This window comes from Dryobates pubescens, chromosome Z, assembly GCF_014839835.1.
Source record: "Dryobates pubescens isolate bDryPub1 chromosome Z, bDryPub1.pri, whole genome shotgun sequence".
Classification (NCBI taxonomy): Eukaryota; Metazoa; Chordata; class Aves; order Piciformes; family Picidae; genus Dryobates; species Dryobates pubescens.
In genome coordinates this window covers 112754721-112825040 of record NC_071657.1, presented here as the reverse complement: position 1 = coordinate 112825040, position 70320 = coordinate 112754721, and the positions used below count along the sequence as shown (strand labels likewise).

General features: G+C 42.5%; 4 protein-coding genes across 4 annotated transcripts; 3 read left to right on the top strand and 1 right to left on the bottom strand.

The window, feature by feature from the left end:
* The first annotated feature begins 23957 nt into the window (after positions 1 to 23957).
* Positions 23958 to 38304, top strand: HSPA14 (heat shock protein family A (Hsp70) member 14). The gene is made up of 14 exons (XM_009900276.2): positions 23958 to 24021; positions 24204 to 24284; positions 24383 to 24465; positions 26108 to 26156; positions 26958 to 27051; positions 27179 to 27269; positions 28384 to 28488; positions 29218 to 29379; positions 30209 to 30364; positions 32137 to 32239; positions 34524 to 34736; positions 35149 to 35322; positions 36279 to 36349; positions 37948 to 38304. The coding sequence occupies exons 1-14, from the start codon at positions 23965 to 23967 to the stop codon at positions 38024 to 38026; spliced, it is 1518 nt and encodes a 505-aa protein (XP_009898578.2). The 5' UTR covers positions 23958 to 23964; the 3' UTR covers positions 38027 to 38304.
* A 1941-nt stretch (positions 38305 to 40245) lies between these two features.
* Positions 40246 to 52222, top strand: SUV39H2 (SUV39H2 histone lysine methyltransferase). Its single transcript, XM_054178472.1, has 6 exons — positions 40246 to 40344; positions 41510 to 41655; positions 42638 to 43309; positions 45160 to 45306; positions 47283 to 47412; positions 48949 to 52222. The coding sequence occupies exons 1-6, from the start codon at positions 40323 to 40325 to the stop codon at positions 49056 to 49058; spliced, it is 1227 nt and encodes a 408-aa protein (XP_054034447.1). The 5' UTR covers positions 40246 to 40322; the 3' UTR covers positions 49059 to 52222.
* Positions 52223 to 53586: 1364 nt separating this feature from the next.
* Positions 53587 to 63442, bottom strand: DCLRE1C (DNA cross-link repair 1C). The gene is made up of 14 exons (XM_009900318.2): positions 63316 to 63442; positions 63171 to 63222; positions 62418 to 62502; positions 60553 to 60612; positions 60420 to 60475; positions 59660 to 59761; positions 59331 to 59403; positions 59028 to 59168; positions 58402 to 58503; positions 57683 to 57816; positions 57485 to 57539; positions 56561 to 56649; positions 55645 to 55745; positions 53587 to 54782 (listed from the first exon to the last, which is right to left on the bottom strand). The coding sequence occupies exons 1-14, from the start codon at positions 63422 to 63424 to the stop codon at positions 53818 to 53820; spliced, it is 2124 nt and encodes a 707-aa protein (XP_009898620.1). The 5' UTR covers positions 63425 to 63442; the 3' UTR covers positions 53587 to 53817.
* A 235-nt stretch (positions 63443 to 63677) lies between these two features.
* MEIG1 (meiosis/spermiogenesis associated 1) lies at positions 63678 to 69901 on the top strand. Its single transcript, XM_009900277.2, has 3 exons — positions 63678 to 63702; positions 67664 to 67827; positions 69773 to 69901. Exons 2-3 carry the CDS (start codon positions 67690 to 67692, stop codon positions 69899 to 69901), a joined length of 267 nt encoding a protein of 88 aa, XP_009898579.1. The 5' UTR covers positions 63678 to 63702; positions 67664 to 67689.
* The last annotated feature ends 419 nt before the right edge of the window (positions 69902 to 70320 follow it).

The window sequence follows — 70320 nt, the reverse complement described above, 5'->3', positions numbered from 1 at the left end:
GTTAAAGTGAGGCAATTCTCTTACCTTGTTGCATAGCAACTTCTGGAGCACTCACCTTTGGCACGTGGATGATGGATGGTCTGGGGATGTGAGTGCAGAGTGCAATAACCTCATGACTTAGCTCGTTAGCAGCAAACACTGATGACTCCAAGGCAGTAGACACTGACTGAGCAGCAGTGTGATTGCTAGAATTGCTGCTTTTGTGGCTGTGTTTTTCAGGGCTTCTGCTGGCTTTGAACATCTTACTGTCCCTCTCTCCTCCGTGCTTGATGCTGCTGGCAGCTTTTGCAGATGGCTGCAAGCACACCGCTGAGGTTGCCTCCGTGCTCTCCTTCTCCATGGCCAGAGGGCTTGCGTTGGGCTGGTCAAGTGGAGTGTTTTCGTGTGTGTTTCCAAAGCAGGTGAGCAGAGCTGAGCAAGGGAAAGGATGCATCTTGGATGACAGGTTATCGGATCCGCTTAGCCTGCTTTCCACATCTGCATAATCAACAGGCTGCATTCGCACCGAAAAGAGCGCCCAAAGTGAAAGCCCAGGAATAATGTCATTCCAGCCTTCCTAAAAGAGAGCACCTCGTTTACTGCTGTCAGGAGCATTCAGAAAAGGGGTACTAAACCTCCTGCTCTGTCCTCCACAGAAGTCAGCCCACTAACTTCTCGCCACCGCCCACTCCTATTGTCTGTCAGGCAAAGAAATGCAGGCACAATAAGAAGGTTTGCAGCCCTTGCATGCTCTTCCTGAGAGCTGTCAGCAGCTAAACAAAGCCCTTGCAATAGCCCCATAACCCCGGCGGGCTATGGTTACAGGAGCGGACGCTACAGCACCAGGCGGTCCTCAATCAATAGTGCCGCGGCCTCAAGTTACCTGGTGAAAGAGGCAAAAAGATAATGTAGCCTGAGCTCCCCAGCCATAACATCATCAATACGTGTATCAGTGTCATCATAACAATAGTAGGGCTGGCTCCAATTACGCCGTGCAGATATTTATTAGTGATAAACCCCCAAATTGCTCATCCATCACTGACTCACATCATAAATGTACTTTCAGGCTCTGGCTGGGCTGTTCATTGTTAAGGAGGGAAAATGAGCGGCTGCTTTGGTCAAAGAGGAGAAGATAGGGTACTGTCCCTGCAGCTCCTCTGGCTACATAGCGCTCCTGGCCACGCAGCCTCACCTGTCCCAGCTCCTCTCAAAGGCACCTGCAGCTCCTCCTGGCTGCTCCCATTCTACAGGAAAAACCGGGAAGCATCCTACTCAAACTCATCTGCCTTCGGGCAGGTGTGAGGGGAGACGTTTCCTTTTTCAGTGTGCAGTGGCTCAGGGCTGGCTGCTAAAACAAAAATATGTGGGAAGTAAGGGAAGGAGGGAGAGTTTGTGGTTAGAGCATCTGCCTCCAGAAAATCCCAGCTCCTTCTTTTTTGCACTGCTACAGGCTTCCTGTGTGACAGCAGAGATGTTACTTGATCTGTCTGTGAAAAGAAGGAGAGTAATCACTTCTCTTTTTTTCCACCCACTGTCCATATCCTGTCTCTTTGGAGAAGGCTACAAACTATTGAGAGCAGCAGCTAGCTCTTATTTGCTTTTAAGCTGCTCTTACTTTGCATCCATCAGGGTGAACATGGATCACTCTGGAAGTGAATCCACTGCAGATGGATCTGTTTTGCAACCACCTGGATGCTCTGATCTTCTGCACAGCACTTTGGGTGCCTGTTGGAAAGTATTGTGCTTTGCTTTGGGCAGCAGGTAAATAAAAGTGGGTTTAAAGTGTTTTTTTTTCTCTTTAAAAATCACTTCATTTATTTACTGTATCTGACCTTGAATGCTGCTTTCCCTTGGTTTCTAATTTATCAAAAGCAGATAAGAGTACTTCTCTCTCTCACATGTGTCAGACATTGCGAGTTGTTCCAGTATCACAGCAGTGGAAGCTTGAGAGGATCAATCTAAGATCAGGGAATTTCAAAGGCAATGGAAGTATCCATAAGCCTGGGTATCCATTTGAGTTTTACAGACCCACTGAGGATGTGACTCTGAACTTGTGTCACACAAGATTTCACACAAGATTTTTATATGAATTGAATTGCCAGACTCAGTGGGAATTGACTGCTGGAGCAAAGTCTAATGGAACCCAAACACCAGGAATGAATTTACAGAATTTACAGAATTAACTAGGTTAGAAAAGACCTTTGAGATCAAGTCCAATCTATCATCCAACACCATCTAATCAACTAAACCATGGCACTAAGTGCCTCATCCAGTCACTTTTTAAATGCTGCCCATGATAGTGACTCCACCACCTCCCTGGGCAGCACATTCCAAAGGGCAATCACTCTTTCTGTTAAAACTTCCTAACATCCAGCCTAAACCTCCCCTGGTGCAGGTTGAGACTGTGTCCTCTTGTTCTGGTGCTGGTTGCCTGGAGAAGAGAGAGACCAACTCCCACCTGGCTACAACCTCCTTTCAGGTAGTTGTAGACAGCAATAATGTCTCCCCTGAGCCTCCTCTTCTCCAGGCTAAGCAACCCCAGCTCCCTCAGCCTCTCCTCATAGGGCTTGTGATCCAAACCCCTCATCACTTCTGTTGCCCTTCTCTGGACACATTCAGCAACTCAACATCTTTCCTAAACTGAGGGCCCCAGAATGGGACACAGGACTCAAGGTGTGGCCTAACCAGCACTGAGTACAGAGGCAGAATGACCTCCCTGCTCCTGCTGGCCACACAGCTCCTGATACAGGCCAGGATGCCATTGGCCTTCTTGGCCACCTGGGCACACTGCTGGCTCATGGTCAGCCTACTGTCCACCACTAGCCCCAGGCCCCTTTCTGCCTGGCCTCTCTCCAGCCACTCTGACCCCAGCCTGTAGCACTGCATGGGGTTGTTGTGGCCAATGTGTAGAACCCGGCACTTGAATGTGCTAAATCTCATGCCACTGGACTCTGCTAATCTCTCCAGCCTGTCAAGGTCCCTCTGCAGAGCTCTCCTACCCTCTAACAGATCAATACCTGTCCCCAGCTTGCTGTCATCTGCAAACCTACTGATGATGGACTCAATCCCCTCATCCAGATCACAAATAAAGATATTGAACAGGATGGGGCCCAGCACTGATCCCTGGGGCACACCACTAGTGCCTGGCTGCCAGCTGGATGTGGCACCATTCACCACCACCCTCTGGGCTCGGCCCCCCAGCCACTTCCTAACCCAGCACAGAGTGCTGCTGTCCAAGCCATGGGCTGACAGCTTGGCCAGGAGTTTGCTGTGGGGGACAGTGTCAAAGGCCTTGCTGAAGTCCAGGTAGGCCACATCCACAGCCTTCCCCACATCCACCAGGCGGGTCACCTGATCATAGAAGGAGATCAGGGTGGTCAGGCAGGACCTGCCCTTCCTAAACCCATGCTGGCTGGGCCTGATCCCTTGGCCATCCTGTAAGCGCTGTGTGATTGCACTCAAGATGACCTGTTCCATAATCTTGCCTGGCACTGAGGTCAGGCTGACAGGTCTGTAATTCCCTGGCTCCTCCTTCTGGCCCTTCTTGTGGATGGGCATCACGTTGGCCAGCTTCCAGTCACCTGGGACCTCTCCAGTGAGGCAGAACAGCTGAAAAATTGCTTCTAATGAGAAGTTATCAGGACAAGAGTAACTAATCCATGAATCTTGCCCTGAGCTCCAGTGCCTTCAAATTATGTGGGTCTGAAAGGGTGATCAGAGGTAATAAATCCAGTCTCCCACTCTCTCCTCTACCTCCTTTCAGACAGCCCAAACCTCAGCTGAAAACTAGCTGAACTTCTGGCATCCCTTATTACATATATTCTTTCTATATATACACAATATTTGTTCTATAGAAAAAGATGAGTAGGATGTGAAAAGAGTGTACCTAAACCATGAAATTCAGGTAGAAGCAACTTAGCACTACCTAGATGAAGCTTAATAGAAGACATTTCAGAGAAAAGCAACATGGAATGCAGAAGGAGCAGCTCACGTTGGATGGTTTAAAGAGATCAGATAAACATGCAACAAGAAACACATAAGATAAGATGCTCTGTGTTTATCTGAAAAGCATAGGAATGGAGGTTAAAAAGAAGCAAATTATGGTAATGAAAACACTCCCTAATAACTTCAGAGTTACTTTAATCTTCTGTTGTACCTGCTGTTTAAGCATGACTGAAGACAAGATGACCAGATTAGAGGAATTACTAGTCTTGTCCATTTTTTTTTTAGAACTTGTGTTTCTAGACAGGAAAAGTTTAGACTGATTATCAAAATAATTTACTTAATAGTAAATCACTTTTTAAAAAATGCACAGGAAAACTTTTGATTTTTTTAAACTTATTTTCTGAAATTCCTAAATGTTTTGACATTTTCAAGACTTAATCACACTGTCTGATGCTTGAAGAATTACAGTTAACTCTATAGCTCAAGCATTCAACAAACCTTGGCCCTTTTTGCCCTCCAAAAAAACTCCAAACCATTCTATCAAAACCCTGAGTTTTGGAGGGCTTCAGCAGGTCTGGTCAGTGAGCTTCAAAGTCTTGCTCCAGAGAAGCTGTGAAAATCTCCTGCCTTAGTACATCTAAAACTTAACAGGACTAAATGACTGGCTGAAGGTTGACACTGAGTACACCCCTCTCTGCCTTGCATTTTAGGGGACTGTGAAAATGTGTATTCCTTTAGGGAGCTCATTCTGCTCATGAATAGTTGGGAAAAAAAACATACAGATAAAAAGTAAACCGAGCTGGTGAGATTACAGAGGGCTAGCAATGAAGAACTAGACTCAAATCAACCAGTTGTGCTTATTTAAAACCAGGATGATTCCCAAAGCTGGAAGGATGCATGCAGGCACTCCTAGAGTTAAAGAAAGTCATTGTTTTATATTTTTGGCCATGCAAATAAGATTTGTACCAAACCAAAGTCCTGGGCCTGGGAACCAGAACCAAACCTTCTGCTGCTGAAATGGGTACAGCACAGATGATTACATTGACTTAGCTCTCTTCCAGATTGCTTCCATCAGTGAAAGCTGGGAACATCTGAAGGCTGCTTAATAAATTAATTTTTTTACAACATGAGCTACTAGTTTCTGAGGTGGATTTAGAGTCTTGTTCTTATAGCTGGCTTAACAACAAGTGAAATAAAACTTCTGTCTGAGCACAAGTTGTCCTTGAGACAGGAGCAGAATCTTTTCTTTTGTAGTTTAAAGGATTCAAGATTAAAAACCGTATCATGGTTCTAAAATGTCCTTTCATGCACTAATGACACTTGAAGCTTCTAAGCCAAAGTAACATTTTACTATAATTGGCATTTTGTCACTGATCAGCTTCATTTACTTCCTGCTCTTTTCTCAGTTACACAACTGGACAACTTTACACTTTGATAGAAATTGTCCATTTTTCACTCTCCCCCACTGCTATTAACTAGTGTGACTGTAAGCATTGTGTAAAACAAAGGAGCAATGACAAAGCACTTCCTTAGCTTCAATGACTTTACTTCACAGAAAGTTTTCTTTTGAATTTGCAAATAAGCCTCTGTGCAGCCCTTTTAAAGCAACAGAGACCTGCCTGGTGGCCAAGTTTTAGCAGTCACCACAAAACAATCCTCACTTTCAAAAGGATTATCTTGTTTGTAACTTAGAATCATGTAATGTTTGTTAGAGTTGGAAGGGACCTTTAAAGGCCACGTAGTCCAGCACCCCTGCAGTGAACTGGCTCATCTTTTAACTAGATCAGGGTGGTCAGAACAATCTGACTTAAAATGTTTCCAGGGATGGGGCATCTACCACCTCTCTGGACAACCTGTTGCCATGTTTCACCATCCTCTTTGTAAAAAATGTATTCCCTATTATCTAGTCTGAATTTCCCCTCTTTCATCTCAAAACAATCATTCCTTGTTCTGTCACAACAGGTCTTGCTAAAAATGACTGCCCTCATCTTTCTAATAGGTCCCCTTCAAGTCCTAAAGTCTGCAATAAGGTATCCTTGAAGCTTTCTCTTCTCCAGGGTGAATGACCCCAAATCCTTTCCTCACAGAAGAGGTGTTCCAGCCTTCTGATCATTTTCATGACCCTCCTCTGGATCTGCTCCAACAGGTCCATATCTGTCTTGTACCAGAGTCCATCAACCTGGATACAGCATTCTAAGTGGGGTCTTATGAGACCAGAAAAGAGAGTCCTCTCCTTTGACCTCCTGCCCATGCTTCTTCAGACTGGAAACATATCTTAGATGCAGCAGATACATCTTAGGATCCTCATGGCCTGATCCAGTGCCCCAGAGCCATCCTCCATCCTCCCAGCCAGTCGTGGAATGACTGCTCTGCTTGTACAGGTCAGCACATGGATGCAGTAGATTGCCAGATGCCCTTTTGGAAACAGATGAGTTGAAGGCCACTTTTCCAGTGGGAATTTTCCAGATGGCTCTGATTTTTCCAGCTTTTTGCATAATTGGCTTGGGAAAGGGGATGGGGGTCTCAGCCTTCCCTTCGCTGGTCTGCAGCTGCATTACTGTTCCCTGCAGCAACAGGCAGGCTCCACTAGGGTGTAAACAGAAATGCCAAACGAGCCCTGATTGTGGGAATCTTTCTCTGGCTGCCCCTTTCCTGCTCCACTGGCTGAGACAATCTCCCTTCCAGTTGCACACCACAGATGGCTAATTAGGATCATGAAGAGAGGAAATCTGCTCTGTGGCCTTCTGTGCTGGGAATGGGCTCTTCTTTATGCAGATGAGATCCATCGCTGTGCAGTTCTGCCTTTACCATATGCAAATGAAGGCAAACAGAGGGCGTCCAGCCCACACTGCAGCCCCAGCTGCGGCACAGTTCTGCCCTCAGGGACCAGGAACTTCATTTTGGCCATGGACAAAGGGGAGAAATGGGGCATGCAAAAGAAAGGAGCAAAGTCTGGGAGCAGAAAAGACAGGCCTCTGGGTTCTTTTCATTCCCTCTGATGTCTTCTTTGAACTCTCCCCGTATCTACCTAAAAAAATATTTAGTGCTATTTAACTTCAAGGCACTGTCATTATCTCTCACCCTTAAAATTGCCTTTTGCTGCTTGACTGTGCCAATTACAATGTGGCAACTACCTCCCAGTATAAATTCACTCAATTCCTTTGACTCTGCGAGTCTTTAAGCGACCAAGTTTCTGTGGCTAACAGATGGATTTGCTGATCTGAGAGCCACGAGGAACTGTGCCAGGTACCCTATGCCACATATGGGCCACAAAATTTCACTCTGAAATATCTGATGCAGGGACAAATACTTGTATTTCCTTCTTCACTCACAAAGAGAGGCCTGAAAATACATCAGCAGGTAGGATTTCAGCCATATATATTGCTCTTTGCATTTTGTAGGGCTGCTGAACAAAATCTGGTCTTCATTTCCAGTGCAGCAGTGATTTGTGCATAATAAAAACCAGAATCAATGTAAAAGGGCAACATAGTGAGATATTTTAAAATTTTATAATTGCATTTTGGTTTGTATTTCTCTGTAAACCTTTGGGTGTTTTGTAGAAACACCCTGAAAATGCAAACATTTTGTTTACATGAAGAAAAACTCTTTTTTCTCTGTATTAAGAAGTCATCTTTCCTGCTAAAAACAGTGTCCTAATGTTCAGAGGGAACCTCCAGTGTTTCAGTTTGTGCCCATTGCCTCCGGCCCTCAGTCTTCTTTTCTCCAAACTGAGAGATCCCAACTCAGCCTTTTCTCATAGAAGAGATGCTACAGATCCTTAATCATGTTAATGGTCTTTTGCTCAACTCCCTTTAGTAAGTTCATGTCTGTCTTGTACTGGAGACCCTAGAATTGGACAAACTACTACAGATGGGGTCTCATGAGAGCAGGGAAGAGGGGAAAGATCGCTGCCCTTGACCTGCTGGTAAGACTTTGTCTAACACAGCCCAGGATATCATTTGTCTTCTTTGCTGAAGGGCACTGTGCTGGCTCAGGTTCAACTTGGTGTCCACCAAGGACCTTTTCTGCCAAGCTGCTTTCCAGATGGGTGGTCCCCAATATGTTACCGGTGCCCGGTATTGTTCCTTCTCAGGTGCAGGACTTTGCACTTTTCCTTGTTGAACTTTATGAGGTCCCTGATGGGGGACTGTCAAGGTCTGGATAGCCGTATGATCTGCTGGTGTATCAGCCACCCCTGACAGCTTGGTGTCATCCAGTTTACAACTGCATAAAATCCATCTCAGGCAGAAGTTGGTGACATAACAAACTTCATGCACTGAGTCAAAGAACAGCAGTCAGCTGTCAGACCAACAGGCTCAGGTGCAACAGCAGAAGCTGGGTACCAACTGCCTGACCTAAATCAGTGTGTGCAGCTGGTGGACAGCCCTGCCCTTCAATGTTGTGCTGTCTGCCTGCATGTGCAATACAAGCAGTTTCTGACCACCTGGCTGAAATAAGAGTGTGTGTGTTCTGATGCAATCCACTTGTTTGATGTTCACTTACAGTGCCTGAGCTAAACATGGACAGCAGAATTTGCTGTTGCCTCTGCACCGAGGCTCTGCAGGCATTTCACTGCCTCAGCTCCTTGCTAAAACCTCAGAGGTGATGATCCAAAGGCATCTCTGTAATGCCCTGGAAGCTAATCATCCAGAACTTCAGGCAATGGGAATGGTACCCCAGACACAGAAGCTTTAGCAGGAGGTAGTCATTTTTACAGACATTTAGAAATTTCCCTAAGCACAGCTGGCTCCTCACTATTAATCATTGAGTTTGTCCTCATCTGAGCCTGCAAGATGGTCTATAGTGGAGCTATTGCCATTTAACCTCCATACAGCTTCCACACTTCAGGTTTCATTTGTTTGATTGAGCCTTTACACTTTTTTTCATCTTCCCAAACCCACAACAGGCACTTACACAGCTTGCAGGTACAGCTTTCCACTGCTTGACTTGCCAGGGTCAGTTTTGCTGGCTGCATCTGGCTGCCTGATTAAACAGGCAGGAATTCCCACCTCAGTGCGCACAATGAATCTAACAGCAGCCTTGCTCTTGTAGACTGCTCTGATTTCAATGAAAATGTTTTTTAAATAGCTGCTTCCCCCTCACACCCACCCTACAACTTCATGGCAATATAATCAGGTCATGATAAAACACTGCCCAAGTATATTCGACTCTACCTTCAAGAACAAATTCTTGGCAAGAACAAAAGTCATGTGCATAACCAAGGTGCTTCAGGCTTGGAAAACCTGGCTATTTAATTCACGTGCCTCAAATGTGAAACTAACAACAAAATCTGAGGAGCAACTCTGAAAATCTTATTGCAGCAAAATGTCTTCTGAAGATGGGGGATAATGGCAACCAGAGTATGATTTAGGTGTGAAAGAGCCAAGCAAAACTGTTATAGGGTTGTTTAAAGCTTTATGAATGAGTCAGTACTGCTACAGTTAAAACTCCTAGTTCCCAGAGGCACATGAAAATGCCAGAATTGCAGATTCCACTTTTAAAATATGTTTCTGAGCCCTTGGGCTTGTACAAGAGAGTCTGAAGACTTATCCTGGGAGTAATCAGTAACACACTGACATATGCCTATAGCTCTGCAGAGATTTAGCAGGGAAGAGACAGTGAGTGCCCTTTAGTACGGAGGCAACAGATCTTTCACCATCACACAGAAATGTGCTATCAGGCCAGTGTTCCATGTTGCACCCCTCTTCTGTTCAGCACATGATCACTCTATTGGTGTCCTACTGGACCTACCTGCATTGAGCAAGGGGTGACTGCAGGGCAGAAGAGCAGTGGAGGCTCCTGGGCTCTGGATGCATCTCATCTCCTATGCCCAAAGGCAGCCCCTCCTACTGCTCTGCCATTGTGGAGCTGATGGTGCACAGAGAGAGGACAGGCATGCAGGGGCTATTAGAAGGCATATTTTAATAAATAAAAAAGATGCAAATTTGGCCAGCCTGAAAGCTGCAGTGCCAGCACTACTCCCCTGCTCTTGCTCCCCTCCTACAAGATATTTCATTCAGGGTTGCTAACAATTTCAAAGCTGCATTTTCTGCCCAAGAAATATCTCAGAGGAAAGAATGAGGAGAAGCATTGTCCATGTTTCCAACACAGACACGGACCCCTGCCCCAGCACTAACAATAATGTTAACTTACAAGGAGTTCTTGTCTTGGCTCAGCAGCAGCCTGCCTTCAGTGCTCCCTACAAGAGACAGCTTCACCTATACACACTAGCTATGAGCACAGAAAGGGAGGTCAGATCCCAGCCTGTGTCCTTTTGGCAGAGCCCTCCTTTATGGCTCACTTGCCAGCAACAGTAACTAGTGTTCCACAACTTCCTTCTCTGCCACTGGCTCTATTGTAGGCAGACAAAAGGCTTGCTCTTGGCATGTGATGTTGGGAGACAGAAGGCACCTCTTTTGCCAGAGTCCATAAAATGGTGGTCTCAGCAGTAGGGAGAAAACAGCTTTTCAGGCTGCTGAGTTTGCTAGCATCAGCAAATGCTGACTTACAGAATGAGATAGCTCCAGAGCTCTGTGGGCTGATGGCAGATATTTCTGCATCAGTTAATCGAGTGTAGGAGTCCCACCTGGTACACAAAACATTTCCACTCCCATGTTTTGTCCAGAGTGAATGTTTTCCTTCTCCATTTCAAAACTGCTACTTAAGAATGTGTAAGACTTGAGTGTCTTTCCCTCTGAATACTTTTACATACAAACCCCTATCAACCCAGGTTCTAAATATCTATAGATCTTTATATATACATAAAAACTCTGAGATCCAGCCACCTCTTCTGAAAGCGAAGGAGGATCTTGTGAGGAAGATGGCTGAATTAATACCTGATAATTAGTGAATAAAGAGAAGAAACCTGGTGCCTCTTGGTGATTATAGCTTTCATTTATTTTTCCTGAGACTACCTAGAAATGAAATTTTTGTGTTACATGAAAGATTGCTTCCCATCCCAGTCTCAGAGAGAAGAAAACTACATTTTAAAGTTCTTTTCAGTTCAACATGGTTGTGATATTTTCTAGGCCCAGGTTAGCTTGGGAAATCTGAAAAGATTAGAAGTCAATGGAAAACTCCTAACTGGAAGAACAATCTTGAGGAGATTTCAACTGCTGGGCTACAACTGACTTCAATGAAAACAACAGAGAAATAAGTTGCTGCTGAAGTTGAACAGAATTATATAAATAGTGACTATAGTTTCAAGGGTCTGCATTTGCTGATGGCCTCCTGACACTTGTGAACCTCTTCTCCCATCTGGACTTGCTGATCTGTGGAGATCCCTTCCAAGCCCTCCCTTCCAACCCCTACCATTCCATGATTCTATGATCTGTGAGGCCAGAGTGCTATCCCTAAGAATCCAACACTTCCCACCACCACAGAGGAACTGCACCAGTCAGTGGACAGATTCAAACTCCCATTAGCTAAGGATAAACCGTTTGTAGTAAAAATAGTGTGCTTCAGTGTAAAACCTCTTGAGAGTCTTTACCTGAACATCAGAGGACTTCACCCATACTTGAGAGATTAATTTTCAGGGAGTTCTCCACCTCCTTTTTAAAAGCAGCTGTACCCAAATCACTTACAAATATGTATATATGAGTATATATAGTATATATCCATCCAACTGTCTACCTATGTTTGTAACAGAAAATACTGAAAATTCACTGAAACATCAGACAGGACAGGCTTGATTCACTGGCCTCAATACATGTATCTAAAGCCATTTCAAACTCTCTCAGCTGAGAGATGTTTCAGTGTGGGCAGACGCAACAGAGGACCTCCAGGAGATGCACATCCTTCCAGCCCAGCTCGAAGTCACACAGGGTTTCCTCAGGCATCCCAAATAGCACAGGATATGTATGCTCAGTTAAGTGATTCAATTCCAGGTTTTCCAGATGAGACAAGGCTGCCAAAGTTCAGAGGTGAACTCTTAGGCATTTATTGAAGCATAACATATTAGAAGTTTGCTTTGTACCATTTTTACTGTTGCATTTAACCAGCTGCAATTGGAGTCCTTTTTCTACTGGTGTTTGACATGGCACTGAGTTGCAGAATTAACAGCATATTTCAAGAGCCTCAAATGCATGATCTAGCTTCTTTCCCAAGAACTGCATTTGGTTTATTTTATTCCTCTAGCTAGTAGAAAGTAGGTCTCACTTTTCCCAGGATGGGTCAGGTTACCAGAGGAAGCTTTCTTCCTGCTATGAAGGGATCTCCTGCCAGTCCCAGACTTTGGGATCAGGTCAGATCCCACCTGTCAAGACTGAAGCTGTTCACTCAGGATTCAGTATGTCCCAATCCATCCTGCTGACACCCACATCTTTCACAGTATGAGGGTGCCTGGGCAGTGTAACCCAGGATGGGAGACTACCTTTCTGGTGGAGCTGGAGGGGATTCTGCTCACTACCACAAGGAAACAAGACATTTTTGAGGCAAAAGCATGATTAACAAGCCCTCTGCTTTGTTTTTATGAGCTGTACCAAGGCCTTCTGCTGATCTTCTGGATCCTACATGTTTTGTACTTACAATTAAGCTCATGGGCTCTACCTGTATACATCACAGAATCACAGAATCGTATACATTCCTTCAAATGAGCAGAATGTCCTGGAGTAGTGTAATTTTCTAGCTATGCTGCCATCCATTGTATAAATCCCTGATTGCAGGGGATTTGAAGAATGCCAAAACAAGAGAGTTAAGAGCTCAAATTCTTTGAAATCTTCTGAAAACTTCAGTTTAGCAGAGTAAAATAAGGTGGCAAAGCCCTTGGGTATCTATAGAATTTGGCTAAGTATAATACACCAAGATGGGAAAAGAAGCATTTTGAGTAGTAAAAGGAAAGCAAAGGAAAATCCAGGCATGTTCAAGAATCATTCCCAAATACCAAGGATCTATGGATTATAGACTAATCCCCAAAAATGAACATGTAGGTACATTTACAGTACACTGACTCTCCCATCCATTATAAGATTACATGTGCAAGGTGAAACACTTCAGTTTTGTCCTTTGTGCTCTACAATCAGATACTGAAAAACACTCAAACCATTTTTTTCAGGATTCTGCCTCATTCAGTAGTGCTATCCACAGGGATCCTGCCTCTTTTCCTTCACTGCTAAGATGAAAGGGACATGCCTTCCAGGATAGACAAGATGTATTTGTGGCCAAGGAACTGCCTGTGGAAGTTGCAACCTGTACCAAATACTTTCATATGAGATTATAAGTTGATGTGATTTATGGCTGCTGCTTCTCAGTGCTGCTTCTCAGTGTTAGCAGCTAATGCTTAGACTAAGACTTCTGCTGGTCAGTGTATGCCTTGCCCTGCCTGGACCAAAGTCAGGGCATTCCCATATGGTGATGGCACTGCAGGCAGAGTCCCTTCCTGTCTCTGTGAGCAGGACATGCTTTAAACTCACCAGAAAACAAACCCCAGGAAAGCAAACTCCATTATTTTTGATAAACTTCATTTTCTGAAGAACTGTGTGGGGAAGGAGTCAAATGTTATCTTTTGTTAGGAGACTTCACATATTGGCAACCATCAGCAGACTGGGAATGTATCATTGGAAACCCTGCTCTGGCTCCCAGCTAAAATCTTAGCAGAGCTTGGATGCAGCTTATGCAACATGGCCAGACAGATTTAAAGCTGCCTCACACCAATATATCTTGGGTTTGTAAATTACAAACTCTGCCACCATCAGGCACACTTAGAATCAATAAGGAAATAAATCCCCACTCTGCTTGGGTATTGATTTAACTACACTGACTTAAATTCAAATATAGTAAAGTAATAGAGCTCCCTAGTATTGACATAAAAATACAGGTCAAAAGTACTTTTATCAGTAACTCTTTTCTTAAAAAAAATATTATTTTAGCAAGATTATTTTTTTTCCCCCCACAGGTTTCCCTCTGAGTATGGCTGAACAGTCACAAGCAAGCAGGTTAGTTCCTGAAAAGATATAAGAGGCAACCCAAGAACATCACAGAAAAGAAGAAACCTCCAGGAAAGGTGGGAAAACCATAAGGCAGTACATGCTAGTTCTGTCCTCCAAAACTCAGCTGTCTCTGTTTGCCTATATGCATGTGCATAAACAGGCATGTGAATTCTACCAGTTTTCTACCAAACTAAAAGTAACTGAAGCCACTTGCACCCGTAGTCCAAGATTAAATTAAACCATCATGGGACCTGGAGAGGACTGGATTCTATGCCAGCTTGTAGTAGAGATTTCTTACTGGGTCTGAGCCAAAGAATATTAATAAGAAAATCAGAAGACTGGATGCATACAAATGGTAGCAATGCACAGCAAGAGGCAGATTGTTTCCTAGCAACACAGGCTTTAGGCTGGTTAGTTTTGGTTAGCATATTCTGACTAATAGCTGCAATTTTTATTTGTATTGCTGCTCACTTGCCTAACTGTGCTGGAAGACAGAAAAAGCAATAGACAATGTAGGACAGAATACATCTGTGCTAGACTACATGTCTGAAGGTAAGATCTCTACATGTGAGGGTCTTGCCCTATCTTTGAAAACCAATGGTCTTGAAAGCACCTCTGCCATGTGAACTAGTCCAGACCTGGGCTTTGTGCTTCAGGCAGCTAAGCCAGGGTGCCAAGAGTTTCACCTCCACTGTGTTTTGGCACTTCCCTCCCTATGTCCATTCCATAATACTCCAGGAATACCTCATGGCTAATTCTGCTCTCAGTATCACAGTGAGAGAGCCTTGCCTTCACTGGTAATAGGCCCTTTCCTTTTATTTTATTATTATTATTTTATTTTTATTCTTTTTGGTTTTATTATTTATTTATGGATTTTGTCTTGCCAGATTGGGACCTCTGCTCACCTATTGCACAGTAAATAATTAACAATTACAGGCCTCTTAGTAACCTTTTCCAAAGATGTTTGAAAAATGCCTTGCACTGGCTAGGGTGCTACAAAAGCAATTCCTAGTAAAAATCCCAACTGTCCCTTTAGACAGTATCTGTGATTAATATGGGCTTGGTATCAGTGTCAGATAAAGGTCTGACTGGAGATTTTCACATGTACACTTAATCAGGCTACACTAGCTCCTTAATCAAGCTCACAAGCTCTGCTTCCTCCATACAAACCCTGATCACCTTTCCCCAGCCTGTCAGTACTTCCAGAGCTCAGCATCTCTCAGCCTTCTGGAGAGCTCCATGTATTTTAAGTCCAATTTCCTTCTCTACAAGAGGAAAGAATGTGAGAAATGTTTTAAAGAGCATGTAAGTTTTCACATTGTTCTTAACTCCTCTGTGCTGCCGGAGAGGAAAGAATCACACGGTTCATGCAAATGCTGTGGGGCAATTGCTACAACACAGGGGATGGTGGAGCCAGAGAGAGCAGAGGTTGCACCCTAAAGGATGTGGCCTTGCAGTCTTGTGCTTTTACAGTGATGTGTCTGCAGGTCCAAGTATTTAAAGCCAAGGACCAGGGCCTTGGCAGTCTTTGACATCTGTAGTGGTGATGGCAACAGCTCCTCTGTCTCACTTCTTTCCCTGAGTTTTGGGATCACCACAGCCTTCCCCTTCACAGGAGAAATCTTTCTAGGAACGAGAGAAATCACAGTGGAGAATGAATCATGAGAAGTGCCCAGCCATGAGAAAAGCTTATGCTACCCCTTGCACTTTACCAAGACAAAAGCAGCAGATCCACAAGACATGAAGCCACTGGAAATGAGGTTTCATTCAGCCCACAGGACTGGCTATGTCTTATATTCAGTTTTTATCTGCTGTGAAAAACTGTCTGGGTAAGAGGGAAGCAAGCAGGTTTTTGACATACAAAGAAAGGCAGCCCTGATCAGCTGAAGAGGGAGAAGAGATTTCATTTATTCAAGTTATTTAAAACTGCAGTCTTTGTTAGCAGCTGCTCAACTTGAACAAGCCAGCTCTCTCTGAAGGAGCTGCGACTGCTCCTCCTGCACTGCAGAGCTGGGAGAGTGCCACATGCGTGACTCATCCACACAGGCCTCCAACAAAGGCTGCTCTGGCTAGGAGGAAAGTGTTAAACCCCCAACTCTTTACTTTTCCTGGCCTAAGATGAGCAGAGGGAGGGAAGGAGAGTACAGAACTATTTATGCTTAGATTTAGAAAGGCTAAAGAACAGAAAGTGTCTGCAGGCAGGAAGGGATAAATGAATGTGACTAGACAATGAGACCCCAAAGCTCAGCAATTTGCTTTGAAACCTCGAAGTAGCTTGAGCTCATCAAGAACCCTCTTAAACTTGTCATAGATTTTTGGCAGGGGCATGTGAGCACCCACTGGGCAACTGATTTCAGGTACAATTTTTGTGGGTGTGTGACTGATGGCTCCACAGCAACAGAACTGGGAGTTAAGGCAAAAGAGAGAGAATGCTGCAAAGTGGGAAATGCTTTCACACCCCCAGAAACCCATGGCATAAGATGGCACTCAAAACCCCAGGGGTGTTGACTGCCATAGGCCACTTGCTGAGATCATGGGACTCCCTCTTCCATGGGGCAAAACACATGGCAAAGCAGAGGGCACAGCAGCTCTAGATCTGATTGTAAAGGGTGTTGACAATAAACAAACAATGTATTTTCAAGGTGATACTGAATGAAGTCATCACTATTTGGCAATGTTTTGTTAATTTTCTACCTATAATGAACCCCAAAGGGTAAGCCTTGGATTGTGTCAGTCTGTCACTTGAGTAAGAAGCATACTGACTGTACAATTAAATGAATTAATGAGTAAGGAGTTCTCTTCATGGCAGAATGCATCCCATTGAGAGCAGTGGGGTATTCCCACTAGCTTTTACAGCATAGCCAGACTACCTGTGGTTCTGTGTCAAAGATGAGTCTCCCACCTCTACCCATCCAGTCTGTCCCACCAGGAACCATGGTGGATAAGTTCTCTTCAGCACAGGGAGAGGAAGCTGATCCACTGAAATCTCTGTATCTCTTTCAGCCAGGCTGATTCACTGTTTATTGGCACACCAGGGAATTCCCAGTGGTTTGGCTCATTTCCTAACTTCTCCCTTAGTATGACTGTTAAGTTCTTTGAGAAGATCTTGTCTTTTTGCTCTGTGTTTGAACACCATTCAGAGGAATAACCTCTGGGCATGAGAACAGACCAGAAAAATCCCCAAATGATAACCTGGGAAAATCCAGAGCTGAAAAATGCAGGATTCTTCAAAGAGCAGGCCTGCAGAAGAAATTAGTTCTGTGCACGTGTCTGCTGAAGCTGGCCTAAGACTGCTTCTTGGTGAAGTAAGGGACAGAAGACTTGCCCCTTGTAAGCAGTGCACCTTCTGCAGCACCTTCTTCTGCCCCCTGTGAAGATCCCAGGGATTCCCTTAGTGCTTCTAAAGAAGCGGAGCCCTGCAGCATGTCATTAACAGCAGAGCATGGAGAGACTATACAACACAAACCACCTCACTGCACAGAGTTCCTGTGGTAAGATCACAGTATCACAGTATCGCCAAGGTTGGAAGAGACCTCAAAGATCATCAAGTCCAACCTGTCACCACAGACCCCATGACGAAACCATGGCACCAAGTGCCACATCCAATCCCTTCTTGAACACCTCCAGGGACAGTGACTCCACCACCTCCCTGGGCAGCACATTCCAATATATCAGTTGATAGAATGTATCCCAACTGTCTGGACCCCAGGTCTGCTCTGAATGCAAAGTTTTTCAGTCTCCATCAATACATGTAGCATTCCACAAAAGGAATAGCTATTATTTCAGAGACAGTTCTCTGGATCCAGGTCACTAAACCCAGAACATTCCACAGTAGAAAATATTGGGTGCCTAAAATACCTCTGAAGCCCTGAAGTTGTCATGAAGAAAGAACAGTGCAACTGTCTGTCCATCAGCATCTCAGCCTCCCTCCTTTGCATCCCTGGCCTTTTCCAGTTGCAGTCTGGAAAGGTGGAAAGGGATTTCAGTGTATCTATTCAGTCATCAGCTGATTAGCTGCCAATAACGATGTTAATTTTCCATTGTTGTAAGAGGCTGTTTAGGGCCTCAGCCAGTGACCAGGGAAGCTGCTGGAAAGAGTCCCACTGATTTCAATGGCTGTCAAAAAAAAAAAAAGAAAAAAGGCAGCTATACATGCCAAAAATTAAACACAGATCCTCCACATTCACTTCACACAGGCCACAGGACTGTCCTCTGTTACTCGTAATTGTCATTATCATTGTCATTACTAGATTTGCATTAATGCCCATGAGTGCAGATGGACAGAGACTTTTATTGAACATAAATTCTGCCATTTAACTAAGACTTTCTCAGAACTTAAAACAAAGGAGAATGGTTCTAAATGCTGTTCTTTTACTTTTGCATCCCCACAGCTGCTGACCAGCTAGGGTATCCACAGCAAAATCTGAATTTCTTTTAAACTAATTGCAAAATTAATCCAAAAGTTCTTTACATACTGCAACAAATAAAATAAAGAAAAATACAATTAAAAAACTTAAGCAGCAGAAACTGGTAAAGCTGCTGCAGGAATGTTAACAAGACAGGGATCATTAGCACTTACAAAAAATTACATCACTTGCTCTGTACTTTAAAAACCAAATTATAATTTCATCTTTTAACTTTATAGATAATGGTGAGTTTGTGAGAAAGGAAATTGTTCTGTCAGCTCTGCATGTGTCCCATTAACACTTTTTTAATAAAAGGAGCTCAGAATCTATCACCACTTTGATCTCAGTTCAATAAAGCTCATCTTAGCACTGGTTTTAACATGGGCATTTAATTGTGTTTAATCATCTTCTGCAAAAATCAATTTAGTTGACATGATACTGACCAGAGCTGGTCAGCAGAGATACGGAAGAGCTGTGTTCTAGCCACTCCATCCTTTTACACACACCCCTACACAGGCAACTAATTAATGTGGTTATCCTCACATCACCCTCGGGAGGAAGGGAAAATGTTACTCTTGGTTTGTTGGGTTTTTTTCAGTAAAATTCACTTCCTCAAGGTCACCTAGTAAATCTATGACAGTGCACAGAATTAACTTCTTGTTTCAAGCTGGCACACTCACACCTAAATCAGTTATTTGCTTAAAATTAAGACATCTGTCACTAACCAACCTGAAGCTGATCACAACCTATTTTGGTAGTCAGCTCTTCTTAAACTGCTGCTTCAAACGCTGCTCAGTTTTGGACTGAATTTGTCCTGGAGAGTGCAAACTCCATGCCAGTGCTTAACGGACACAAGGTTTTCCATCCAGAGCACAAAAGTTAACTTCAGGCATATTTTACCATGGAGCTTGCTTGGAAGGCTCTGGGCTTGTCTCATGACACAACTTAGATCTGCATTATTAACCATAACATTTTATATTTATAGAGCATCCTCCAGCCAAGGATCTCAGTATACTTCCTATCTATTATTAAAAGCTTTCAACATTGCTGCAAAGTGAATGTGACATCATTTAGGAGATGGAAAATCTAGGACATGAAGAAGCAAAAAAAGGCCAAAAAATTCACAAGAGGCTAGTTGAAGATTTGTAAATTATTTTCTTTGGGGAAACAAACAAACAAACAAAAAACCAAGAAAGAAAGAAATAATTTGTAATATGTTTAAAAGTTCTGAGACTTCACAAGAGTAATGAAGTTGCTCAGCCAACCATGACCAGCATAGATGTGCCTAGACATGATAGTGCCTGATGCAGTCGACAGTAATTCCCAAAACAGTCATGAGAATATTACATATTTCTTGTTTTATAATCACAGACTGTACACGCAATTACCTGTGGCATATACTTATTCTTACGCTAAAGAAAGTCACACATATTTGATTTTCATAATAGCCAACTAAGTCTTGCCAAAGGTGACTTGTGCTAGTTGTCAGCTCTAGCTACAAAGTGTGTTTGCTGTGTTTAATTTGCCTTTAGTTCACAGAATCACAGAATGTTAGGGGTTGGAAGGGACCTTGAAAGATCATCCATTCTAGCCCCCGCCTGCCAGAGCAGGATCACCTAGAGTAAGGCACACAGGAACACATCCAGGCAGGTTTTGAATGTCTCCAGAGAAGGAGGCTCTACAGCCTCTCTGGACAGCCTGTCCCACTGCTCTGTCACCCTCACAGTGGGAAAGTTTTTCATTATGGCACCTCCTATGTTCCAGCTTTCACCTGTTGCCCCTTGTCCTGTCATTGGACATTACTGAGCAGAGCCTGGCTGTCCTCCTGACACTTGTCTTTCATATCTTCATAAACATTAATGAGCTCACCCCTCAGTCTCCTCTTCTCCAAAGAGACCCAGCTCCCTCAGCCTTTCCTCACAAGGAAAGTTCCTCCTTACTCCTGTCCACAATAAGCTGCAATTGGCTGAATAGCAGCAGAGAAGTGTACCACAGTAGCTTGGAAGAGGTCGGCACCTTAAGGACAAAGCTGCTTTAAGACAAACTTCCTCAGCTGGAGTCATTGGCTGATTCCCTCAAGATACTTCAGCATGGGTCAGCTGTTCATCTGGTGAACACTGATCAATGCCACAGGTAGAGGCTGAAGGTTTATTTGTTTGGTGTTGTAAGAAAATAGGATTTTTCTTATTTTGTAACTCAAGTTTGTGATGTGAAGTGCAACAAAGAATGATTTATTCTGCAGGCACTCAAAGGTTTTTCAAGAAAAGACAGAAAGAAAAGATTTTTGACTTACCAGTAAAACTAAATAGACATTTAATATGCTTTATGTCATCTAAAATATAAGAAAATCTTGGGATATTCTCCAACAAACACTCTGGTGTAAATGGGGAAAAAAAAAAAGGCTTCAACTTTACTACAAATCTACTGAGCAGCCAAACAGACTAAACATCACAGAGTTGTTGCACTGCAATTACACGCAGCGTTTATGCCACCTACAGGCATCAATACCAGCCTGGCAACAGGTTTGCCTGCCAGACTTTCTAAGTACTTCATCTTTTTTGGACTGCTGTGAGAAACAGTTAGCCCTGACCCTCAACCCACAAAAAACATTCTATTCATCTAATTAAAAATTAACACAAGCATTTAATTAATTTGATCCACTGAACAAACTTGCCTTTTTCCTATCACTTAGGTACTGTGACTATGAAGCAATGAGGATACTGAATTTAACTTTATCAAGTGACTTTCATTACTTGTGCTGGAACGGCCCTTTAAAGCCCATCTAGTACAATCCCTTCTGCAGGAATATCTTCAACTAGATGAGGCTGATCAGACCCCTCTCCAACCTGACTTGGAATGTTCCCAGGAATGGAGCAATCTACCACCTCTCTGTGGCAGTTTCAACGGAGTCATTGCAAAAAAGTTTCTTCCTCGTATCTAATCTGAATCTTCCCTCTTTTAGTTTAAAACCATCACCCCTTGTGATGGCCATGCTAAAAAGATTGTACCCATCTTTCTTATAGTCCCCTCCAAGTAGTGAAAGCTCACACACAATAAGGTCTCCTCTAAACCTTCTCTTCTCCAGACTGAATAATCTCAGCTTTCTCAGCTCTTCCTCATAGGAGAGGTGCTCCAGCCCTCTGATCATTTTTGTGGCCTCTGAACCTGCTCCAGCAGGTCCATGTCTTTCTTGTATGAGGACCCTAGAGCTGGATACAGTACCATTGGTGGAGTCTCACCAGAGCAAAGAAGAGGGGCAAAATCATCACCCCTGACCTGCTGGCCAAACTTCCTTTGATACAGACTAGGATGCAATTGGCCCCTGGATTGCAAGCACACATTAGGAGCAGCAAGTGCTAGAGCAAACCTAGAAATAGACTACAGCCTCCTTTGAAACCTAGCAGCTTTGTGGGTGATATACAGATATCCCAGCAGCACATATTCCTGTGCCCAAAATAAGCAATGCAATTTTGGGGACAGATCTTTATGAGTTTGAGAAGCCTCTTTTTATGCAGATAAAATAATTTGTACTTACTTTTATGAAGACAAGTGATGAGGATGGAAGGTTTCCAAGAAAGGTATCACCTCCATCAGAACTGTACAGTGCCATGTCACTGTGTGGGCGAAGGGGTTATTTTCAAAGCTGGGGGGAGGGGGAGGCAGGGGTGCCACCTGGAGGACCACTGTCCATGTTCCCGTACAGCCAGGTTCTCCCACATGTCTCCTGAGAATTGACTCCACTGACTGTTCATTTTCCCAGGCCAGAGATGATCACAGGCCATGATCTTGCAGCTGCCATTTCTATCCTCCCTGGAACTAATTTCCTCAGAATTAAGTCAGAACACACACAAGATAATTAGAAGTTCTCTTGACATTCTTTCCTCACCCCAAGGGACATTTTAGGGTATATGCTATTTACCAGCCACAAAACAGTCTATTTTGTTTGCTTCCACTTTAAATAACCCAGCAGATGTTACTGCCTTTTTGCTGTAATCTCTGTGATTTTCCTACAGTGAGTCAGCTGTGGACAGTGCCAGGGGGATTCATTTTTGCATTAATGCCTCTCAGGCTGACTGCATGCTCTTGGTACAAAGAGAGCTTGGGTGAGCTCGTGATGTATGGTGCTAAAAGCTGGTCTGAGAGTGGCTGGTCTGGTTTTTGGGTGCCTGAGTTGTACCACAGACTGGGACAGAAGAGGCAGCTCTGATGCTGTGCAAGTTTGTGCAACTGCTTTGTCAGCTGGGAAGTAATACTCAGAGGTTTCAGTACAGTACCTGGCTAAAAGAGAGCTAAGTTTCTTGCAAGGGGAGCATGGTGGGCTTGTTTGATGTAGGTACCTGGAGATGTGCAGGAGTTGTGAGATTCAGGCGGAATTAATTTCCTTCTGACTCAGAGGTTCAGCACTGCTGGAGGTGTGAAGGTTAATTTCCCTTCCATCCTGAGTCTTCAGTGTCTCTTCCCATGCTTAATTCATGTTTATATTTGACAAAAGAATCACTTCGGTCACCACTTTCTTCTACAATGAATTTCTCCAGTTCTCACACGTCTCTCCTGCTCACCTCTATCCTTCTTCTCACAAAAGGAGGCAGAAAGGAGCTACAGTTTGGACACACATCCAAGTTACTGTCTTTAGCTGTACTAGTTTCATCTTTATCAACACTGTGATCATCTCCCAAGAACAGACTGATGGGAATCTGAGCTCCAGCCTTTGGCCAGACTTCAGCCAAGCTCCATTACTGAAAGGAATGCCATGACTTAGGAAGCCCATTATCAGTTTTGGGGCACAAAATCCCTTTGTGACTCTGGGTGTCTCCTTTAACCTCTATGCAATCTTCATTCCTTTAACTCTTCAGCATATCCTATATAAAGCAAAGACAATCTTTACTTTGGAATGACACAGTGAGACGGTACTGCTGAGTATTTAGGTTCCCTGTAGAAATGAAGCAATTGAGCACCCAAACCTACAGAAATGCTGTCATTTTATAGTAAGAGGACACACAGCTGCATATATGAGGTGACCTGCTCCCCATTGAGGTACACAAATTTGCTATGCCTATGACAGGACCGTATGAAATCTAAGGAAATCTGCTGAAGGCTCTGGCCCAGATGAAGCAAATTCTGCATGAATCACATTAATTGCCCCCTGAAATTATTACTATTTTTTCCTGCAGGCAATGCCAAGATTAATTTCTCCAATGGAAGGGCAATATGATTAGACACAGAGCTTTGCTTTCAGACGCTGGCAAAGCCTGGCTAGGTTATGCACAATCAGCACTTCTACTTGGCTGCTTCGCTAATAACCATAAGGCTTGGATAAAATCTTTACGCCGTCTCTTAAGTGCTGCCCTGCCTGCAAATAAACGACGTGACGTGCCACTGACATAAACCACACGCATGAAGCGGCTCCATTCGCTTTTCCCCACTTCAATCCCGACTTCCCGGGCCGCGCAGAGACGCGGCGCCCGCGCTTTTCACAGACCCTGCCCCATTGCCTCGCCCGGTGACGTAGCCTTTTACATATTTTTCTCATTGGCTGCTCTGCCTGCGGCAGCACTCCTAAGTGCTCCTCTGCGTGATTGGTTTGTGGAGAGAGCGCCGTACGGGGTTTGATTGGCAGCCGGGGAGAGGAGGCGAGCGGGATTGGTTGTTGACAAATGGACGCGCGGTGCATTGTGGGGCGGCGCGCGCGCACGGAGTGAGGGGGTTTCATGGCGGCTATCGGTGTTCACCTGGGTGCTACCTGTGCCTGCGCTGCTGTCTATAAGGTGAGAGGCTGCCCCCGCGCTGTTACTTGAGTGGCCGGGCCGGAGGCGTTGTGGCCTCTCTGGAGTCTTTGAGGGGGGTGGGCTGCGACCACCTCTGTTCCGTCAGTGTGCTGCAGGGTTAGGCAGCGAGTATAGTCGTGACGGGATGCGGCTGGGTTCACGAGTGGTGCCTCTGTCTACAGGATGGCCGCGCCGACGTGGTCGCCAACGACGCGGGGGATAGGGTCACACCAGCGGTCGTCGCTTTCTCGGAAAGCGAGGAGGTGAGGCTTCCATTCTAAGGTAGGGGTTAGGAGATGGGGGAAGGCTTTGACTGATACTCGCTTACTTCCTATTTTTTCTTAATTTATTCTTCCTTCAGGTTGTTGGCTTAGCTGCAAAACAAAGTAGAATAAGAAACATTTCAAACACTGTAGTGAAAGTAAAGCAGATCCTTGGGCGAAGGTAAGAGAACTGATGTGAAAGGGAAGGTAAGAAGTTTAGTTTTCTCCATTAAAGCTGGTCAGTGAAATGTAGTCTCAGCACTGATATTGAAGACGTTTTAATGTAGTGTAGTAGTAGTAAAGCTAACTTGCCATTGACGGTAGGATATGCTTTAAAAGTTCACTACCTTATGTTACCATAGAATGGCTTAGGTTGGAAGAGACCCTGAAGAGCATCTACTCCAACCTTCCTGCCACAGGCAGGAATACCTCAACTAGATTCTGCTGCTCAAGGCCTCATCTAACTTGGCCTTGAACAACCCCAGGGAGGAGGCATCCACTGTCTCCCTGGACAACCTATTCCAGAGTCCCACCACCCTCATATTGAAGAACTTCTTCCTAAACCTCTCCCTCAGCTTAAAATCATTCTTTCTTGTTCTGTTGCTAGACACCCTTATGAAAAGTCTTCCTTCAGTCTTCCTGCAGGCTCCCTTCTGGTATTGGAAGGCAGCTGTAAGGTCCCTTCTGCATCTCATTCAAGTAGTAAAGAGATACATAATATTTTGTGTCTAAATTTGTCTGCAAAAACCAAGTTGTGAAGCTTAGTAACAAGTTGCATATATGTTTTATATATATACACTAAAGTTCCTTATCTAAAACATCTTGTTACCCAGATGTTTTACTGTGGCTAAAATCCACTGTGGTTCTAATTGCATAGAACTCTGCATTGCTTTTATTGTAGTTGTGAAGCACATTCATGTAATAGGGGATAATGTGTTTTAGAGCAGCCCTTTGGAGAAGGAATTGATGGTAATGGTGGATGAAAAGCTGTACATGAGTCAACAATGTGCACTTGAAGCAGAGAAGTCCAGTCACATCCTGGGCTGCATCTAAAGAAGTGTGGCCAGCAGATCAAGTGAGGTGATTCTGCTGCTCTTCTCTTGTGAGACCTCACCAGGAGTACTCTGTCCAGCTCTGGAGCCCTCAGTGCAAGCAAGATGAGGACCTGCTTGAGCAGGTCCAAAGGAGAGACACAAAAATAATTAGAGGGCTGGAACACCTGTTCTGTGAAGGCAGCCTGAGAGAGTTGGGGTTGTTTGGTATGGACAAGGGAAGGGTCCAGGGAGACCTTATTGTAGCTTTCAGTACTTAAAGGTGGTGTATGAGGAAGATGGCAGCCTTTACATTGAAGGTAGGGAGACACTAGAACAGGTTGTCCAGGGAGGTTGTGGGTGCCCCCTCCCTGGAGCTGTTCAAGGTCAGGTTGGATGAGACCTTGAGCAACCTGGTCTATTGGAAGGTGTCCCTGCCTATGGCAGGGCAGTTAGAACTAGATGATCTTCCAGGTCCATTTCAACCTGAACCTTTCCATTAATCTTTTTAACAGGACCTGTTCTTAGAGGACAAACTGTGACGGTTTCAAAGTAAAAGAGGAGATTTAGACTGTTACAAGGAGGAATTTTTTTACAGTGAGGGTGATGAGAGACTGGCACAGGTTGCCCAGATAGATGCTCAGTCCCTGGAAACATCTGTACAGTGGTAACAGGAATTGTGGTTGAAGTACAGCTTCATATGCTGTAGAAGTTACAAGGAACAACAGCAAGATAAATTCGTGCAATTAGCCTTGAGTATGTGATTTACTTTGTTATTTTGAATTTGGACAGCTCTGGTGACCCACAGGCAGAGAAATACATTGCAGAAAGCAAATGTTCAGTAAGTATGATCTAGGTTTTTTTGTTCTTCTTCTTCTCATAGTAACTTGTATAATTTTATTCCTTTTCTTCTTCCTGGTATTGTTTGTGCCACACTGTGAATGTGTTCTGTGGTGATCAGCTCTCATTATATGAGGTCCGTTTGCTGTTTTGTGGAATGTTTCTCTTGATATAGAGAACTTTGACCATGGTCTGAAATCTGCCACCATAATATAGTCCAACAGAAAGATGCTACATATCTCAAAAGGGATGATTCATGATATATTTGGGCAATAGCACTGTGGTGGTTCTAAATCCTGAGAAATCCTTAGGCTGCAGTGTATTCTGATTAAAAAAAGCTTAACCACTTGGTTAAATCTCAGTATGGAATTTGGATAATACTGTTACTAGAAAACTTTCTGCAAAAGGAGAGAAAGTACCCTGGAAAATATGGCTCTAAATTTCTGGGGTTTGACTGTTGGTATTGACATGCTTGTACACATAGTTATTTTTTCATATGGAATATAAACAAATAAGTACTTTTGTTGTAAAGTTTCTTTTGCACTAAGGAAAGCTTCATAGAAGAGAAAAGTCTGGAGTCATAAATTTTGTATGAATGACACTTTCCTGTCTCTGGGATTGTAGAATTGGTTTTGGTGATCTTTGGTAAGGATCTTGGAGGCATTTATTTTCATGTAGTAGAGTACAAACTCAAAAGTATTTACATAGTCTAGCACTTTTTACTTAGAACAGGAACTAATTAAACATTACCTTTTCTTAATGATTTGGTATCTAACAAAAGGTGTGTTGATTTTGCTTACAGGTAATTGAGAAGAATGGGAAACTTCAGTATGAAATAGATAATAAACTTATCAGCCCAGAAGATGTGGCAAAGCTAATTTTCAGTAAAATGAAAGGTACCTATTAAGTATGATCATTAAATTGCTTAGGTTTTTTTAAGCTCTCCTTGAACTTTTTGAATGTGTTATGCTGATTTTATTTACTTATTTTTAATCAACATGTTCTACCTATGTTTATTAACAGAAACTGCTCAGTCTGCAGTGGGTTCAGATGTAAATGATGTTGTTATCACTGTACCATTTGATTTTGGAGAGAATCAGAAAAATGCCCTTGGGTAAGAGGATTAAGATCTTTCTGGGGGTTTTTTAACTTGCCTAAAGAAGATTGGCTGGCAGCTTAGCAATGGGAATTCTGCTGGATTTCAGTTTACAGCCATCAGTCCAGATATTTGGATGTTGTTTCAATTGAGAAAATAGGTAAGCAGGAGATTAACTCTTGACTTCAGCAACTTTTCGTGGAATTCACTATTGTAACCAAAATGAAATTGAGTCAATTAGAGAATTTTGGTATCATCAAAGATAGAAAGTCATTTCAGGTGTAGATGTTCAGTGTCCCCTTTGAAATACAAATAGTTTCTCATCCCTCTTTCACAATTTCCCATCCTCTCATACAACAGTACTGACTGAACCAAGTGGTTTTGAGGACTGTTTTATCAGAGGGCAGATCAGAATACACCATAGTACTCTACTTGGAAGTTCTGTTTGGAAAAAGTTATTCTGTAAAATTCTTTCATATGAAAAGGAGTACATTTAAAGCTGTAGTTGGCAGCATCTGTTTCTACTTTGTGATATGTAGAAGCTCTTACATTTAACCGTCATGTCGCTGTACTGACGGTACACTTAAGGTTGTTCATAAAACGTTGGCAAGCTGCGTGTTTGCAGTGTGTATAATAAAAATGTGCTTTGCTTAGGTGCACAAGTTTCAAAGTAACTTGGAGGAATCAGCTTGCAGGGCAGTCACAGGGTTGCTGAAGTTTCAGGACATGTAAAGAAAAAGATTAGAAGTGAGATGCAGTAACTCGATTTGAAACTTAAATCAATTTTCCTAGTATGACATCACTTAAACTTCTAATGCTGCATTGGAAGACAGGTTGCCAAGTTTGATTGAGGGTGGAGTTTTTCATCTTTTAGTGGTTTGAGCTGGTTTTTATGGTACATAGTGATCCATCAGTGGTTTCTCTGACAATGAGCACACAGCGGATACAACTACCTTAAGAACACAGTGGCAACTGAACTTCATGATACCTACCTTTTCCAGACACTTAGCTTTGCTAATACCATGCTGTAACAAAGTTCTGAGTTGGTGACATATGTAGTTCAGATGAAATCTTAATAGCATTTAACTCTGGGGAAGTCTTCAAAATGAAATGCTGTTCTACCTTATCATAGGGAAGCAGCTGCAGCTGCTGGATTTAATGTTATGAGATTAATTCATGAACCGTCTGCTGCTCTCCTGGCTTACGGCATTGGCCAAGATTCACCCACTGGGAAAAGGTAAAATGCTAATATTTTACTTTTCAAATGGAAGCTGCTGTACTTAAATCCTGAGAAATCTTAAATGGTGAAATGCTATGTTGCCTTAGCAGTTAATACAAAATTAATTGCTTGAGGCTTGTTTTTCTTTTTACTCTCAATAAAGCAAAAAACTATTCAGAATTTGTAAATCCTTGGTGTTTAAAACACCTTTGTTCTGGTGTGGTTTTATTTTTTTGATGGTTTTAAGAGAAATGTTCCCAGATTCTGTCTCGCTCTTTAACAAGCAGATTGGCATGAAGAAAAATGCATAGTCATTTTGGAATTGTGGGAACTGGGGTCACTTTACATGTGGTAGAACAACTGAAGCAGATCCTGAGTGCAGTAGGTGCATTGGGTTTCCCTGTATCCAGGGGAATGATCCAAATAATTCACAAGACGTTCAGAATAGCAGACTGCTCTCAATGCAATCAGATGTGTGGGGTTTGGGGTTTTTTTCCTTCTTGGCATTTTTCACCCTTCTTATATATTTCTTGCTTATTATCTTGAGTGTAATACTCGTTCTCAATTGTGTTGTACAAAAAAGATTTGGTTACTCTCGCTGCATAAAACAAACTAATTTTGTCCTTTAGAGAATGTTGTCAAGTAGTCAGAAATGCTAAGTTACTTTAAATACAAACACCCCAAATCAAATTCCCATGGCAAAACTGATCAAAACATTTTTTATTATTTTATTTTTATCCATGGCAGCAATGTGTTGGTTTATAAACTCGGAGGAACGTCACTTTCCATCACAATCATAGAAGTAAACAGTGGAATATATCGTGTGCTTGCTACAAACACAGATGACAGCATTGGTGGAGTTTGCTTCACAGAAGCTCTAGCACAACACTTAGCTTCTGAATTTCAGAGGTAGGTTTGGAATTCCAAGCATATTGCTGTTAGGACAGGAACGTTAAAAACAAGTAAGTCATACTAGTTTGCTAGCTCTAGCAGACTGTCCGCATGTGGAATGACTTGAAGTTATTAAAGGAACAGTCAGCTGTTGGGAGCCAAGGAGCAAGGCTGGGAAATTGTTGGTTTTGCATGGGTGCTGTACAAGCTCATCTATGAACTGTGGTGTTTCACGTGATGTATGTGATTACAGGCTGCTTACATCATTTCAGTTGCAAGCTGTTGGGACAGTTTGTTTTTCTTATTGGCATGAAGGGTCATCAGCTTGAAATCTGTGTGGCAAGTCACCCTGTGATGAATTAAAATGAAGAAGTGCATTACCATTAAGTTAACTCTAGTGATGTTGAAATGGTTATTTGTGTAGTATCACTGAAGGAGACCTTTTGGATGAAACAAGACTATTTTGTTGATGTGACTGCTGGCTTTATGTTTTTTTTCCTATGCTCTAGTTAAAACCAGGTAACTTGTTGGCCTTTGTTGGTGTGCTCTTTGCAGTCACTTACAGAATTTGTTCAGCTGGATAACTGTTCAGAAAGACTTAAATCTGTGTGATAAATCTGATCACCTGAGTTCAGGGTAACTCTATGCAGTGCATTTTAGTTGAAGTTGAAATAGACAGGCACTTAAAATTCTTTGTGATCTTTCAGTAGTGGCATTTTAAATAATACTAAAACGTCTACAACAAACTTCATTGCTTTGACCTGTTTTTTCCTTTCATAAACTTGGCAGTAGCACTCAAATGCCTAACTTTATAAACTGATACTTTTTTTTTTTTTTTTTAATGTAGATCTTGTAAACATGATATCAGAGGAAATCCCAGAGCCATGATGAAGTTAATGAACAGTGCTGATATTGCAAAGCATTCTTTATCCACCCTGGGAAGTGCAAACTGCTTTGTAGATTCATTGTATGATGGATTGGATTTCGATTGTAATGTGTCCAGGTAAAGCAAATCTTGAAGCTACTGTTTTTATATAAAATCATCATAGAATGCACTGGGTTGGAAGGGACCTCTAGAAGTCATCCAGTCCAGCCCCTCTGTAGTAATCAGGGATGTCCCCAGCTAGATCAGGTTGCTCAGAGCCCCATCAAGCCAGACCTCAAATATCTCCAGAAATGGGGCCTCCACTGCCTCTGGGCAACCTGTTCCAGTGTTCTTACTACCCTCATAGTAAAGAACTTATTCCTAATGTCCACTCTAAATCTTCCCTTCTGGAGTTTAAAACCATTGCTCCTTGTCCTGGTACTATATACTTTTGTAAATGGTCCTTCCCCAACTTTCTTGTACTGGAAGAGTACTGTAAGGTCTCTCTGGAGCCTTCACTTTTTCAGGCTCAGCCTGTGTTTGTAGAAGAGGTGTTCCAGCCCTCTGATGGTTTTTGTGGCCCTCCTCTGGACTATCTCCATCGGGTCCATGTCCTTCTTGTGTTGAGGGCCCTAAATCTGGACACAGTTCTCCAGGTGAGGCCTCACCAGAGCAGAGAAGCAGAATTGTCCCTTTCAGTCTGCTGGCCACACTTCTTGGGATGCAGCCCAAGATGTGATTTGCCTTCTGGGCTGCAAGTATGCATTGTTGGCTCATTATGCTTGAAATCCTTTTAGGTGGTGTTTCAATAAACTTTATTTTTGGTCCTGTTGATTTTAGAAACAGAAGTTAAACCAGAAGACAAACTTGCTTTCAGCTTTGTTTCTTACAGATTGGTTCTGTAGTAGTTGGGGTAGTGCCGGCAACAATGTTGCCTTAATGGTTAGAAAACCTGCAAAAAAGGCTCAAGGAGACCCCATCTTTGGAGTCTGTTTGTTAATTAAATAGATTGTGGAATTACTCAAGGCAGTCTGCCCCCCATTATTGTGTTCATTGCTGAATTTCCCTTAAAGAAAAGAAGGCTTTTGGAGTTTTTCATTCAAGTGAGTTCCAGAATTGTAGGAGTCATGGAAGTCTGGATGTTGCCTTTTTCTGATAACTGGGGTAGAAAGAGGCTTTTTCTCTTGTTTATACTTCTGTGCCTTGCTCTCTAGGTCTTCTCTCTCTTGGGGTGATTTTTTACTGAGATGTTTACTGATTGCTCTTCTAGTCGGTAGCAGCTTTAGTGAATTGAAATAAACTTTGCAGTTTTAGAACTCTGCATCTACTGCTGTAGTGTTGGATCTGATAAAATAAGATACAGTCTGTTTGCAAGTGTGGGAAGCAAAACTACTTCTGGCTTAGCTGACTTGCTGTATTTGTAGGGGGTAAAACTTCCTCTTCAGGCTTCAGAGAGCCTGAAGCACACACAGGTTTGCTTTTTCTGTTTCCTTAACCTGCTCCCTGTGCGCAAGTCAAGACAAGGCACATTTGGCTGCCTGTCTTCCCATTTTAAAGATGAAGAAGCAGTTCAGGATATTCGTTGTTTTATTAATTTAGTTTTACGACATAGGAGTCAAGACGACAATGGTGGTTTTTTCTCCAGAGCACACTGAAGAAGAATGAACATGCATTCCATGTAGGCGTTAACGATGGAATCAGTAGCACAGATATTTTCACAACAAAATCACTTCAAGATACATCATTGAGAAGTGTTTGTATTCTTTTGTTGGTTTGGTTTTTTAAATTCCCTTAGTGCCAGCTATAGCTAGAGAACCTAGGTATATTCTAAAAGGGACTACATTTTCAGTTATTTGTGTTTGATGGACGAAACGACTTCTATTTTTACTTTTATTTCTTTTTCCTTCTAGGGCCAGGTTTGAACTCATCTGTTCTTCCCTTTTTAATAAATGTGTAGAAGCAATTAAAATGCTCTTGCAGCAAGTTGGATTTACAGCAGATGATATTAATAAGGTAACAATGGAAATCACTTGTCTGTATTACATTTTATAACTCCCCAGGAAGAATACTTATGGGGCCTGATTTGCTTGCAGGCTGAGATTAGTTCATGATGTGTTTAAACAATTTTGGCTTAGAGACAGCAAAATATCTAGGCTGAGGACCCTTAAAAGTCTTGTCGTTGCTTTGATTTTAGCTAAGTCTAAGTGTGGTGGGTTGAAAAGTTGAGTAAGGTAGAGTCAGTCAGCAGTGTGTTTTTACTGCTGCATATTGAGTAAATGGCAGAGGATTTGTCTCTATTTGGTGTATTGGTGGAGCCAAGGAGTATCTTCTTTAAGTTTAGCATATAGACTTCTGTGTTCACTGAACTTTGGATGGGGTTTGCTGACACTTCTGAAGAAAGCTTGAATCTTGAGGCTTATGAGTTCAGCAGATCACTTGGTGTCCCCTCGGTGCCCATGTTCCTCCTCGTTAGCTTAAAAAACTTAGGAACACATTAGATGCCAAACTGTAGGGTGTTTTAATACCAAAGATCATCAATGAAGTAGCAAATATTACTAATTTCATTCCAATTCCTTTTTTTCTTTGATCAAAGAGAGTAACTTCATCCCAACCCCTGTGCACCTGTGTGTTGCAAATAGTACTGCATTCATTGCTTGTGGAATTGGCACATAAATTCTGAGGCAGAAGTTAGCTGGCATTTTCAATGATACTTGATGCTGCTTCAGGCAATGTTTGCTGTGTCACATCTGAGTTTCTCTGGTAGAATAATCAGATACCACAAGGCATTGTCAGAGAACAATGTGGGGTTTTTTGGGTGGCAGTGTGTTTCAGGTGGCTCAGTGTGCTGTTCTCTGAGGTCTTACTGTTTTTGGGGTGTGGGAGGCATTTTAACTGTATAAATAAATGAACCTACGTTACGGCTTTTAAGTTAAGCTTTATGTAAAGAAAAGTGGGAGTTAGCTTTATTTCCAGATCCGGTTATCTCAGCAAAGTTACTCTAATAAGGGTTTAAGGTGTTTTTTTCTTGCACAAGATCAGTAAGTGATAGCTGGTTGTCAGTGACATCCCTCAGGATTTCATAGAGTCATGAAATGACACAGGTTGGAAAGGACCTTAGAATTCATCTACTCCAACCTCCCTGCTATGGGCAGGGACACCTCTCAACTAGACTTAGCTGCTCAAGGCCTCATCCAACCTGGGCAACCTGTTCCAGAATGTCACCACCCTTGTACTCAAGATCCTTTTAAGATCCATTCTGAATCCACTCTCCCTCTGCTTAAAACCAATCTGCCATGTCTTGTTGCTAGATACCCTTAAGAAAAGTCCTTCACGAGCCTTTCTGTAGGATCCCTTCAGGTACTGGAAGGCAGCGATGAGATGCCCCAGAGTCTGTTCTTCTCTGGTTGGACAACCCCAGCTCCTTCAGGAGAGAATACCACTGGTACCATGTAATGTCTCAGTAACACAGATGATGGGGTAGCACATGCTCTCAGCAAGTTTGTGGACATTACCAAAACAAGGGCAGCAATCAATACCACAGCACACCAAGATTCTGCAGCAAGGGCAGCCAGTTACATGCTGGGATGCAATACCAAGGGTGTAGCCATGGGTGTAGGAAGATGTTTGGCACTTGGATAGAGTGTCCAGATACAGTTTCATCATTTTGGGGCTTCATGAGAGATGGAAGGTACTGACCTACTGGAGCAAATCTAATTGGAGAGCTATTGAGATGGTTCAGACTGAGAGCTGGGTTTGCTTACCTGTAGAAAGCGGCTTAGGGGAGTGTAGTGCTGCCTGCAGTTCCCTAATTAAGACAAAACCTAACATGCTTTACTGTAGGTGCATGATGGAAAGATGACTGGTAAGCAGTGGAAGTTACAACATGGTCAAGTTTTAGACACCAGAAAGGAATTTGTTTAATTTCCTTCACGCTACACTGAAACAAGGGCCCAGAGAGTTTGTGGAGCCTGTATGAAAGGAGATAAGGTCCTGAGCAGCATGTTGGAACTGGACCTGTTCTGGACTAGATGATGTTTGGAATTAATTTCCACCCTGATGTTACTTCATGATGAATCTCTCAATTTTTGAAATTAAAAACCAAAATCTAGCTGATGTTTACACTTCTTCAGGACACCATTTGAAACTTGCAAGCTGTTTAAATTCAAATACAAAAGTAACAAATGAAATAAAGATGTCATAATTTTGTCTTTTAACAGCTGCAGGTGATAAAACATCCTGGAGCAGCTTGCATTTCTGTCTTGCAGGTTGTGACCCATCTGTTTTATCTGTTTTCCAGGTAGTTCTGTGTGGTGGGTCTGCTCGAATCCCAAAGCTACAGCAGCTGATCAAAGAAATTTTCCCATCTGTGGAATTACTGAATTCAATTCCTCCAGATGAGGTTATTCCCATTGGTGCAGCCACAGAGGCAGGAATTCTGCTAGGGAAAGAGAATCCTTTGTTAGAAGAAGACGCACTTATTGAGTGTTCTGCCAAAGATATTCTTCTTAAGGTAAGGCCGAAATTACTGCTCTTGGAAAATTTTCTTGTTGCAGTAAATACTCAGCACTGCTTTTGAATGATGGATGTTAGAGAAACAGTATTGTTTTATCATTAGTTCTACAGGTTGGCCATAGGTCAGCAGTAAGTGGTAACTTAAGTATATTAACAAAAAAAAAAAGACAGAAAAAAATGCTTGATTTGTAAGGAGAGAGAGACTGTGTCTTTGCTGTCTTTTAATAGCTGGACTTTTTCATGTCTTTGTAGGAATGTCTTGGTGGGTTTTATCTTCTTATTTGCTTTGATGGTAAATGTGGCAGAGAATGAATCTTGGCTTTCTTTTCTGACGGAGCACTGTTGTAACCCTCCCAGCTCAGTAAAGTACTTAGAGAAAGGCATGAACTTTTTTTTTTTTCTTTTTAAAGGGAGTAGACGAGTCAGGGGCTGACAAATTCACAGTGCTATTTCCATCAGGGACTCCATTACCAGCTCGAAGGCAGCACACCCTGCATGCTCCTGGAAACACCTCTTCTGTCTGCCTTGAACTATACGAGTCATTGGGGAAAAGCCCCATGAGTGGAGAAGGTAAATTTGCACAGGTGAGTGTCTTCATATTTATAGGCACTTCTAAAATTGGAAATTTTAAACTTGGAAATCAAGTGGATCTGGGGTTAAAAAAAAGAACCACAATTAAAATCAACCCAACTCACCACTCCTAACAAAGCCTCTTGTTACAAAATTAGAATGACATCTCTTTGCAAATGGTCTTTAAATGTTCTTTACATTTGTTATAAAGTATTGAAGCACCTCACAAAACTGAAGTTTCCCTTTTGATTTCTAAATCACTGGCATGTTACTGTGGTAAGCTCACCTGGGATGAGAGATCAAAACCAGCCATTCCAGTAGTGGACATCTCCAACGTGTTAGAAATAAAACTGCTAGAGGTAATGGTGTAGTTGTATACTGCCAGTTAAATTTATTTTTTTTAATCTTCCTAAACTGGATAGGATTAAATTAGTATTTAGTTATATTAGTCCACAAATTAGTATTAAATGCCACATTTCATTTTTCACAGTGGTAAGACGTGATTAAATCCTTAACTGATACAAAGATACTACTCGGGAGTCAAGCTGTTGAGAGAGAACATAGCTTCTTAATGATGATGCGCTTACCTTGGCTTCAGTGCATCAGGGAGGGGCTGAAATGGATGGAACACTTGAGAAAATTGGGTAGCACCAAAGTGAACTATTATGGGAATAGGGAAATGACGTTGCCTAATAATTACAGAGCTGGTCTTAAGTAAGAAACATGTTCAGCTTTTGCTTGGAGTTGTGGTTACTCCAGTTACCTTGGTGATGGACCTTGAAACAAAACCAAGAGCCAAAAATTTGCATTACATGTGAATGAAATCCACTTAGGCATGCTTTGGTGTTAATAGTATGAGATGCTGAACAGAATGATTTCCACACCTTGGCTGTGGTGTCATTTCCATGAAACTGCTGTGTGAGGATTTAGAGAACTTGATTATAACTGAACGTGTTTGCTTTTTTCATAGATTGTACTCCAGGATTTAGATAAAAAGGAGGATGGCCTGCATGATATACTGACTGTTCTCACTATGAAAAGGTACTCAAAACACTTACTCTTCTGCTGTTTCACTTGCTGTGTCAGACTAGTGACAAGTGGCCTTTTTTACCCTGTTACAGGATGGTGGTTGTCTGGGGTGGGTATTTTTCTTGGTTGGTTGGGTTTTGGTGGGTTTTTTCATTTGGTGGTGTTTTTGTTTGGTTTTGGGTTTTTTTTAGAAATTTTGGCATTTCATTGCTTGCAGGGCCTTGTCCTGAGAGGGTGAATTCTGTAGGAGTATGGTTTCCATGCAGTACCTTCTGTGTTTTCATTGTTTTATTCATAAAGAAGTAAAGCTGAACACAGTTATATAGATGATTTTTAGCAGCTTTTGAACTGTTGAGTGGCTTAACCTTGCATGAGAGTAGTCAGGACCTCAGATTTTGTGTGGAAGGGGGTCAGGTAGTTCTGCTGAGTGCCCACACTTAGGAAAAACTGAAATAGAATCTTTCTTAGTAGTTGCTAAGGAATCTGTGAAGGGTTTCTCACATGCAGCATCTGTGCTGAAAACCTGTGGAGAGACCTTGTCTGAGAAAGGGTTGCTAAGTGTGAGAAAAGGAAGTGTGAGGAAATTTGCCTTCTTAAATCTACTTTTTACAGAGTTACTTCATATTTTCTCATAATAAACAGGTATGGCAGGGTGGAGTATGGGGATTGCATGATGTTGAATAAGTTTTCCTAACTTTCTTGGGCCTTAATAGGAGTGCTTGGTCTGATTTGAAATAGTTAAAATAGTTTATAAGGATTATCAGGAGGTGGAATTCTAAGCAGTCAGAGTATGTTTGTCTTCTGAGGACTGTCCTGAAGTTCACACTGCTTTTCTAAATAATAAGAAAGCTGAAAAAAATCAAACATTACTTGCTGTTGGAGTTCAAAATACTTTTTGTTTTCTTTTGTTAACTGTCCAATGCATCAATGCTTTGTGAATAGACTTCACCTGAAATACCTTGATACTCATACAGATATTTGCACTTGACATTGGTGATATTAGAGATTATATATGCAACTGTGTAGTGCAGAAAACCTGCATTACTTTAAAGGAGTATTTAGTAACATTTAGGTGAAAAAGACGGGAAGTTCGCTAGAATCCATCTATTTCTGTCTAAATATTGCCTGTCATATGTCTAGATGAAGTGGATTTTGAAAATTAAGGTTTTCCTCATTGAGGGAGATCCTTGGTATCTGAAGGCTACTACTTTTCAAAAGGCAGATTGTTGTGCTTTGACAAGGCATGCTTATCTGTCGGTTGGTGTTACTGGGAGTTCTCAAGGTGAATATTTTGGGTAGTATCACTTCATAGTCTGTTTAGAAACCTCTACTAAATTACAATGTTACAATATTGAAACATGTGTCTGCATCTGTTCCAAACATGTGGAGATGATTCATGCTTTAATGGAAAGTAAGCAGCACATACCTAAACACTCTAAAGTTCATAAATCAATGTAATCTGTATTGAAGCATGTTCTTCCCTGAGTATTTTGATGCTCATCTTTATTCCTTCCCTCTGCATGAAGGCTGTTTATCCTCCCTGAAGCATGCATTAATGTATGAAGTACTGTGTTGAGATAGCCCTAAACATAACTGTCTCTCTTATCTAGGGATGGGTCCTTACATGTTACCTGCACAGATCAAGATACTGGAAAGTGTGAAATCATCACTGTTGAAGTGGCATCATAGTCTCTTGATTGGCAACACTTTTTCTCAGCTGAATTTTGTCTCTTGTTGGCTTTTCTGTCAAAGTGGTGACACCCTGAGTCTTTAATGATTCTTGGAGGACTGTAATAAACTGAAGTACAGCATTAATTTGCCACTAAGTCTGTTTGGAGTGAAAAACATGGTGCAAAATACTATCAAGACACACCAACAGTGGAGCATGGGATTATCACCCAATGTAAAAAATAGAGGACAAATCTTCGTGCCTGTTGTTCAGCAACAAGCATACACAGTCTAAAGATTTTTTTCCTTGGACTACTTAGGTCATTCAACCAGTGAATTCAACAGCATTGCAGTTAACCAGCAAGAGCTAGACTGGTAAAGGTTCACTCTAACTACCAAACTGCAGTGGAAATCCTTTGTGCTCTCAATGCTGCCTGAAATCCTGGCAGTGCCTCAGTGTGGTGGCCTCTTGAGCAGGTTTGGGGTTAGCTTGATTATTTTTCTGGAGCTATCTTAAAATGGTTTTGTGGTGTGCAAAGGTTCTGTATGCTTATTTATGTTATTAATAAAAGACATCTTTTTATATGTGGGCCCTGACATCCTTCTTCTGTGAGGAACTGTTCTAGTCTGTGTCGTAAGATACTGTGGGGATGTAAACTAGCACCTTGTTTTACATTTTGGTAGGGGAGCGGTAAGGAGGGGATATAGTCCACGAATGTTGTTACCAGTATTGAGGGCTTCAATATCATGTGCCCTTAAGGGGCAACAGTTCAGCACTGAGGGCCAGATGTTACCTTGTAAAAATATTCAAAGTGGTAGAGCCTCAAAATCAGACAGAAACTAGAGCAAGAGATACCTGTCTGGATTTGAAGAGACCTGTGTTCAGTTACCTGTGTTATTACAGGTTTCCCACATTTTCTTGTCTGTAGAGTCTGTGTTGCAATGTTCTTGCTACCTGACAAAGGCAATAGATACTGCATATCTCAGATAAACATTTGCTTGAAATGCAGTTAGAATTTTTTATATTCTGTGGCTTTCTGGCAGAGGCACGGTTGAATTTATGAGGCTTTCTTGTGGACAATGTGCTGGAAAACTTGTCTCCCTTATCACTAGAAAATAAGTAAATGATTCCCCAGTTCCTGTGTAAGCACTTCTAAAAGCACTCTTGGTAATCCCACAGCCCTTACAAATAAAAGAGCATCCAGATACCTTTAAGGAATGTTTTATTGTGCAGAATAGTCTCAGTTGGCATTTATGGGGTTTCCTACAATGGTTTGGAAGAGACCTTTAAAGGTTGACTAGTCCAGCCTCCTTGCAGTAAGCAGGGATATCTTTACCTAGATCATGTTGCTCATAGTCCCATCGCCTGACCTTGAATGTTTCCAGGGATAAGCTGTCTGCCACCTCTCTGGACAACTTCTGCCAGTATTTCATCACCTCCATAAATTTATTCCTGGCCCCTTGTTTAAATTTCCCTTTTTCGTTTAAAGCCATCATTTTTTTTGTCCTCTCACACCATGGAAGTCTGTCTTTTTATAGCCCCCTTTTAAAGTACTGACAAGCCAGGTGGTCTCCTGAGGGCCTGTTCCAGGTTAAACAACCCCGACTACCTCAGCCTTTTTTCTTAGGTGTTCCAGCCCTCTGACCACTTTTGCAACCCTCCTCTGCACCTGATCCAACAGATCCAGAGATCTTTCCTGTACTGAGGACGGCAGAGCTAGATTCAGTACTGGAGGTGGGGTCTTGCATGAGCAGATTAGAATCACAGAATGGTCTGGGTTGGAAGGGACCTTAAAGTCCATTTAGTTCTAACCTCCCTTGCCATAGGCAGGAACACCGGACCGTGTTGCCCAAAGCCCCATTCGGTCTGGCTTGGGACTTACATGAAAGCTGTATTAATAGGAATCACCTGAGCAGTGTGTTGAGCTGAAACTAATTAAAGAAAAAAAACCTTTCCTTGTGACTCTTTCAGTTCTGCAGCTGGCAGACAGCGCTGCAGGCCCGGTGGAAGCCTTCCTGCTGCTCTGCGCCTTCCCCACCCCAGGCACGGCCACCCGCGCCGTAGAAACGAGCAAGCCGAAATCGCTTTATGTTTTGGCTCCGTTTTCCTGCAGTCCAGCCCTCGGCTCCGCTCCGGCCCGGGCTCCGCCCTCACGAGGCTGCTCTGGGCTGAGGCGCGCCCGCCAAAACCCCAGCGCGCGCCGCGGGGCGGAGCCGCCCTCGCGCCGGCGCCCCTCCCTGCCTTCCGGAGGGGGGCGGAGCCGCGGGGCCCTGCACCCGCGCTGGCGCCTGCGGCCCCGCTCGCGGGCCCCTGAAGATGGAGGAGGGCTGGCGAGGAGGTGAGGCAGCGGTGGCGTGGCTGGGCACGGGACCGCTCCCAGCGCCTCCCTGGGGCTTTTCTCCCTTCTCCTGGGGCTGAGTGGGAGGGCACAGGAAGGCCTGCCGTTCGCGCGAGGCGCTCCTTTCTCGCTCAGCTCCGCTCAGAGTGTTGCCCCTGTGCCCTATATTCCAGGCGTCAGCCACCCGGCCGTAGCGGGGCGGGGAAAGTTGGGGACCCTGCCCGCTATCTTGGAGGGGGCCTTGCCTGCTGCCCGGGGGGGGAGGGTGGGGAAACCGACATGGAGGAGGGGGAGTGAGGGATAGGCGCTGGGGCCCCGGGGCGGCCTCGGGAAAGGCGCCTGCCTCCCGCGTTTCGTCTTCCCGAACTTCTGGCGGTGCGGCCTGGAGGTGTACTCCTCTGGGGCGGCCTTGTCCCTTGACGGGCTGGGAGCTGGGGCGGGAGGGCCTGCGCGCTGCCGGCGGGTACGGAGGCACGAGTGCCCCGCGGTGCCCCCGCTTGCGCCGGGGCGAGGGAGGCGCGGCCTTGGCCGCATTTCAACGCGCGGCTGCAGCTCTCCTCATTTTCCCACTGTCCCTTCCCACCCCGGCTATTTCACATGCTCTGGCAGGGAGATGGCCCTCTGTCCGTGTCTCTGTGCCGAGTGTCGCGTCCCTCTAATCCCGCCTAGCTGACAAGGCACCCATGACTCTTTCTCGAAGAGCCCCGTGGACCTTTCTTTCCTCGTTAATTCGCCGTGGTTCCATAGCAAGTTCTCGATTCCCCTTGACTAACTACAGCTATTCAGCAGCCTTTCTAAAGAGTGAGGATTGCCTTGTTGCTGTAGTTCAGTTATGGGATGCTGTAATTGTTGGAAAATTATTTGTTTCTTAGTGCAGCTTTCACCTGTGGAAGTCTGATCTCCAGAACGCTTGTGCTTTATAAATGTACATACTGGACAGAATAAAGGTGCAGGGAGGGAATCATTGAAATAATTTAAATAATTGATGTGTTTTGCTTTACCTGTCAGAGAAAGGTTGAGTTTGACTCTCTGAGGCGCTGTAGATGTACAAGCAAGTCGTGGACTGCAATCACAAATGATAATGTGGGGACTCTGGGATAAGGAGTAATGATTTCAATTTAGCTGAGACATTAAATAGGCTTCTTTACTAATTTTCTTATTGTAGCTTGGTATGTGCCATGTCTAGCTTCACTTGAGACCCTCCAAGAGTTTTGTAGGAAGGAAAATCTGAGATGTAAATCCATTGGAATCACCAACAGGAGTCTAAAGAGATATGAGGTGGAATATTTATGTGACTACAAGGTAGAAGAGGTAAGAGAAACACAGACCAATTTGATCACTCTTTCAGCTGAAATTTGGAAGTGAGCCAAAGGTAGTTTTGCTCATAATATAAAGTAGTAGGCTGTGAGGACGAAGCTCTTGCTGATGTCCAATGAAACATCGTTCAAACCTTGAAATGTAAACAGACAGCAATGTACCTGCCGCTTTCAGGATGTTGAAGGAAGGTCTTGTTCAGAAATTACGGATGTGAGACTGTGAAATGTTTCACTTTTGAATATCTAGAAGTTAAGCAAAATGCTGATGCATTTAGATTGTAGCTTGGTACGTGTTACCATGCTTCTTTATTTGCAGGTAACAATTTAGATGTTTCTCTCTTGACTCTTGTAGTCTGATGAAGAGTCAGAGCCATGTGCTGCAACTGGATTTCTGTGGCTTCCTTGTGCCAGTGAAATTCAGTCTCAGGATTTGGCCTTGTTCGGTTATTCAGCCTTTTAAAAAATAAGTGCCGAGTGTATGCTTCTTGGTTATAAATACAGTTCTGCATGGTTTGAATGGATTCTTCTTTTGGGAGGATGGTGGATATTAAAAATAGTGGGGGTTAGATAGTTAGGGGTTTTTTTTCACTAAATTTAGAACTTCTTTTTCTTTTTATTTCTGGATGTGATACAACTGTTCTGCTTGTGTATATGAGTCATAAAGCTAGTTAGCATAACTTGTGTAACTGCCTGAACAAACTAGCTTTCTTCACGTATGCCATTTGTTCATCCCAGCTGTTGTGTTTCTTTGCCCCTAGAGATGATATATCGAGTACCCAAAGTTGTGCTATAAGTTAATTTGCCAACAGAAGACTTGATTTTTCTTTCTCCCCAGTTATAATTGTTAATAGGGACATCAAGACCTTCTGCCATTTATTGTGTCTGTGGGACTCTTTGTGTTTGTCTCTCTTCTATGTGATGCTTGATTTCAGCAAAAGGAAATGTGGCTAAATCTGCATCTGTTTCTGTATTTCAAGGGCACAGAATACTATCTTGTGAAATGGAAAGGATGGCCAGAATCTTCAAATACTTGGGAACCTCAGAAAAACTTGAAATGCCCATTGCTTCTTCAGAACTTCCTTAGGGACAAGAATGAGTACTTGTCTCGAGTGAGAAAAGGCAAACCACTGAAAGTGAGAAACCACATAAAGGCTTTGCAGCCAGCGGTTGCAGATTACATTGTGAAGAAGGCTAAGCAAAGAATAGCTCTGCAGAGGTGGAAAGAAGAACTCAACAGGAAAAAGAATCATAAAGCCATGATTCTGGTAGAAAACACAGTGGATCTTGAAGGCCCTCCTTTAGACTTCTACTACATTAATGAGTATAAACCTGCTCCAGGAATAAATGTAATAAATGGAATAACAACTGGCTGTGAGTGCACTGACTGCCCTGCTGAGAAGTGCTGCCCAAAGGAGGCTGGATTTATTTTGGCTTACAACAAGCGAAAGAAGTTGAAAATCCAGCCTGGCTTGCCCATCTATGAATGCAATTCATTTTGTAGGTGTGGGCCTGACTGCCCTAATAGGATAGTACAGAAAGGTACACCGTATTCACTCTGTATCTTCAGAACTAACAATGGCCGTGGTTGGGGAGTGAAAACCCTCCAGGAAATTAAAACCAACAGTTTTGTGATGGAGTATGTTGGAGAGGTATGTATCTATCCCATACAGATAAAATATTTACAGTGAATGAAATGGAGAAAATGTTGGCTTCTGCTGTATAACAGATATGTCTACTTTTGGGTTGAGAAATACAGTAAGTAGGCATGCAAGATGATGGCAAAATTATATTATCCAGGACTTCCCTTCATTCCAGAGCAGCTGTGAAAGACTGAATGTAAAAAATGTTTACCCCTTTGCATCACTGAAGAATTATTTTGGGTATGTTCCCTAATAGTATATTTCAAGGCAAGTCTTTCTTTTTATTCATGGCAGTAACACTCTTTATTCTTCTCTGGTCATCTTTATTACTGTAATTTTTGCTGTTCCTCAGGCACAGTTGTTGCCAAACTTAGCACCCAGCCTCCCAGTCAGTCATTTCTCTGTTTCATATGAATTTCTAAGGCAGTATTTTCAAGCATTTCTATTACTTTTGATTGACAGCAAGAATAAGACTGGACATTATCTGATTACTCAGTCAGTATTTCAAACAGACCTTCCATGTTACAAAATACAGACCTTGAGTTACTCTTGAGATTCTATATGGTCCTCTGTCTATCTGGTTAAGCCTCTGCTCTGCTTCAGGACTCTTTACATCAGTAGCCCCTGTCAGACTCTGATCCTGTCTGTTGTATTTCTGACACAAATCTCTTTTGATACCAAGTTGACTTAAAATAATTCCTTTTGTCTATTCACATAGATATCTTAATGTATTTCTTCCACACTTCCTGCCTCAAAACTTCTGCTCACTCCTTTTATGTAAAGATACAAGAAAAGATATACTCATTCAAAATACCTCTGTTGTGGGGTTAATGCAGAGGTGATTATGCAATTTTGTGGCTTAAAGGAAACTGTGTGTATTTTACCCTTTCATCTGAATCTACTTATTCCTGGCTGCTGAGTGAGTTCTCAAAAGTGATATTTGAGAGGGTTTTTCTGTCCAGTTCCACCACATTTGATACCTGTCTTGCTGACACATTGTGATTGCTGATTCTGCACAACAGAATGCATTTAAACATAACAGGCTGCAAATTAAGTTGTTTAAGTTGCTGCTCCTGTTGAAGTGGACTGTAGTTCTTTCCTTCCTTTGGGGAGTTTCTGGATTTCTACCTGTGCCAGTACATGCTAGCCATTTGCACAGGTTTAGCTTCGTGAAGTCAGTGGTTGGGGTTGGGCTGGCCACTAGCCTTAACGACATTAACCCCTCTCCCTTCCCACAAGGGAAGAAGTGGAAAAAGGGAGAGAGACTTACAGACTGGAAAAGAAAAATAAACCATGATGTGTATCTGAGTTGTCAGGAATAGGATCTTTCATTGCAGTGAAAAATAGCAGGAGGAGGAGGGAGGAAGGAGATGAATACTGGATTGTCAGCGTGACTGGGACGTAAGGACTGGTACCTGTTGATCTTTGTGCAAAGGGAGAAAGTTGGAACTTTATACATTTATGTGACTTCCACAAGACTTTCTGGGTCTAATGACAAAATTGTGTGTATAGAAACTTCAGGTAGAAACAGCTGATTGTATCTGTCATCACCAAAACTCTTAATAGAATGTGTTGGCATTTTGTTTTTCTCCAAGACAAGGTAGTGCTGTGCTGTAGACAAATTGGATCCAGAGAAGCCTCAGTCACTAACTAATGACTTTAGCTGCATGTATGTATTCTTTATTGATTAGAGGTGGAATGCTATTTCAATAGCAAAAGGAGAATGGGATATTTTCTACTAAGCAAAGATGTTTTTTCTAACTTGATTGTGGGGTGGGTTGGTTGGTTGGTTGGTTTTTTTTTTTAGTAATGGTTAACAATATGATGCAGGCATCTTTTTCCCCTCTTGTTTTTTTTAGGTGATTACAAGCGAGGAAGCAGAGCGACGAGGCCAGCTCTATGATAACCAGGGAAATACATACTTGTTTGATTTGGACTATGACTCAGATGAATTTACAGTAGATGCAGCTCGATACGGAAATGTGTCCCACTTTGTGAATCACAGTGTAAGACCTTGTTTTGTGTACTAAGAATTTGGAGATTATTTTGCATGTGCCAGAAATAACTTCTCCTATTGTAAACATTTTCTTACCGTATTCACAACTTTTCTGGAGTATTTTGTCTCATGCCAGAGCAACCCACCCAGTTAGATGACATCATAAATAGAATGGAATACTCATCCTTTCTAGAACTGCCTGCAAAAATTTGGGAGTGACATGCTGCCTGAAGTGGGCATCTGCTAGGACTGAGCTTGTCACTGAATTTGCTGGTTTTAGGTAACCAAAACAGAATTGGCTTTGGTATATTTTTTCCAAGTAACTGAAACACCTAATGTATGAAAGGTACATGATCAAAGAGTGTGGTGGGTTTAGAGGCAGACCCCCTCCCCACAACAACCATCCTCTGCTACCAAGAATGTGCTGGGTTGAGGCAGCCCCCTCTCTCCCCACCACGGGCAGGAATAAAACACTCAGACAAACGGATTGCAAAAGTGATGAAAGTTTAAATAGAAAGCAGTGAATGTTACAGAAAACCCAAAGCGCAGTGACAAAGAAAGATCCCAAAGCAAACCCAGAGGCATCCCATTCCCACCTGAGGGTACACCCGAGACCCTCAGGGCTCCTTCTTCCCCCTCCCTCTGCTGGGCTAGTCTCAGCTGGCCAGGCCTGAGACTGCCCATCCCCCCGTGGCCTTGGGCCTAGCCAGGCCCAAAGCCAGGAGACATCTCCCCCAGTTACCGGCTGGCGGAGGAGGAAGAAAAGAGAACGTGCCAGACTCCGCACTGGATCTTATAGTGGTGCAAAGAATTATGGTAGGAAATACACAATTTCCTGCGTCCATCCCTCTGGGCTGGACTTCTGGACACAGGAAGTGAATGCACCAGGGGGGCACCCAGCTCAAACTACAACATGGAGTCAAAGAGACAGGAATCGATGCATTCTTTTGTGGCAGGGCAGGATGAATTTTATCATTCAAATATTAGTAGTAGAAAAAGTAGCTTATTTATTTATTTATTTATCTATTAATTTTTCCTTCCCTGTTTTCTCTCCTAAAGCTAAATTTGCCAGAGAACTCAAAATTTTAAACAGAAAATGTTTGTATTTTATTTCTTGTTCATTTGTGAGGATTCCTGAACTAAAAGTTACTGTTTTTCACTGATGTAGTGTGTGTGATGCAGACAGTGTTCTACAAATGCAGAAAATTCATGTTTTTGGGTTTGTGAACTGATGTTTGTGTTTCATATGGGCTCACCAGGGAGAAGGACAAAGAAGGGTTTTAGATACAGCCAATTGCTCTTTAATTTTGGAAATGAGTGTGAAATATTCTCACTCCAGTGTCAGCTGAATGCCTTCACTTTTGGTTCTTTAATGTGGGATATATTTTATGTTAAATGTCAAAAAAGCATGCAGAGTTCAACAAACTCTGACTACTGACTTCTGAGAATCAAAATAAAAGTGTTTTCTAGTTCCTGTTGGTGTTATTTACCCTCTTTCTGCCACCCAGTTAACAGCAGATAATTCAGAAGCAATAGAAAAACAGAAATTTATGCCCAGTAGGAAAGTACTGTGTCTAGCCAGGAAGCAGCACTTAAATACAGAAAGGAGGTTGTTTTTTCTTGTCTTTCAATGTTAATCCTTTTTGTGGGTGTTGCAGGTAAATACTAGCCTTTGAATGTAGCTTTGATTGCTTTGTCTTTTTTTTTGGTCATCTTTTGAAGGCACCTTATTTTTCTGGTTAGGCTGTTGTATGTTAGTGTAGCCTGTGTACTGCCTTCTTGAGCGGACTTCAGCTATGAATGTTCTCCTTTAATGCTATTGGAAGAACATGATTTGTCGATTTCAGAAGGTAACTTAATTTCAGACTTGTGTCACTAAGAGAAGAACCAGTTCTTCCTTTCTTGTGACCCTAGTTTACTTACCACTTCCATGAAACATAGCCTGTGTTTTTCTTAACAGAAACAATGTTGGTCTTTGCCTTACAGTGTGATCCAAATCTTCAAGTCTTCAATGTGTTCATTGATAACCTGGACTTGCGTCTTCCTCGAATAGCGCTGTTCTCTACACGAACTATCAAGGCTGGAGAAGAGCTAACCTTTGATTATCAGATGAAAGGTCTGCAGAATTTAACACTGCTCTTGTGGGAGGGTTGGGCACTGGTGGGTTTTGTGGCAGCCTGACTGATGGTAGCACCTTAGGTTGGGCTCTGCGTCCCCCAAACACAGCTCTGTGGATTCTGGAACAGTCATTGCTCCATTGATAGGCAGTGCAGACAGGATTGCACCCTGAAGCAATCTGGTAGTGATAGTTACAGATAGTTGTAGCAGCTGAGTGACCTGAATCACCATGGCCTTTCTGTGGTTTCTGGTGTCTGTTGTTTTGCTGGGTTAGGTTCATTGATCATTGTGCAAAGACTTTGGGAAACAGAAGTTCTTGGTGAAACACTATTGCTTCTTCTGTGATTAAGAAGTGTTCTTCGAATGAGAGCCATGATTCACTGCAACAGCCTCTCCAGGGACGTGGTTGAGTTGCTGTCACCAAAGGTTTTCCTGATGCTGTTGGAAACAGCACAAGATAATCTTATCTAGGCTCCCTGTCCCACAAGAGGTTGGACCAAATGACTCTTTGAGGTGCCTTCCAACCTGGGCTGTTGGATGATTCTTTGATAATTGCCCTTCCCTTCAGTGTTGAAGGCCAGGTTGGATGGGGCTTTGAGCAACCTTAACTGGTGCAAAATATCCCTGCCTATGGCAGCAGTCTTTGACTAGATGATATTCAAAGGTCCCTTTCAACCAAAACCATTATAGATGGGGTTAAAGACTTCAACATAAAAAAATTACATAAAAAATTCTTGAGGTTTTCTGGCAGGGGTGTTGTGTATGACAAACTTCACATGCAAACCATTTATCCACAACAAGGTATTGCTCGCCCTGCTATTTTATTTTCAAAGAAGCATCTCTACACTCCAGAGCTCTACCTCATTCTTGTAGAAGCTCTCTTAAGTACTGGCAAATTGATCTTGCTTGAATCCTTCACACTCCTTATGTTGTCGTGTCTGTGATACTGCCATTCAAGACAGGTTGCACTCTCAGCCAGTTGGTCTGGACACAGGCCTGAGGGTGCAAGGCAGGAGCATGGCCTTCCAGTATCTGAAAGGGGCCTACAAGAAAGCTGGTGAGGGACTTTCTAGGGTGTCAGGTAGTGATAAGACTAGAGGGAATAGATCCAAGCTAGAGGAGGGGAGATTTAGATTAGATGTTAGGAAGAAGCTTTTCACCATAAGGGCGGTGAGACACTGGAACAGGTTGCCCAGGGAGGTGGTGGAAGCCCCATCCTTGGAAGTTTTTAAGGCCAGGCTGGATGGGGCTCTGGGCAACCTGATCTAGTGGAAAATGTCCCTGCCCAGGGCAGGGGGATCCTGGAGGTCCCTTCCAACCCTGACAATTCTGTGATTCTGTGTTGAGCTTTGGATTCTGAGATGTCTGCTGGATGTTGTCCAAGTAGTTGTAACATGGGTGTTGGTAGAATTTGAGCACAGCTTCAACAAGTTCTTTTAAGTACTGGGGCAGTAGAAGGCTTTTTGAAGCCATTTGAACAGGTAACATGGTTTCAGTCTGTCTTTTTAAACTTTTTTGGTTTTCTGTGTCACAGGTTCAATAGATCTGACTTCAGACTCTGCTGATGGACTTAGCCCATCCAAAAAGAGGATCAGAACTGTCTGTAAATGTGGAGCCTTGTGCTGCAGAGGTTACCTCAACTGAGCTTGGATATCCAAAGTCACAAATACTTTATTCTCTTTGAAAAGTGTTCTACAAAGACTGTCCTTTCACACACGTGTCAAGTATTCTTACATCTACTGTAAATAAGTACCGTGAAACCAAGGCAATTACAGTTGTAATTGAAATGGCATTGGCCAAAGAAAGAGTTATAGTGATTCAGGCAAATACAGAACTAGTAACAGGGATTAAAACCTGATTTTTCTAGATCTGTGATTTAGGAAGCAGTAAAATGTTTGTGAAGAAAACTTTTTAAAATGTACCTGGTTGAAATACTTGAGTGTGAGCTTGCAGCTGTCGGCCTGGAATAAGATGATTTTATGTATTTTCTATACCTTGGAAAGTTTGAAGGTATTTGATATGAATTCTAAATAATAATTGGCAGTTCTTGTGGGTTTTTGTGTCTAAAGAAAAGCTCCAAGAGATTAGCAATAATATTTACAGCACTTGGGTGAACGGTTGAGGACAGCTATTGGACAGTGTCTAAATGAAGGTTCATAGGAACATAAGCTGTAACATGTCCATTGAATTCCATGCAAGTAACGTGGTTGGTTTTAGCAGATTCCAGATGTAAGATCAAAGTCTTGAATGTTTTTTTGGTTGATGTTTTGTTAATTAGCAATTTCACAGTTTTTTGACTTGTGTTGTTCTGAGTTAAGATGCTGCAGGAGATTTGCAGTTCCACGGAGAAGTTGTACGTCCCGGGTGACCCATAGTCACATATGCTGTTTGTTTTCATTGCAGACATTTGGCAGTCATTGCTGAAACAAAGTGCTGGCTACAGTTTGGAAATGGATAAAAGAAACAGAGCAGGCCGTGGTCTAACAGAGCTGATGCGTTAGGGAGACACGCTCAGTTATCTGTTAGGTGCAGAAATACCCTAGGAATTGTGTTCACAGCTGAGTTTAAGTTTTTACATACTGTGACATTTTTGTCTAGTGACAGGCTTTTGAGATACTTGCAGAAATGTTAACTTCAGTGAAGTTAGGCTAGGGGATGTTACCCATTTGCTGTAGACATTTGTAAGATGTTCTTGAATGTAAAAGCTGAGAAATGTACTATTCTTCAGCTGCTTGAGTTGTCGTCTTTTCTTCTTTTTCCCTGATCACCTTAGAGTTTTCTTGATCTGTTCACAATATGTGCTGAGTTTTGCTTGGCTTCGAAACACTGAAGACCAGTTGAGGTAGGTTATGAGGGGAGTAACAGCCAAAGGATGATCCAACTGCTTTATTCTTGTGGAGTAAAAGCTTGTAAAGTCATAGAATGCACTGGGTTGGAAGGGACCTCTAGATGTCATCCAGTCCAAGTCCCCTACAGTGAGCAGGGACATCCCCAACTAGATTGGGTTGCTCAGAGCTCTCATAAAGCCTAACCTTGAATATGTCCAGGAATGGGGCAACCACCCACTTCCCTGGGCAACCTGTTCCAGTGTTCCACCATCCTTATTGTAAAGAACTTCTTCCTAATGTCCAATCTAAATCTACTGTTCTTTAGTTTAAAAAAAACGTTGCATTTTGCTTACAAATCATACATATATTGATGGGGTCAGGCAGAACAATGTTGCTGCACAAATGGATGCTAGCTATGTATCATAGGCTAGTTACCTTTATAAGGTGCACAGCTGCTGGCTCAGGTGAATGAAGTCAAGTACCCAGCAGATAACAGTTTACTTCATTTGTTAGAAAATGCCTTAAATTTCATGTTGGTTACTAGCACTCCAAAAAGAGTGTCTCAAGGGATAAATCAGGTTGGTTGTTCATTAAGAAGCACAGTGGCATTTGCACTGAAGATCTGGCTGTATGTCAGGAAGTGAAATTTTAATGCTACTAGCCAAAATTAGTCTCATGGTTGTGGTGAAGAGAGGGGGGCATTGAAGTACTGTGTAAGTTTCATGATCTACAGTACAAAGAGATACACCTTGAAATAGCCACTTACAGTTTAATGACTAGGAGAGTGTTGGCTTTAAGTGTTTGATATTACTAGGCTCACCACTATCCACACTTGGATAAATGCTGAATCTAGTCAGTTTTTATTATGCCACAGCTCTAACAAAATTTTATTTTTTATATATATATCTATAAATTTGAAGTGGAATGTGGAGTTTTAATATTGGCAAACTCCGGACGATCTTGTACCATTTGGAGTCATTAGTGCTCTCTCTTGCCTGTGGCCTGATGCAGCAATGCATTCCACGTTGATGGAATCCGCAGTCTCCAGCTCCTCGGTCTGCTGCTTGCTCTGTCAGGGTGGCTGTGGCAAGAGAAATGGATTCTGTACCAAATGTGTTTCTCTGGTCTCTCCCCTGCAGGATGGCATAGGGCTGGTTTGACACTTTGTTTACCTGTGCTGTGCCTGTTCCCATTTGATTTTAAAACTGCAAGTAAATACATTTTAAAAGGTAAAAATTCTAGGGGTTGTACTTGAGTTCAGTGTCTGCCTTTTTTCCAGTGCAGTTTACCAGCAGCACTGGAATAACACTGCTGTTGGTTAAGGGTGTTAACCTCTTGTATGGTAAATAAAGGACCCTTCTTCATGTGCTAGGAGGTAATGGCATTTGGTATTTAATGGAGGTAAACCCATCTCTCCAGGCTCCAATGTCAAGCCTTGAACAGTATTTATCCTATTTGCATATTCACAGTGCATTTGGATTGCAGCAAGTGAATAAGCCTAATGGGACATCGTCATTTTTAAAACTCCTTTTGCTCTTGTTACGAGTTTGGAGAAAACTGCAAAATCAGAAAAGGAGAAAAGCTGTTTGCAGTTTTCTTAAGGAGCCTAAACCAGCCTCGCTTCTGCCTTTGTTTTGCTTCGTGGTCTGTTAGCATCACCATGGCCACCAGTTGAGTGGTGTATATGCACTTAGAGACTGGTAACCTGTGATCTATGCTCTAGCTGGTCTTTCTTTTGTTGGATTTAATTTCTCCTTTTTTTTTTTCTTTTTGTAGCAAAACTAAAGCTGCAAGATCACCTGTAAGGAAAGCTATTTATCTCAAAGTTAAGTCAATATTTTGGTTATTTTTAATGTATGTTTTAGGACTGTGTACGTTAGAAGATGCAGTTTGTAAGCTCAGGAACACTTTCTTTTCATAATGTGTGATCTGTAGTATTGCTATCTTCCTATAGATTTTGATAAAATAAATTAAATTTAGTTTTTCTCTTGTTGTTGTGATTCTTAAAAAACCCCAAAGAAAGAAAGGGTAATCAAAGCCTGTCAAATTTGCTTTAAGATTGTAACCTCCCTGTTGCTGTCCTCTACCCACATTTTCCAGCACTGGAAGAAGTGTAGTAGCACAATCATGAGGAAGTTGTGTTAGCTATTCAGTTTACAGCTGTAACTGGTATACATTTACACTGTCACCTTGTCTAAAGCAGACTGCTTTCCTGTACATTTAAGAACACAATAAACAGTGTCCTTAGCCTAGAGGTATAGTGCAGTTAAGGAAAGAAGTGCACTGAAGAAATTCTGCTGTGTAGCACTTTATTCACAGAGGTAGTTACAACAGTGTCAGGCTTGCTGGAAAACGCCCCAAACCTGACAGCAGCTTCCAGCGGTGGTCTAACAAATACCAGGAACAGTGATCAAGGTAACAGTGGAGAAATAGATGGATTTGAGTATCCTTAAACCCACACATAGGTGACAGCAATATGTCTTTGGTTTTCCCCCTCCTGCTATTTCCAAAGCTGGCTGGTTTAACACCCCAGGTTGCTCACGGTGACAGACTGAATGCATACTGTCATACCAAAGGTCTGTTTATGTCTGGGGGCTTAAGACCACACACATGGGAAGCATCGTGGATTTTTAGATGACTGCTGCTCAAGCACTGCAGTTTAACAAAAATCTGGCTAAAACTTCTAAAATTTCCATTTTAGAAGTTAAGAATTTTGGCAAAGAGTGAGTTACTAGGGCATGTGGATGAAGAGTCTTGATTTAAGGTCTGAATTCAGTGAAGTCACAGCATGTGGCAGAGGTGTGACATTTGTTGCTCTTAAAGAGTGACCAAAAACACCTGCCCAGGATAACAAGGTTAGCTTCTGTTGCTGTGAGTTTGCCTCCAGAGCAGACTACTGCTGTTGGCTTTGGAGCCACATGCCACAGGATTTTAAGTTGTTCTGAAAACAAATTCAGAACAGACCGAAACAGAGAGGAGCTGATGACAAGCTGTTTGCAACAAGTTAGATTAAAACCAGACAAGAGTGTATAGTGCCTCGTTCAGGAATTAAAATTAGGTGACCAGACCAAATTGATCTGTCCTGCAGCTGTTTTATAAAAATAACTGCAGTGAAAACTCAAAGTGCAACTGTTGCATTGTTTGCATAGTTGTTCCTGGAAGGTGTGCTGTTCCCCCGTAACAGTTAAAGCTGTGGTATTTTATTCAAACCTGAGATCACACATATGTCAAAGCAAACTCTTAGAGCTCATTATAAAAAGAGAAACACTAAATTTCATGTAGTGTTCTACCCTTATTTTTTTTTTGTCTACTTCCTGTCCTGGAGAAGTCAACCTTGGATATGGAAGGTTTTTACAGTCCCTCCTAGAAATACTCCCTTGTCAGTATTTCACAGAAGGAACAATAAGGTTGTAGAGGCTGCAAACTCCTAGTTCTGACAGGAAGATATTTCTGTAAAAAACCTGCATGCATTAGCACAACTGCAGATAGCAATCAGCACTAAAGAGAAAATGAATTCAGAGGTTAGTAATAAATTTCAGTGTTTGCAAGTGTGATGGAATCAGTTACACTTGTCTTCAGGTGGCTTTTTTCTCACTGAGTATGTTTTCACCTGCTGCTAGCTTCTTATACAAAGAGTGCAGTTTATCTGGCTGAGGCACTTCAGCACCAGGAGTCAAGGGGATTTCAAAATCAGAGGAGCTCTGGGAATCTCTCTTCAGTTCTAGATCAGGAGTTCTGGAGTTGTCACTTAATTCCAGCACATCATGTATGTGAGCAGTGCTAGCTCCTTCATTTTTGTCACACTCTTTGCTCTTCAAGCAATAGAAGTTGTCACAGGCACAAGATTGATTTTGACCCAGTGGCTTCCACTCACTGTTGTCAGGTTGAGTGTCTTTAGCAGCGTCCTGAGATACAGAAGCAACTGTTCTGCTCCCACCTCTGCTGAAGTAACTGAAGTCCAAAGCATTTCTCTCTTGGGAGGTAATGAGTACTGTGTCCATTTGGCTGTCCAAGCCCTGGCTCCCCTGCTCTGATATGTATGTTGACTGAGAAGAATTTTGGGAGGAGATATGTGTGGAGTCACTTACTCCATCGGAATCACTGAAGAGTGACTGGGACCCACCAGTGTCTGCTGAAGAGGGGAAGTTTTCCTCGTTTTCAGAGCTTTCTTCTAGTTTGTTACACTTGAAAAAAGCATCCCAGCGAGGGACGCTGGCATCAGACTCCTGGTCACCAGTTGCCCCACTGAAATTTGTTGTGGAAGTGGCATCTGGTTCATTGGAAAGAAATGGAACTGTATTTTTTTCCAATTCTTCATCGTCGTCGTCATCATCATCATCATTCGATTCTTCACAGTCCATGAAGTCTGCCTTGAGTGAGGTGTAATTTGTGGTAGTTTTGTAACTTTCTGTGCTCTCATTAATGTTTCCTTCAGCATTTTCAGATTGTCCTGTGCTGAAGGGTCTGCTCACTTCTCTCTCCTGTTTTGGAAGCTTGGACCTTGCAGAACATAGTTCTGAATCAAAGAGATCATCTTCATCTGTCAAGGGGGGGGAAAAAAAACAAAACAGGAAAAATACAAAAAAGTCATTAAGAGACGTTTGCATCTCTCCTAAAATTTTGTTAAGAGCAAAGTTTTAATAAAAATTCATTTAGTATAAAGAGAAGACAAAGTATTTTAACCCAGATGGAGACTCAGCAGGACTTCACTGCTAGTGTTTACCTTACTTGTCTCACACAGGGCCTTACAAGGAAAGCTGCCAGCTGCCATCTTTCATGTAAGCCACAGGAGAGCAGATGTAGCCCGGGTAGACAAATTATTCAGACCTCTGATGTTTTCCAGGTGTGGTGGATTGAAAATTCCCCCCAACATTAGGGAACTACCTAGCCCCTTCATACTTGATGCTTCAGAAATAGCTGTAAAGAATACTGCAAGCCCAGAGCTGTCTCCTAGTTCCCAAGTGGCTTCCTAGAGGTTGTGTACAGCATCTGCTTCCTAGAGGTTTTGTACAGCATCTGTTTACCATAGTGTTAAAAAAGCCATGAGGCACTAAAAAAGCCTGCAGTGTAAGATAATGAAGAGTAATTCCACTGATACATCACCCTGTCCTCCACAACACAGAAAGGGATAAAAGTGAGGTTAGAACACCCTTTGCTAGGGTTGGTGTAGGGTTGTTGGATGGAACCCTGCCTGGAATTTGCAGGACTGCTGAGCATTAATTGTGCATAAGATTGCAAACAAGTGTGCTTTCACACAATTAGTACTCATATCCTCCTAAACCCAAATTCATTTATCTCTCTCCTTTCTAACTATTGCTTTGAACAGTGGTGAACACTATGGCTTTTGGTACCTCTTCTTAGTCTTGGACTTCAAGGCACAGTAGCACCAGCAGAACCTTTACCTGTGTCAGATGAGTCTCTCTTGTGGACTCTCTTCAGTGTTCCTAGGGGCTTGTATCTGGGTTCCATGTTTCTCCTGTATGACCTGCATAAGGGCTTTAATCTGGGATGAATGAGAAAAATGGTACATATTTACAACTTAGAAGTTTTTTCAGGGGCAAGAATACATCTTTTAACTTGATCTAGGTACACAGCTTCAAGCCTTTCACAGGCACTGCAGCAAATGTGTCATAGCAAAGCAGCAACAGCTAGAGAAAAGTTCTTAATTCATTGGTGAGCTTAAAGGTAGAAATCTGTCCTTTCTATATATTCACTTTAATATTTGGAAACTATCTTGCCTAGAGAAGACACCAGGTTCAAAATCTGACTGCAGTTTTATTCAATAGTTGTGAAGCATCCCCTTTCTTACTACGGAACAAAGGCAAAAGGAACAAAGAAACTTAAGTCCCCATTTTGTTCAGACCAAGTGACAAGACTTCTGCTCCATAACAGCTCTACACTGCCAACATCTGTAGCAGGGCAAGAGCAGGCCTCTGGAATGCTGCACAGAGGACAGGAGTTAAAATCCTAACAAAATCCTCTGTAAAAGAATTTTCTGAGAAGTAGCAATCACAACTAGAAATAGGTCATAGAATAGTGATAAAAATGTGTATTCACATTCCACTCAGACTTAGCAGCAAAGCCTCTACATGTAGACAGAAGGAGCGTGTAGAATACAGACTCAGCACAATGTACAAATGTTCTTCAGGAAGCCGAGGTCTGCAGGAAGGGATATAGAAACAAAAAAGGTACATCTCAACTATCAGGCAAGTAAAGCAAAGGGCAGTGGCCTGCTTGAGAGGCTGGGATTCAGGAGAAGAGTTGTCCTTACAAAACCAGATATAGGTCAACTCCATTCTGCAGCCACTGGTGACTTACATTTCCATCACCTTGTCTTCTGTCCCACCCACTGGCAGTACATTGGGATAGACATTCACAGGACAGATATAGCTCAGGAAATCCTTAATCTAAATTGAAGAAAAGAAGAAACAGTTTAACAGGTTTCACCAACATTTAATAATTCCACATAATAGCAGCACTGATTAAAGTACACTCACAAGTGCTACCTGTTGTCTCAGGTAAAGTCTGCAACAAGAAAATGGCTGAGAAGGTGCCAGGGACTCAGCCTCACCTAACCACCTCACAGCAGCTGCCACCCCTACCCAGATCATCAGTGTCTCTGGAAGAAAAGGCTAGATAGACTTGTTCCTAGGAAACACGATCCTGTGCGTCACTGCTGTACATCTGTTTTGACCTGCATTTTTCTCACTGGACTCCAAGTCACTAGTTGTGCAGATTCCTTCTTCAAAAACTTTACCTGAAGTCCCCCTTCAGCCCATTATGACAAAACATCACTTTGTCCAAGCCTCACTCTGTTGTCTTCCAGATGCTCTCCAGACCATTAATTTTCAAAGAATCACATCAGGTTTGGGGCACTCCACGTTGGCTGGGGTTTTGTCAGTACTGAGCACAGGAAACACTTGCAGGGTTGCAGACTGAGCTTCTGCCTACACAGAGCTGGAGGACTCACCTATTTTTGCACATGGAAGTGCGAGTCTCTTATGATATGCTGCCTCCCATGCTTTGTCAGCAATGATGGAGTACTCTATGTACTATGGCTTGTAATCCTGCCCTACTTTCACATGCTCTTCAGCAGCTATATCAAAACACTCTTCTGTCCTTCAGCATCCAGAACTTCCTATCCCCTTATGTCTTGTTACAGAAAAGATTTTTTTTTTGGTGACATCATTCACTCCAAAATAATGAAAACTCTTTTATGCCAAGTACTACAAGTATACAAACCTCACTGTATGATGAGTGGAAAGAGAAACAAGCCCTGTATGTACTCTCTCCAGTCCTGAAAAAGAGGGGAAGCACAAACATTAGGTAACTGCTTGCCATCCTCATTCAACAGACAAACAGTTTGAGACTGAAGTTACACAAGCATCAGGCAAGATATGCACCTGAAGCCAAAGGTTTCTGCATGGCCCAAATGCTCACCTCACTATTACACTGGTCTTCTTGATCCTTTCCCCAAACCACATAGTGGAGGGCTTGATACTGATTACATGCAAAGGAGTTCCATTTTGGCAAGTCCCACAGGGGAGTCTGTTCCCTCGAAAGCAATCATCATCCTGTCAAATGCATTATAAAATTAAGGGCAATCCTGATCTTTTCTCCCCTAGAAACAGTATGTAGTCAGACCATCATCTCACTTTCAACTCCTCTGAAACACTCTTTATTGCATCTTGCTTCCACAGTACAGCTGACAAAGCAAATCAATCATAGAAACCCCAAAGTTTGTCTTCTCTTCTACCTGCATTCCTCCAAACTCGAGCCTTCAGCTTGATAGACATCTTGGAAATGGAAGGTCACATAAGCACACCATGCATGGCTGCAGGTGGCATCATCTGAGGCACTTTCGATAGGTATTAACAACTTGAATCTGACTGATCTAATCTGCTGCTTATTTCACTTAAAAGTGTAACTTTTTTTTTTTAGGCTTCAAATACAATTAAACTATTTTGAAGATCAGCTAGTATTTTTTTCCCCCCTTTTATTTTGTATTACAAATTTCAATCCACTACCTAGAAGTTCTCCCTCTTCTTTAAGGCACCATTTAGCCCAAGTCTTCATTAACACAACAGGACCAAGACCTTAGCACCTATAAGCAGTTTTTCACAGCAAAGCTGGCAGAGGCTTTGCAAAATGATACCCACCCGAGGGTGTCGACAGGCATGGATCTGAGTGTGTCGATCTGTAGTGACATGGTAGAGGATTTCTGGCATGTTTCTGAACATATCAAGTTTGTTCACGTGCACCTAGAGAAAAGGCAGAGTTTACTCTTCATTAGATCAATGTGCTTCCAGCCTGCAGCTGGAGCAATTATACAGACATGGTTCTGCTCTCAACAAATGCTGGTAGGCATTTAAACACTACCCACTAATAATGTCTGAGCAGAGAAGTATCAGCCAAGAGTAACTCAGACATCTAGAAAAAGCAGAACATAAATCCCTGTCTAAAGAGGGATGAATATTCATCAAAGAAAGTCAGAAGGTATTCTGGTAAGTATTAATGTCATATGTAAATGAGAAGGCTTTTATCAATCACAAAATAAAAGGGAGTTTGAAAACCAGGGGTTAACTTCTACCTGCAGGGCTCTCATGATCCAGACTCAAATCTAGTGAAGTAATTTTGAACACAACTGTAGCTTTTTAAGTGAAGCTAATGAAAACAGGCACATCCTTCACATACAGTAGTCCTCTGAACAGCCACCTCCAGCTTGGTGACTGGCCACAATCATTCCTGAAGATCTATTCTAAAGCAACAACTACAAAACCATTACCTTAATTCCAAGCTCCTCACTGAGGTTTATGAATAAATATTCATATCCATAAGCAGCTTTGCAGTTCAGCCACACGACGTGATAGCGAGACAGCGAGGTCCAGCTTCGCACTAACTCCAAGATCCCCTTTAAACATTCCTCCTGGAAAAGTTCAGAGAAGGTTGTGAAACATCTTTGAAGATGCTTCCAAAGCGCTGTGATTTGGTAATGCCAAATGGCATCACCTTACAAGGCTAACCTAACAAAGGGGTGGTTAATTAATTAGCAGATTTAACAACCTTTCCTCTGACAGCTTAGACTTACCCTGCTTGGTATATGATAAAATTTGGGATCACAAAAAGTGGTGTCCAAATATACACTCTGGATGTCTTTTACTCTGAAAGAAAGAAATGTGATACCTGAGTGAGCATTGGCTGCATCACTGTGCTCAGATACACCACTTCTTCTCTTCCAAAGCAGGCAATTCTTCCTCTTTCTTACAAAGAGAGGCTTGTAACTGCAGTATTGCCTGACTCCAAATATATTTAAGCCAGAATTTTGAAAGTGAGTGAAGAGAGTACATTGTTCCTGAATTGCCCATGCTCATGTGATCTTTTATTCCCTCTAAACCCCATGAATGACTGAAGTCTAACCTGGACCCTGAATGCAAGAGCTCCATTCTGGCTGCTTCTCCTTTTGCAAGCCTGAAATCCCCCGTATAGAGCACAGTGCCATTTTCACCTTCAAACAAAAACCTACAAACAGAAACATTTTGGTCAAACTCAACAATATAAAGGTGTCCATTTACTGCCTTGCTCAAGGCAGACTACCTGTTTTATGATGTGAAATAATCAGCTGTCTGGTCCTAGATGAATTTCAGATAAATCAAGTAATTCAGACTCGGTATATCTGGGAAATAACCTAAGCTGGGTGGAGTTGAAGACAAAACCCTTCCTGTGAGGGTATCCCAGCTGCAGCAGATGGAATCTATTTGGCATTCATACCAGGAAGTTAGGCACCTTCTTTTTAATATCATACTTAAGTGAAGAATTTATTTTTACTCCCAAGTTTTGTGTATCATTTTTAAGTACAGTTTAAATCAAGAAAACTGTTGTCCAGAGGCATGAAGAAAAGTAATCTGTCCCACCAAGGCAACAACTTCTATCTGGACAGCTCCTGGATAGTACAGTGCTGTTCCAACCTTGACCAAAGCTGGTGGACCCTGCCACAAGAGGATTATCTCCACGTAAGAATTTAAAATTCACTAGGTTTTTCTAGTTAAACAAAACACCACCAAACAAAAAACCCCACAACCAACCAAACCCAAAAAAACAAACAAAAAACCAGTACTGAGTGAGAACTCCATAGGACAAAATTCCCAGTAGAGAAATTTAAGGTATTAAAGGCACATACATGACTGATCCTGGACAGTGACCAGCTGGTAGCAGTGTCACTTCTATATCTTCTTTCTGGAAGAGATGGCTTAGCATTATTTTCACACTTCAGTAAGTATACCAGTATGTTTGTTTGTTTTCCTATAACATACCTCACCAGATGTTTCATCCACTAAAGAAATCTGAGTTGGAGTTTCAACTTCCAGTGCAACCTGTATGAATAAAATGAATAAATGCATCACAGGATTTACTGAACATTCTGCTTCATGCTTGTGGCTAAGTGCTCACTATGTAGACATCTTCAGCACCTACTATGGCTAATAGTGTCTGTAAAATCAGACTCGCTTTCCCTTAGCAAGTCATGAGTTTCCATTCCAGTGGAAAACAGTTTCCTAAAATTTGTCTGAAAATAAATGGAGATATTTCAATCAAGGTGTGCATGCTAAAAAGGTGACAACATGTTGGCCACAGCTTTGGTCTCCCTGCCTAGATCTCATGCCTTATTTTTATATGATTGCAAAGTGCAGTCCCAAAACACACTAGTGGATCTTACTAGGACAGATCTCTGTACTGCAGTCCTCCTTGCTGTTCCCTATTATCAGAAGCAGAGCCCACAAATCACAACTAGCAAATATTTCTGCATTTGTGCAGAGGTAATTAACATATAGACTGCAATCAATCTCCTCTTTTCTCATATCCATTACTAAAGAGTCCTGCGATACACATGCTCTGTGACTGTCTGCATGGTTAATTCTCTTAAGGCTCCTCTCCCATTCTCCTGGTTTTTTTTCCTTTGTTTCAGACAATGTTTGTTCTTCCACCCAAAAAAAAAGCCAAAGTGAAAGGAAAGTCTTCTACCATTACCTTCCTTAGCTCAGCTGAGAGAAGCTAGAGATTATACCTATCTCAACACTTTGGATTTCACTGGATTAGGTAGATTCACAAGACACCACATCACACCACCTAATTTCTAGGCAGCTCCACAGGATCCATTCAGTTGGTACTCACTCACACAAAGGTGGTAACATTTGGCTTCTCCACCACATCTCTGTATCATGCTTACTCTCCAAACCACTCAGTTCCTTAAGGTTTCATATGAAGTTAATTATCTTCTCCCTCAGCTTCACAATTAAACTAGGCCCTCAAACAGAAAAGTTCCCTACTTTGCTTTTTTATCAAAAAATACTTACTTTCCAGGTCCCACACATAGGAGTTTCATTGAATATGGAGCTTAAGACCCACACTTACAGCCTATTTAAGGAAACTCTGAGCCATAACTCCCCACCCCAAGAAAAATAAGTTCCAGCTTGCCTGAAGCCCTTCTTGACCTTCCACTTGCCTAGAAAACTCTCCTGTCCTTGTTTGGGGGATTCGGCAAAATCTTTATGCTAAGTGATGATGTAGTTACATACAGTAAGATGTGGAAAGAAACATGCTGGATTTCAAAGCCCGTATCTGCAAAGGGAAGGAAATAACTACAAGTCATACCCATACATGACCACTGATCACTTGAAGTTTAGCTCCAAACAGTGGAAATCAAGTAAACTTAAGTTAAATTAAAATTAAGTTCTTTAGTGATGTTTATACCACTAAAGCATTTTCATGATACATTGTCCTTTTCCCAAAAAGCTAAAAAGAAAATAATATAGCTAAAAGAATACAAATATTCCAAGCAACATGGGACTTTAAATGATGCAAAGGGGAAATTAATTAACAGGTGCAAAGAGAGATGAGCAAGGTAAGGAAATAAAAGAGCAATACAAATGAGAGGGGACATTTAAAGCTGAAGCTGAAATAAAAGGATACCTTTTTTTTGGAGGGGAAAAGGCAGATTAAGCAGTAAACCACAATAAACCAATCCCACAAAGCAACCAACAAAGAAAAGCATACTGATGCAAGGCCTGGAACACTGTATCAACACCAACATTTAGGTATTTCTGAGGAATGGAAGCTTCCCCTTTCCTAGAATCACTCATTGGAAAGTATTAAGTTAAAACACAAAACGAAACAAACTCACAACGTGATTCTCCCAAAATTTGTACTTCTGGTTAGTCAAAAGCAATTCCTTAGTTACAGGCGAGCAGTACAATTTCACTTTCAAACTGTAGGGAAAGAAAAAGAACACAGATGAGCGTTTTTTTTAAAGCAGAGGCAGGGACAACCTAGCGACACATCAGCACCCAGCACCTTGTACATGAAAACATGCCCTCAGACTCCTCTCTCACTTGAAGAGACCTGCAGAGCAGTAAACCTGCAGGATCTGTTTTGTTCCAGGAACCTCTGAAGATCATCTAGTCCAACCCTCCTGCTAGAGAAGGATCACCTAGATTAAATCACATAGGAACATGCCCAGGTGGGTTTTGAATAACTCCAGAGACAAACGCTCCACAACCTCTCTGGCCACTCTGTTCCAGTACATTGTCACCCTGAAGTGGCATCAAGAGGAGTTGCTCCACTTTGTTGAGCAGACCTTTCCTCAGCATAGAAACCCCGAAGGCATACCTGTGCGTGCCTATGCCTGCATGGTGTTGTGCAGACATTAGATGTGTGGTATACGGTCACAAGCACGCAGATCTTTGCTTATTTCTACAGCCACTAAGGTCTATTTTGTTCACGCTTTGCTTTGAACCAGCCACTTCCTCCGCCAGGCTCCTGGCCCTGCAGGCTGCGGAGCAGGCCGGGACGGGGAGGCAGCGGCGGTGCCTGGGCCATTCCGAGGCAGCCCGCCCGTCCACTGGCTCCCTCAGGCAGCCCCGCCACCAGCCCCTACCTGCTCTCCAGCCTCCTCTTCAGGGCTGGCGCCCGCAGCCCCTTCATGTGATCTGGGGAGAGAGGGCACGGCCGTTACTCGGGAGGACACAGAGAGACAGCGGGGGGAAGGTGCAGGCGGCGCCACGGGCACGGGCGGGACTCACCCTTGTGGCAGTGCGAAAGGAAGTAGGCGCGGGCGCGCAGGTTGTGGCGGTCGAAGCGGTCGATGGACACGACGGGGTACTCGCGCACCCGACCCTCAAACCGGCTCATGGTGACCAACGGTGCGCCGCTTCCGCTAACGTGGCTCCGCCTCCCCGGCCTTTCAGCCAATCGTGAGGCGGCACCGCCTCCTGACAGCCTATCAGAAGCCTGGCGGGAGAGACGGGGAACGGCTTCTTAAAGCGGCAACAGCCGGGAGTTGCTTAGTAACGGTGCTCGGCGGCGGCTGCTGTCGCTGTCGCTGTGAGGGGCGCTGCGAAGAGTACTGCCATAGCGCTTTGTCGCTGCTTTCGCCTGGAGAGTCTCTGCTCTGCAACCCTCGCACGGAGGTGAGTCACCTTAAGGGCTGGGCGGCTGGCTTGTGTCTGTGGTGGTAGTTGTGTGTGGCGTTGCGGTCACAGAGGCGACTCAGAGCCTAATCATCTGCGTGAACGCCATGGCCATACTGGTAGCAGTAAAAGGTCACTAGTGTAGGAACACACACATGCTGCTGTCTGGGTTCATAAGCACACACACATTTGTGGATCCCTTGAGCACCAGAACACCCGTTTTTTCTGTCCAGCACCCATGCACAGATCCCAGGCGCCCCTACCTGGTTCATGGATCCCCTACTTGCCTGCAGGTCCAGCTTGATGTTCACTAGCAGACATGCACTCACACTTGTTCACAAGTCCCCTTGGATGCACCAGCATGGTTACTCTGCTTGCTTGATACCCTGGCCTGGACCCAAGGTTTCTTTCCCCCTGCTCACCAGCTGCTCCTGCTTAAAACTTGCTAGTGATCCAGCTGGCAGCCAGGTACTAGTGGTGTCCCCCAGGGATCAGTGCTGGGCCCACCCTGTTCAATATCTTTATTGATGATCTGGATGAGGGTATGGAGTCCATCATCAGTACACTTGCAGATGACACCAAGGTGGGGGCAGGTGTTCTGTTAGAAGGTAGGAGAGCTCTGCAGAGGGACCTCGATAGGTTGGACAGATGGGCAGAGTCCAAGGGCATGAGACCTTACTGCTCTCTACAACTCCCTGAAGGGAGGTTGTAGCCAGGTGGTGGTTGGTCTCTTCTCCCAGGCAACCAGCACCAGAACAAGAGGACACAGTCTCAAGCTGCACCAGGGGAGGTTTAGGCTGGATGTTAGGAAGACGTTCTATTCTATTCCCTGTATACTTGCACTGGGGAGGATACAGACACTCCTTCTTCCCAGTAGCTGGCACCAGGCATGCCATGTATGACTCAAAGTACTGCTCCAACCATTGGCATGGATTCTTCCCCAGCAGCTGGTTTTTCAGGATGTGTATAGTTCCTGCTCCAGTGGCTGGAATTTAAAAGATGCCCTACTCACACCAGCCACTGACATCACTGGCCAGGGGCATCCATGCTGCCAGTCTGATTTCAGGACCTGGCACCAGTTTTCACTTGCATGCAGAGGTTTCACTAGTAGCTGGCACTTAGTCCTTGCAGCACACACACACACACACACGATAAACCACAAGATTACGCAGGCAGACAGTTAATAAAAGATTTAATAAGTTATAAGAAGGCAGGACAGAGTGTGACAATCAGGCACAGGGCTCAGTCAGACAAGTGTACTTGACTGGGCCTGTTTTACACAGGCACAGCCTCCTTTTTACTGCTTTGTGTTTATTTTCCTCTTTGTTCCTCCCTGCTCCCCTTCCCCTGCACACCCTTCCTGGGTTTGTATAGCAACACCTATTCCTGCACCACTCTGAGCCTGGAGTTCCCTGCTTTGTTTACATTCTCATCAGCTGCAAAGTCCAGGCTGATCCTCTGGAAGTGGTGTCGGTAGTTTCTTGGTAGCCCATCAGTTACTGAGTGGAATGGTTAGCTATTTCTTTTGTCAGGTCGGTGTTTCTAGACTTTGTTTCTGTTTCCTGTTTTTCCCTTAGTTTCCCAATTGACGAGGTCCCTAATTGGATAACCCTGCTGCAATCAACATTCTCACACTCCCACGTGCCCCTATCAATTAGTGCAACTGACTAGATTTGGCTCTCATCTCCACCTCCCTCATAACTTACTGGTCAGGTTTGTGTCCCCATATAGTTCCTGGTTTATGGCTTCCTCCCTTTCTTATTTTCCCTTGCTGCACTGAAAAAGGCCCTTGACCTTGCTCTGAAGGGACATGCTCCTCCCACGTACCCTTGTAACTTATATAAGCATTAAGAAAACTACCATATGCAAGCCCAAGCTAGTTAGAGTTCCCTAGAAATTGTGCTGTGATTGACATTAGAAAACTGCTTTCTGACAACCAAAACAGAAATTTAACTATTTCCCTTATATTTGCAAAGTCCACTTCACTGTAAGACAATTCTCTTTAAATGAAAAGTATTCATATTATGCTGGATATTTTGTTCTCTTGTGTTCTTTAATTTGCCTATGTCTGTCTGCTGTCTTTTGTTTCTTCTCTGAACTGCAGCTGTCTGGGGGACAGCTCATCTCATGCTCTCACACAGTGACTCCAGTTCCATGCCTGGAACTCGGATGCACTGCAATGAACAAAGAGTACCATTTTTGAAGGGCTTGAATAGCAGCCTAAAAATATCAGGATGGCACTTTTATTATTTGAAGTCATCAAGCTGGTACTTTAAATATGTGGTCTGTACATGTGTTTTTTAAGCAGGAACACCTGTGGACAGGCCAGCTGAATTAACGGTGACTCAGGAAGTGCCACACATATCTACGACTCTTGGAAAGAAGCACATTCATTAGTTGAATTCAGAAGTACTTGACACTAGTAATATACATGTTATCATAAGACACTTAATTTCTTTGTAATTTAGCATTTATTAAGATCTAATATTACTGCTAATAATATTGACAGTGTAAAGCTCTATATTGACAGTAGTTTGCATCAAGTAGTGACGAGCATATACAAGGCATGAAAAATGCTGTAAAGGCTACAAAAGAGCCCTTTGCAACAAGGGAGGGAAATAAATGGTGCTGAGATCAAAGACTACACTAAAGATTTAGAGCAAGGCTTTATGCTCAGCATGTTAATTTGTATGTGACACCTCATAACCGGCTGGGAAAATAACTTTTTTTCTTTTAGTAAATGACTGCCTTCAATTATAAAATGCTGCAGAGTCTGGTAAAAGAATGCTTGGAGTGCTGAACTGCAAGAAATAGCTTAATGTTGCCAGAAAACCAGAAAAGAGCCTTTGTGAACATTTTTATTGATCTTTAATATGCAGTAAGAGATGAAAGGCTCTGACTTTGGCTCTTTGACAATTAGACAACAGAGATGCAGACTTCTGCTATTTCTACATTATGTCAACAGTAATTCTTGCTATCATTTCCCCAAGGATTTGTAACCTGTGGTACATTTTTTTTCTCCTTTTCTGCCCTTTTAACTATCTAAAGGCATGTGTACATGTGATACCACATCAGCATTCAACTTTGCAAACTCTCTGTTGATACAGGAAGTTGCTAGGGAAGGAAATTCTGTTTTGTGCACAGGACTTGGAGGCAGCATACCCACAAGGAGTGGGGCTATCCATTTTTTTACTACAAAACCGGAAACTTTCTTCTGCCTTGAAGCTATCTTTCTAATGACAAAGCTGAAGCTTGGTGACATTAAAGAATTAAGAAAGGGTCATATTTCTGATCTTATGTGCTAGACATGATAGCGTTCTGCTTGCAAAAGCAACATAAAATTCTATTTTAGTAGCAGAATAAGATACACCCAAGAAATCTACTGCAGTGAAATTCAGAGATTAGAAATCAAATGATTCATTTTTTCCCCAATATGCTTCAAATCCACCCCTAGTGAGTTTCTCCTGAGGGCATAATATTTTAATTATTTTTTTTAACAGTTTGTGTTTCATCTTGTCCCAATTCTGCCCTGGTCAAGTTTTGCAGATGCTTAACCTATTTACTATTTCTCAGCAAATGGAGACTGTGTGAGGAGGTAGTCAGTGACAGTTCAGATTTTGATTGGACAAGGGTAGAACAGGATGAATTTTAGTACTCTGCTATGCCTCCATATTCAATGTATTTCTTGAGATCTCTTTTTGCCATCTGCACTGTGGCCTTATGCCTTGTCATATATTTCTTCCTTGTCATATATTTCTTCTTTCCCCTCCTCTCCCATTCTGACTGGGCTACTCAGAGCCCAGCTCTTCATTTTGTGGTTTCCAGTTTTGTAGGAAGAAAGGAAAACCTGAGGAACTGTCTGCCCCATAGCTTGAAGTTTTGTTCTGCCCATTTCTATACATCCCTAACAAAATTGCTTGCTTCCAAATTCTCTATTGAACTGTTAAAAATCTAATTTCAGGAAAAAAGTTTGAAGTTTCTGGAGTTATGGCTAAAGCTGACATCAAACCAAAATCCGTCCATCATGCCAAAGAATGGTCAGACGTTGTAGAGAACTTATACAGATTTCAGCAAGCTGGATACAGAGATGAGGTTGAATATAAACAAGTAAAACAAGTTGATACGGTAAGATTTAGTATTCTGCAAGGGACATTACTTTGAACTTCTATGTCATGCTAGTCAGTTAAATACAAATGGGGATGCTGCTTCATTCCTTTCATTTAGACTAATTTCTGATTATTCTTTTTTCTCCCAGTGCTGAGCTATTATTAACTGTGCAGGATAACACAGAAGTGAAACCGAAATGCTGCCCAGCCTGTTTTTGTTCCCCTGCACTTATGCCTTTAGAAGCAGTATAGATTTCTTTGAATAGATGTAGCTGCTATGTAAAAGAATAACTCTCCTTTGAGGAAAGGAGTGCATTAGAGGGGGTTTTCTCTGGTCTCCTCATTACTCTGCCAGTAGAGCTGATGGAAAACTGTCTGTTGTTCACAGTCAGTCCTGTGTCATTGCTGCCCACTTCAGCTGTACAGCTGAATTGCAGGGTAACGCGATCAGACTGTGTGCACCCACAAAACTTGGCTTCTCTTGAAGCTGTCCACAATAGAAATATTTGATGCCAGCTGTGGTAAAGGGGGTTGTGACACAGGCTTTGATTAACTCAGAACATCAAGGACTTGGTAATTTTCTTCCTGTAGTTGGTGGCAATATTCCCTAGCACATCAAATGAACTAATGACTAATGGCCAGATACTCAGTGGTTGCTTGAGAATCAGAATGGCAACATATTACCTTGAGTAGACTGCTGTAATTTATCTTCCAAAGAAGCATATTTAGTATGAAAAAATCTACTTTTAAAACATCTTAACCTCCTGTGCACATCAGAAACAGCAGAATGTTCCTAAGAAAGTCACTCCTCACCCACTGAAGTCAAAACACTGTTGTGGATAATAAGATGCATTTTTTTTTTGTTTTGTTGTGGACTGGGATACCACTGTAAAGCTGTGGTGTAAATTCATTGAACTGTGCAAAATAAGAAATCCTGTAATTAGTGTATTTGGAACAGTCTGTTTAAGATTTATGGCAGACCATAACCATAGGCAATTAAACAGTGATAAAAGTTAAAAGTACCCCACTTCCTCAGTGAGCATGCATTCTGTTTAAATTTGCCAGGATCTGGCAGTGATTCCCTTTCATCTGAGACATTTTGAAATGTCTTATTTACTCCCTAACAACAATGCAGTTGCTATTAATCAGGCAATTATAATGCAGATGGAATGAATATGAAGGCTGTTTGGACCAAAAAAATAACATAACTCAGCTGTATGCCCAAGCCAATAAGGTCAGTGATGAAACTGCCACTTCTGGGGTGCTCTGGAATGCTCTAGCTTGACATCCTGTTGTTGACCTTGTCTGGAAAAGAAATAAGGTCCTTATTAACTGTTTGGGGTTTTTTGTTTTGTTTAAGGTTCAGTTTGGTCAGAAATAGTCATAAATGTTCAAGCTGCAGACAGCTACTAAATCTACAAAGCTATTGAATGTAGGAGTGCTCAAGCCTTTAGCTTAAAGTTTCACATTATAGAATACTGAAGAAAACCAGGATGGTGCTTCAGCAAGACTAATTCTGCTGTCTTTGAGACTGACACATACAGCTCACTTTATTTTTATGAAATTGCAAATTAAAGGCATATTTTTAATGGTCAGAAACATCCAGAAGAAACCTTTAAGTGTATGTCAGTAATACAGAAGCAGACTCTTTGAGCCTCTCAGATTACTGAATAATTGAACAGCATGAATGTTTTATTCCTAAATGAAGAATTTTGAAAGCTTTGACTGACTTTTAAAATTACTCTACCAAATATTCTTACATCCCTATTTCTAGACTACCAGACTACAAAAGTGGTTTCTGACATCTTACTCTTAATTGTTTTGTTTTTAAAGTTAAGCAAATTTAGATGCAGATCAGGTTTTCCCATGGAAACACACCCTATGTTCTTTGCAGTATAATGCACAGGTGTTGTACAATGTGAGCACGTTCAGGTGAATGTATGTAACTTTTATTCTATTTGTAGGTAGAATGTTGGCCAGAAACTGGATTTGTAAAGAAACTTCAGAGAAGGGACAACACATTTTATTATTACAATAAGCAAAGAGAATGTGAAGAGAAAGAAGTCCATAAAGTGAAAATTTATGTGTATTAGTTTTGTTATTGTTTCAATTTGTGTTTTATTTGAAATCTGTTTGTTAGAACCTGTAAGTAAATGAGGCTGTGTAATCTAATTTACCTGTATTGATGTCATTCTTGGACAGGAGGGGGAATACTGGAAATTTAGAGATGCCTGGAACTAAAGATAGAGGAGTTTCACTTCTTTTGCCTGCTGTAACCAAAAGTCTGGTTATCCTTAATTTCCCTAGTTACAGATGTTTTGACCCAAAGATATAAAAGGTGGTAAATGGGCATCAGAGATTTGGTGTAAGTCTGTGTAAAGTCAGTTAGATCACAGGCATCAATCTTTACTCAAAACAATGGAATCTTGTTGACACTGGCCAATATCACCCACAGTCTCTTGGTTTGTGACTACAAAGGGCCAAAGTAAGGCTGAAATGGTATCTAAAACTG

Bases quoted from the DNA above. Each gene is read 5' to 3' on its own strand.
- HSPA14 (XM_009900276.2), top strand. From the start codon at position 23,965: ATGGCGGCTATCGGTGTTCACCTGGGTGCTACCTGTGCCTGCGCTGCT. The intron at 24,285-24,382 runs GTGAGGCTTCCA...TTCTTCCTTCAG, and splicing joins CTTTCTCGGAAAGCGAGGAG to GTTGTTGGCTTAGCTGCAAA. The intron at 30,365-32,136 runs GTAAAGCAAATC...TTTTCCTTCTAG, and splicing joins TTCGATTGTAATGTGTCCAG to GGCCAGGTTTGAACTCATCT.
- SUV39H2 (XM_054178472.1), top strand. From the start codon at position 40,323: ATGGAGGAGGGCTGGCGAGGAG. The intron at 40,345-41,509 runs GTGAGGCAGCGG...TTCTTATTGTAG, and splicing joins GGAGGAGGGCTGGCGAGGAG to CTTGGTATGTGCCATGTCTA. The intron at 43,310-45,159 runs GTATGTATCTAT...TGTTTTTTTTAG, and splicing joins TGATGGAGTATGTTGGAGAG to GTGATTACAAGCGAGGAAGC.
- DCLRE1C (XM_009900318.2), bottom strand. From the start codon at position 63,424: ATGAGCCGGTTTGAGGGTCGGGTGCGCGAGTACCCCGTCGTGTCCATC. The intron at 59,169-59,330 runs GTAAGTCTAAGC...GAACTTTTCCAG, and splicing joins TTTATCATATACCAAGCAGG to GAGGAATGTTTAAAGGGGAT. The intron at 58,504-59,027 runs GTAATGGTTTTG...CCTTTTCTCTAG, and splicing joins GTGAGGAGCTTGGAATTAAG to GTGCACGTGAACAAACTTGA.
- MEIG1 (XM_009900277.2), top strand. From the start codon at position 67,690: ATGGCTAAAGCTGACATCAAACCAAAATCCGTCCATCATGCCAAAGAA. The intron at 67,828-69,772 runs GTAAGATTTAGT...TTCTATTTGTAG, and splicing joins AAGTAAAACAAGTTGATACG to GTAGAATGTTGGCCAGAAAC.